The sequence below is a fragment of the Staurois parvus genome, unplaced genomic scaffold (assembly GCF_062004578.1).
Source record: "Staurois parvus isolate SC_StPar_1 unplaced genomic scaffold, SC_StPar_1.0 ptg000013l, whole genome shotgun sequence".
NCBI classification, from domain to species: domain Eukaryota; kingdom Metazoa; phylum Chordata; class Amphibia; order Anura; family Ranidae; genus Staurois; species Staurois parvus.
Genome location: NW_028317809.1, coordinates 14,282,501 through 14,352,923, shown reverse-complemented (window position 1 = coordinate 14,352,923; position 70,423 = coordinate 14,282,501). Strand labels below are relative to the sequence as shown.

The window sequence follows — 70,423 nt, the reverse complement described above, 5'->3', positions numbered from 1 at the left end:
ACTAGCAATACAGGGGCATGGAGACACAGGGGGGGTCATTTACTAAAAGTGCACGGTGCAAAATATGGTGCAGCTCTGCATAGAAACCAATCAGCTTCCAGGTTTTATTGTCAAAGCTTAATTGAACAAGCTGAACAGTTTCTATGCACAGCTGCATTAGATTCTGAGTGCATCAGTTTTAATAAATCTCCCCCATACTGACAGTGGATTTCCATTTCAAATTTTAAGTGAAAAGTGCATGAGCAGTAAAAAAAAATGTATTAGTAACAGATCAGGGGAAAAAAAAAAAAAAAAAAAAAAAAAACCCACACACCCCCATACACTACCACCACTAATGCAACCACCCATTTAAGGATTGCAATATTACATTTTTATTTGAGGTGTTGTAGATCAATTAAGGTGGGTACAACCAGCCTGCTGGGTTTCACATGTGGTTATTGCTAGTGAGCAACCCCCCCTCTGGGAGAACACCATGGCTCCATGGGAGGGCTTTCCCCATCAACACTGACTGTGTTGATTGGGCAATCAAGTAATCCTCGTTCCTTCAACCCATGGTTACAGGAAAGATGATCACTCCATCTATGGCTGGCTATACATTGCACCTGTGATCTACTGATCATGGGTGCAATACTCTGCATGCCCATCAGAACCCCCCCCCCACACACACACACCTTGCATAAATATGTCCATTTATTATATTTTCTTTAGGGTGTACAATTTATGCTTCCCCCCCCCCCCCCCCCGTTTTTTTCCACTGTACTGGGGTCCGGTGCATTTTGCCGAGTTCCAGTACAGGGGAAAAAAAAAAAAAAAAGAAAAAAAAAAAAAAAAAAATGCATAATATTCCTTTTTTTGCTGAAGCACACTGTAACTGACCACACTAGTGTGTACTATGCCATTGGAAACCATATAAACTTACTTTCCATGTGTTTTGGATGCAGAGGGAAAAAAAAACAAAACACCACAAAACAAAAAAACACCACACATGGTATGTGAACTGTCCCTTAATGAAACAAAAAAAAAAAACCCACACACCAAAATAGCATCTGAGAAAAATAATAAAAAATAGAAACAAACAAAAACAAAACAAAACCACACATGATCACCCATTTAAGATACCTGTTACATCCGCTTTCTGTACTCGCTCGTCACCTCCATTTATCAGTGTCACTCCATCCTGGACATGAGCTGGGTGCATCAAGCCAGTCTCCACACCGATGGGCAGCACTTTATCTGGGACAATGAAGTCGTTCTCTTCTTTACTGGTTGGCACCAACTTTTCCTCTGTGACTGTTGAAGGTTTCAAATCCTCCACAGTGACCTGTGCACCAACAGAGAGGTGAAGGTCCTCTCCAGCACCCACCAACTCATCATCTGAAGAGCCCAGATCTTCATTGACCTGTTCCTCTAAACCTGTGGAGTGGTGAACGTCAGGTGTGGACTCTTCCAGGGGTTCTTGTCTGAGGTGCACCTCTTTCTGTAGGTGGTGTAGATCTCCTGCATGGTCCTGCACAAGGTCTTCTCCTGTAGGGTGCTCCTTTGGAGTGCTCTGGTCTTCATATGAGAAGGGGTCACCTTGGTCATCCACTTCATGTCTTGTACTGCTTTCTGTGGTGTACAGCTGAGTAGCGGTGTCATGTGTGAGGAGGTCTTCTCCAGCATGGAGCATTGGCTCATTATCAGACGTCTTCTGAGGCTGGGTGTGCTCGGACTCAGGTTCCTGATGGTGGAAGGTGAGCTGGGTCCCTGGTCCTGCGTCCTCTCTCTCTTGGACCGGGTCCTGCTCCTTCCCCCTCCCGAACCATACCCAGGCTAAGACGGCGGTGATGATCCCCAGCACCACAACTGTCCACATGCTGCTCTCCTGAGCTCGGCTCCCCGACACCATCCCGCCTCCAGCCTGCGCTCCCTATTAGTAGATCATCGGCTGTCCCCGCCCCCTGCCCTGGTGTCAGAGAGAGATCACAGCCCTCCCCGGACTGCCAGCAGAGAGCTGGGATTATGAGGGATCACAGGGATCGCACACCAATTCTCACTTATGTAACCACAGCTTCTCTTTCATCTACGACGTGTGCTGCTCCACGTGTTACCCTGGAGAGATTTAAAGTGACACTAAAACTCCACAAATCCTCCATATACATCCAATACTTCAGTGTTTCTTAACTAGGGATGAGCTCAGGCGTGTTGGAACACGAGTCCGAACCTGCCTGAGCTACACTGCGGACAGCCAATCATAAACCGCGAAGACGCGTCCGAACACACCTGAGCTCCGCTGGGGTAGCATGACATCCTGGGGTGCTGCCAGGGCCGGAGCTAGACTATTTTGTGCCCTAGGCAAGATCAGCTACTTGCGCCTCCGGAAAAAAGCTAAATCATTATTTTTTTTTTAAACGGTAGAAAATATTACATTAACAAAACATAAAACGGCTAAATTTCTTTTGATTTGCAAAAATAAGTGCCATAAGATGCCAACAGCATAAATATTAAAGACAAAATCAGTGTCATGGGCAGGGGCGGACTGACAACTCATGGGGCCCCTGGGCAATAGGGGATCATGGGGCCCCTGCAGGGGCAAACTGACAACTCATGGGGCCCCCGGGCAATAGGGGTTCATGGGGCCCCTGCAGGGGTGGACTGACAACTCATGGGGCCCCCGGGCAATAAGGGATCATGGGGCCCCTGCAGGGGCAGACTGACAACTCATGGGGCCCCTGGGCAATAGGGGATCATGGGGCCTCTATGTCCTTGCCCAAACACAAAAAAGCCTATGAAAAACGTACCAGGGGCATCTAGTGGGGCCCCCTACTTACCCCAGGCCCTCAGGCACTGCCCGAGTTTCCAAATGGTCGGCCCTGGTCACGGGCGAACTGCATCTGTAGCTGGCAGTGGCAGGGTTACAGTTGCAGTGAGTGGAGGATGATGGATCAACACTGACAGATCCCAGGCTGGAATTCCCCAGGCAATGGGGGGAGATAAAACACTGACAACAGGCAGCCCAGCCCACACACATACAGAGAACACCTGAATTGAGCGATCCCACACAGTAACAGATCCAACACAACACACCACCACCAACACTGACACAGATCAGCAGGCACTAGAAGAGCAGGCTGTGGGATCATGATGATGTCATCACTCACTGACACATTGCACATGTTATGGATGGCCCGGTCACACTCACACAGACACGAGACGCTACAAGTCAAACATTACCTTCCCCTGCAGGTGCAGCTCTGCATCGCTGATGAATGGGAAGAGAAGGACTGGAACTCCACAGTGATCAGCAGCCGCCACTTGGCTTACAGTAAGGGACTGAGTCTGAGAGGAACACTGGAAGGAGCGGCAGCTCAGCTGCTGCACTAGTCCCAGGCAGCCGACATTTTCCTCTGTCCTTTCTTCCTCCTCTCTGCCACCGCTCTTCTCAGCTGGAGGATCATTCATGACGGTGTCACACAAAGAGAGAGTACCAGCCTGGCTGCGCCCAGGTGCGCCTAAGTGGCAATGCACCCTAGGCAGCCACCTAGTTTGCCTACTGGAAGCACCAACCCTGGGTGCCGTCTTGGTTCTCCCAGGGTGCCACAAGCACAGGACAGTTTTCCATGAATTAGCTCCTTAGGAGTTGCCATGGAGCAGGTGGGCCAGTCATCAGTACCATAACAACCACTGAAACTCAAGGGCCAGGATGCATGGCATCATTCCTTACTATGGTAACGGAGGCTTTCTCACCAGCATCATGGCAATACATGACTCTCATCCAGGAGAAGACAGGAATCCACCTCCTGCCCTCTGCAGGGCTACTGGAGCAAAAAGGTGGAACTCTGTTGAGAAGAGGAGACTGTGTTTGGGAGGCTTTGTAATGATGGGGACTTTGCTGTGAGTGGGAGACTCTGATGTGATGTGGGGGGGCGGGCTCTGATATGATCCAAGGACTTTTGTGTGAAGGGAAGACTCTAATGTGATGGGTGAACTCTGATGTGAAGAGTGGAGTCTAATGTAATGGGTGAACTCTGATGTGAAGAGTGGAGTCTAATGTGATGGGTGAACTGTGATGTGAAGAGTGGAGTCTAATGTAATGGGAGGACTCTGATGTGAAGAGTGGAGCCTTAATTACCTTTCACAATGCAGAATCCATAGACTGGAATACACAGAGAAAACGGAAATATAAAACCTCCATAATTGGATCACTCAGCAGTTACCAAACCTCCTTGGGCGATAGCTGAATAACAAATCAGAAGTGTGCAGAGATTTCCATATACATTTAAAGGGAAACAAGCCGTCTGATCATTATATAGTGTATTAGGGAGATCATTATACAGTGTATTAGGGAGATCATTATACAGTGTATTAGGGAGATCATTATACAGTGTATTAGGGAGATCATTATACAGTGTATTAGGGAGATCATTATACAGTATATTAGGGAGATCATTATACAGTATATTAGGGAGATCATTATACAGTGTATTATTAGGGAGATCATTATCCTGTGTATTAGGGAGATCATTATACAGTATATTATTAGGGAGATCATTATACAGTATATTATTAGGGAGATCATTATACAGTGTATTAGGGAGATCATTATACAATGTATTATTAGGGAGATCATTATCCTGTGTATTAGGGAGATCATTATACAGTATATTATTAGGGAGATTATTATCCTGTGTATTAGGGAGATCATTATACAGTATATTAGGGAGATCATTATAATGTGTATTATTAGGGAGATCATTATACAGTATATTAGGGAGATCATTATACAGTATATTAGGGAGATCATTATACAGTGTATTAGGGAGATCATTATACAGTATATTAGGTAGATCATTATAATGTGTATTATTAGGGAGATCATTATACAGTATATTAGGGAGATCATTATAATGTGTATTATTAGGGAGATCATTATACAGTGTATTATTAGGGAGATCATTATACAGTATATTATTAGGGAGATGATTATACTGTGTATTATTAGGGAGATCATTATACAGTGTATTATTAGGGAGATCATTATCCTGTGTATTAGGGAGATCATTATACAGTATATTATTAGGGAGATCATTATACAGTATATTAGGGAGATCATTATACAGTGTATTAGGGAGATCATTATAATGTGTATTATTAGGGAGATCATTATACAGTATATTATTAGGGAGATCATTATACAATGTATTATTAGGGAGATCATTATACAGTATATTAGGTAGATCATTATAATGTGTATTATTAGGGAGATCATTATACAGTATATTAGGGAGATCATTATACAGTATATTAGGGAGATCATTATACTGTGTATTATTAGGGAGATCATTATACTGTGTATTATTAGGGAGATCATTATACAGTATATTAGGGAGATCATTATACAGTATATTAGGTAGATCATTATAATGTGTATTATTAGGGAGATCATTATACAGTATATTAGGGAGATCATTATACAGTGTATTAGGGAGATCATTATACAGTATATTAGGGAGATCATTATACAGTGTATTATTAGGGAGATCATTATACAGTATATTAGGGAGATCATTATACAGTATATTAGGGAGATCATTATAATGTGTATTATTAGGGAGATCATTATACAGTGTATTAGGGAGATCATTATACAGTGTATTATTAGGGAGATCATTATACAGTGTATTAGGGAGATCATTATACAGTGTATTATTAGGGAGATCATTATACAGTATATTAGGGAGATCATTATACAGTGTATTAGGGAGATCATTATACAGTATATTAGGGAGATCATTATCCTGTGTATTAGGGAGATCATTATACAGTATATTAGGGAGATCATTATACAGTATATTAGGGAGATCATTATACAGTGTATTAGGGAGATCATTATACAGTATATTAGGTAGATCATTATAATGTGTATTATTAGGGAGATCATTATACAGTATATTAGGGAGATCATTATACAGTGTATTATTAGGGAGATCATTATACAGTGTATTAGGGAGATCATTATACAGTATATTATTAGGGAGATCATTATACAGTGTATTAGGGAGATCATTATAATGTGTATTATTAGTGAGATCATTATACAGTGTATTAGGGAGATCATTATAATGTGTATTATTAGGGAGATCATTATACAGTGTATTAGGGAGATCATTATACAGTATATTAGGGAGATCATTATACAGTATATTATTAGGGAGATCATTATACAGTATATTAGGGAGATCATTATAATGTGTATTATTAGGGAGATCATTATACAGTATATTAGGGAGATCATTATACAGTGTATTAGGGAGATCATTATACGGTGTATTAGGGAGATCATTATACAGTATATTATTAGGGAGATCATTATACAGTGTATTAGGGAGATCATTATACTGTGTATTATTAGGGAGATCATTATACAGTGTATTATTAGGGAGATCATTATAATGTGTATTATTAGGGAGATCATTATACAGTGTATTAGGGAGATCATTATACAGTGTATTAGGGAGATCATTATACAGTATATTATTAGGGAGATCATTATACAGTATATTATTAGGGAGATCATTATACAGAGTATTAGGGAGATCATTATACTGTGTATTATTAGGGAGATCATTATACAGTGTATTATTAGGGAGATCATTATACTGTGTATTATTAGGGAGATCATTATACAGTATATTAGGGAGATCATTATAATGTGTATTATTAGGGAGATCATTATACAGTATATTAGGGAGATCATTATACAGTATATTATTAGGGAGATCATTATACAGTATATTAGGGAGATCATTATACAGTATATTAGGGAGATCATTATAATGTGTATTATTAGGGAGATCATTATACAGTATATTAGGGAGATCATTATAATGTGTATTATTAGGGAGATCATTATACAGTGTATTAGGGAGATCATTATACAGTATATTAGGGAGATCATTATACAGTATATTAGGGAGATCATTATACAGTATATTAGGGAGATCATTATACAGTGTATTAGGGAGATCATTATACAGTATATTATTAGGGAGATCATTATACAGTGTATTAGGGAGATCATTATACTGTGTATTAGGGAGATCATTATACAGTGTATTAGGGAGATCATTATACAATATATTATTAGGGAGATCATTATACAGAGTATTAGGGAGATCATTATACAGTGTATTAGGGAGATCATTATACAGTGTATTAGGGAGATCATTATACAATATATTATTAGGGAGATCATTATACAGAGTATTAGGGAGATCATTATACAGTGTATTAGGGAGATCATTATACAGTATATTAGGGAGATCATTATACAGTGTATTAGGGAGATCATTATACAGTATATTAGGGAGATCATTATACAGTGTATTAGGGAGATCATTATACAGTATATTAGGGAGATCATTATACAGTGTATTATTAGGGAGATCATTATACAGTATATTAGGGAGATCATTATACAGTGTATTAGGGAGATGTTTTAAAAATTTTTTTTAGTTTAGTTTAGTTTGTAATTATAAATTAACTTGGGACTTGGGGCAGAGCAATACATGTGAGCTCTGCTTCTTCCTAGGCAGTACTGCAAACTGATTGTGCTTTGTTGCTGAAATCTTTAGCTATAGAATAGGCTTTGGGCTCTATGACCCCCTCACAAGTGACACCCCCTCCCTGTCCAGAGGCCCTACTAGTGTGCATTGCGCATATATATATATATATATATATTTTTTTTTTATAAATGTCAGGTGACACAATGGGGTTTATTTACTAAAGCTGGAGAGTCCAAAATCAGACTCCCTTCTGCATAGAAACCAATCAGCTTCTAACCTCAGCTTGTTCAATGAAGCTTTGGCAATGAAACCTGGAAGCTGATTGGTTTCTATGCAGAAGGGAGTCTGATTTTGGACTCTCCAGCTTTAGTAAATAAACCCCAATAGGTCCTCTTCTCTCAATTTTCTCCAGTGGTGGGCAGCGACACTAATTTCTCTGTCTCATTGAGGCTCACTACATCACTACACTATGAATGAAGGATGTCATGATAATGCCCCAATGACACCCTACGTCCATAATATGTCCTCAGTCATCTAAAAGAAAGTTGGATGTCATTCAGTTCAGAAGACAGCTTCAAGGTTAGGATGAGAATTGCAGCCTGAGCTAAATGTTTTTGTATACTTGCATTAAAGGGTATGTTACCCCAACATTTTATATTGCTGATATGTGTCTGTTGTACCATGTATATAAAAAGTATGCTTTTCATTTTGTATTGCTTCCTTTGTAAAAAAAAAAAACAGTGGTCCTGCCAGTGTTCCTGCTTTACCATTTTAAACTGACCACACTATGCATTGAAACTCATTCATCCCGGAGTGGTCATTTTGCTGGCTGTGCTAGGAGCCCAGTCTGCATGTCCTCCATTTATCAGACACAACTCCCCCCCCCCCCCTCATTCAGCCATTCACTGGGAAGACCATGGCACTGCTATGCCTCATACTGACACTCCCACCAGCCCCTTTTGCAGCTGAGAAAAGGTATTTATAATGTGTATATTTACATATATACACACGTTTTGCCTTGCATTTCTATTTAAATCGAATGAGTTGTTTTACAAGGTGAGAGTTTACATGTACTTTATAGTGTTACAAAACCCAGGACCCTGCATTGACTTTATCAGGTCTCCCACAGTACAAATAACATGGAGGCTTAAAGCTTGTAGGAAGAGTTTTCATTGTGCTCAAGGAGGATGCAGAACCCCTGACCTTTGTGTGGACAGTGCTGATTGGCCCTGTGCTGATCACATGCACTCTCCCAAGAAAAAAAAACTCTCTAGCAATACACACCAAACTGAGCATGTGCAGAGTGATGCCACACAATATGGCTTATCAGGAGATAAGAGGGAGACACTGGAAGAAGGGGAGGATCAGAGAAGACAGGATCAAACAGCCTTTTTACACAATGCATAGGATTAACCCCTTAGGTTCCAAAGTGAGTATAACAAGCATGATTTACTGCATATACAGACTGATTTTACTGTTGTGGGTTTAGTAACACTTTAAGGTCAGCTGCGAAACCATCATTTTTTAAGGGAGATCAGCAATGACTGTCCCTGTATTTCTTTCATGATTGCCGTAGTTTAATTTCAGTGATGCTGCTGTCTATGTGCTGCATTCACCAAGAAACATGTAATCCGGTGCCCGAGGGATCATGCTAATAAGAAGCAGCAAAGCCTCTTTCTTGTAGTGCAGATAACGTACAGTCATCTGTTTTTTCTCTATAGATTTTGTATTTATGGACTGTGTACACTACAAACATACAGTACATCTGCATATAACAGACAGTATGCTACCAGAAGCTAAAACTCATTTACATTTATATGTTATTTATGCCCCGTACACACGATTAGAAATTTGTACAAAAAGTTTAGCGGAACCACTGATCGAACGATTTTCTCTTTGTTGATGAGCAGGATGTTTTAACCGATAACGATATTGTGAACGAAAAAATCCAGTTGAACAATAGTGAAAAATGTTGTCGTTTTGCATACAAACGACCGATTTTCTATGCGGTGGTATGACGGTCGTACAAAAAAAATCTATCAAGCGCTATCACGCATGAGCGGAAACAGAAGATGACCCGGATGTTTATGTCTAAGGAATCTTCATAAACACGAATGAAAAATCCAAATGTTAAAAGTAGATTGGCCTAATGAGATAATGAAACCAGAATTCTGCATATTATATTTTATGTATCACTATTTATGTATATAGATAATGTAATAAACTATATTATACTCATTGCTGTTAATTGTTGTGTATATCACTTGTTCTGGCCAGAAGGGTGTGGCTACAAGGTCACACGCACACGGCATCACTTCCACTTGTACGGAAGACGTCAACACTATGTATTGCCCGACAAATGGTTTTTTCATATTGGTTAATGTGGACCACAATTTCGACAAATGAACACCTCTTGGTCGTTGGATGACCGGTTGGTCGATTTTCTAATCATGTATTCCCACCTTTAGGCTGAGATGGGCCGAAAATTGCAATAGGAGTCATCGGGACATAATTGCAATGATAATGGGGTAGATGTGTCTCCCATCATTCCTGGGTAGAGGATTACCCATCTATAGCTACCCTGAGGAGGACTTGTCCTGAGGGTGAATGGTGCAGGCAGAATCAAGCACCTTCTAATGGGTATGACCAGCCTGACTGGTTATATGTAAGTAGCTTCAGCAGGTTGTGTGAAGTCAGTAGGGAAAGAAATTAATGTGTAGTGTAGCAACAGGACGTGAGTCAGTAGAATATGTATGGTGGGTGGGTGGGGAGGTGAATCAAGAGAATGTGTAAGGCAATATAGAGGATGAGTGTTAACAAGCAGTAGCCCTGGAGATGGGGGCTGGGTGTGACAAATGCATTTCATTTTCAAATGGGGTGGGGGAGGCCTGGACTTGTGGTCTGGAACACATCCTAAAGCAATTACTTTTTTTTAATTTAACCACTTGCCTACCGGGCACTTATACCCCCTTCCTGCCCAGTCCAATTTTCAGCTTTCAGCGCTGTCGCAATTTGACAATTGCACGGTCATGCAACACTGTACCCATGTGAGATTTTTATCATTTTTTTCACACAAATAGAGCTTTCTTTTGGTGGTATTTACTTGCCGCTGGGTGTTTTATTTTTTGTGCTATAAACAAAATATTAAGAAGAAAAAAGTTTTTCTTTGTTTCTATCATAAAAGTTTGCAAACAGGTAATTTTTCTCCTTCACTGATGTGCATTGATGAGGCTGCACTGATGGGCACTGATAGGCAGCACTGATGGGCACTGATTAGGTGGCACGGATAGGCAGCACTGATGGACACTGATAGGCGGCACTGATGGGCAGCACTGATCATGCTGCTCTGCTGGGCAGCACTGATGGGCAGCATTGATAGGCGGCACTGATGGGCACAGGTGGGTGGCACTGATGGGCACAGGTGGGTGGCACTGATCATCAGTGCCCTAATAATCAGTGTCGATCCCTTTGCTGACAATTACTGGTTCTCGACAGTACTTTCCTCATGCTGTAACAGCGTGAGAAAAGTGCAACCAATAACCGGCAACTGTATTTAACGGGTGATCTGCTGTGTCATTGGACACAGCTGATCACGTGGTAAAAGGCTGCCGTGATTGGCCATTTACCACATCACCGGGGGCTCCGGGTGCGTGCTGCTGGGGGAGCATGTTTTGGAATGACATCCATGGACGTCGTCCCAGGATTACACAACCATGCTGTTTTTTCATAAATTTAGGCCAAAATATATTCTGCGACATGTCTTTGCTAAAAAAAAATCCCAAATACATGTAAATTAATTGGTTTACGTGAAAGTTATAATGTCTACAAATGGCGGTATATATATTGGAATTTTAATTTGTATTTTTTATACTAGTAATGGCGGCGATCAGCGACTTACAGCAGGACTGTGGCAGGCATTATGACACTGGGTGGGAACTGACTTGGTGCCACTGACATCCCAATCACACTAATACAGTGATCAGTGCTAATAAAAAGCACTGACACTTTACTAATGACACTGGGCAGGAAGGGGTTAACATCTGGGGTGATCAAAGGGTTAACTATGTGCTGTTACATAATGTGCTGTGTGTGTTTTACTAGGGAGACATGTTGCTGTGTATTTTTCTGTTGTGCAGAGAAATACACAGCAGCATGTTATTGCTGGCAGGAGAGAGACCTGTGTTGTTTACATACAGGTCTCTCTCCTGTCAGCGTTACTCGGCGATCGCCGGGTGCCGGAGGGGAATCCCCAGCCGGGACCCAGAGATTGACATCCGTAGCCGTAGAGCGGCACGTGTGCCCCCCTACCCGGAAATGCAATTCACACATATATATATATATATATATATATGTGATTTTGCGCAGCTCTGGTGCCCTGTAGCAGTATTTCTACTATAGGGTGATGGGCAAGCAGTTAATAACAAATACCAACTCAAGACAATCTAATGTTGTTGGCGTGTTGGAGTGCGTATCAACATGCTCATTACCCCCCTGCCATGAACATACAAACCTTCACCCCTGCTGTGGCACGCTCCTGGTATTAAGGGGTACTTCACATTGCTGATGGTTTAAGGAACAATATAGGAATTAACCTTCTAAATGACAACTCCACATGCATACTAAGAGAAGGTACAATGTACTTTTACGTTAAAGCTAAACTCTGGAAAAATTCCAGTTACCCTTGTAGTGGGATCCCACTGCACCTAGACAAAAACAAGAATTCAGTCCTTGCTGTGGGGTGAGGTGGGGGAGAGAGGTACTTGCACACTGCAAAGGTAACTTTGGATTTTCCTTGGAGTTCCGCTTTAAGTGAGAACTTGGATGCAAGTTTTAAACTGTTCAACACAACCCTTTATTTTTGCAAGCTTCGATGCCAGTAATGTATTACAAATATTTCAGTAACATTTATGGTTGCACTGCTTATTTATAATGTTTACATTTTACAATAGTTGCCCTTGTACTTTACACCTTCTAGTATGGTTAAATAGTAGTGTGTTCATGCCGTAGTTAATATTCAAACCAAAGTCAGAAGATGTGACTGAAAGAACATTGTCAGTTTATTATGCTTTCTTCATGGGTGGATGCTGAGCCAGTCCGGTACCAAGTGTTCCCTGCAGTAGATATATCTCTGGATTCTGTTGGGATTTCTCTTTCGGAAAACACGGCATCTTTCTTATATAATATTTTGCTCAGAAACTGAAAGAAAAAAAAATTCTGTTCTGATACATGCAAAACATGCTAATCTTACTGAAAGCAATAGTATGGTCCCATTCAGACCACACAGTTGTGGTGCATTTAATGCATGCGTGTTATGTTGTATGTTACTGTGCCTTGCTTTAAATTAGAATTCCAGGGTAGAACTAATGAAGCTTAAAAGGGCTCCCACTCACCTACTAACTCCTATTCTAACTAACCTGTAGAAGGAAGATGCATATACTTACCTATTCTCAGAGCGCTCCAGTCTAGTCACATGATCTCCCCAGCCGCTGGCTTCAGGGGAGAGGAGAGAGCACTGCCAACTGCTAGAATGCCTGCTTGGTGACATCATCCATAGGCTTACTATGGGGCATTCATTGTCAGCTGTCTGTCCTCTCCCCTGAATCCAGCCGCTTGGAGCCGATCACATGACCAGAGTGGAGCACCCTCAGGGAGTTATAGTTCGTTCATTAAAGAATATATATTGCTGTTGCGCTTAGGAATAGATGTTCATGCAACTTTGATAAGTATTCGCTGCAGTCCTAATTTGTGAACCAATAACACAAAAACAAACAAAATACCTGATAGGCTGCGCATAAATTAAGTGCATTAAATTTTACTATACATGAGTAATACTGTTTCACATAAACAAAGTGAATAATTGTGACATTCAGTCCCAATTCGGAAAAATAAAGTGCCCAGGTATTGAATAATAATTGGTGAACTTCGTACAAAAATGACAGTTGCTCCTCTGTGCTCAGTCGGTGCCCCACATGGATGTGCACTCACCGTTAGCCGTGGACCACCTATCTCTAGGTTGGTCTTAAGCACCTGGTTAGGGACAAGCCCAATGCGTGATGGCAAGAATGGCACCAATATTCATTCCTGGGAATCATGTGATCTGGCTGATAGTAACCAATAGGATGATGACCAGCATGGATATAAATGACAGTTTAGTTTCAAAAGAGCCTTTTTAAACTTTCTCCTCTCCTCCCAGGCAGTAAACCAAGTTTCAGCATGTGAACAGAAACAAAAGCAAACATCCCATAGTGTAAAACCATAAAAAACTTTAATAATGGGGAGAAATTATAAGAATAAAACTCACAAGCAAAGTGCCCATAACCTGGCACTCAGTGTATTCAGCCTTGCTGCCTGTGAATAGGAACCAAGATGGCCGCAGCGTTCCAGCGTTTGTTCCAAAGGGCGGAAATGACATCAGCAGAAGTTGCGTCATCAAACCTCGACCGGTTTCGATCAATGGATCTTCATCAGGAAGTGCCATTCATTCACAGAACTCTGTGAATGAATGACGTAGCTGTGTGAACAGAGCCCCACATGGCTACACTGTTTTTTAATTGTGACAACAGGAGCAGGGGGACCGGGGGGACCGGGTTGCATTGGCGGCAGTTGATTTAGTAACATGTTACTACCCTAAATATACTGCAGGTGTAAAGTACTGTAGGTGTAAAGTAACATGTTACTAAAGGTGAACCTATCCTTTAATTTGAACCTGCAGTATTTTTCTGTAGCACATTGTAACACGTAGTATTACCTTAACATGCACTGCAGTATGCGCTGCGCTTGCAATTCGCAATGAATGGCACAACAGCACACTAAGTGTTGCATCAATGCATTGGTGTACATGGGTTCTTTAAAATATGGTTCTATTTTTGGTAAAAAAAATAAATATATACGTAGCACTATCATCTCGAGGACTGCTGAGTTTTTGGGTCCCCCTAAGCTCTGCACAGCCAGGCCACACACAGTTTCCACACTTTCATCCAAAGTCATTAAACAGTCTGTGACTTGTTTTTTTTTGTTTTATTGCGGGCTAACAACTTGGATGGGGTCTAGGGGTATATGGGATGCCCAATGGAACTGTACAAATTGGAGGACAAACTTCTGAGCACAAAAATCAGCAGCACACAGTCTTTGCAAGGAGCACTTGGTCCCCTTAGTGTATCTCCTCAGGCCCCAGATGAAAATCTCTTCATCCACCTGGCTGTCTTGAGAGTGTCCCTGAGCAAGGGATTCTGAGACGTACAAATTAAGTAGTTCAAGGGAGAACTAGTTGGGTATTGCACCTGACCGCCCTCTCCCTTCTTTGGCCCAGGGGGCGTAGAACTACTCACACTGTCCTGTTCCTGTGGCTTAAAGGGTTGCAGTTGCTTTCAAGCTTTTTTGCTGGGCTGGCTGCTTCCCTGCTGAAAGGCTGTCTTTCCTAGGTAGACTGTGGGATATTGGAGGTCCTTTGGTCCAGCTTCAGCTTGTAGGCAGGGCACCCTCCCCGGCTCCACCCCAGCAGCACCTTCCTCACTCCATCTTCCACCCAACTACTCTGCTGATCAGGCTTTCCCATATTTAAGGGCTGACCTAGCCACCATGCCAGGCCTCCTGCCTGGAGATTGGCCAGGTTCCCTCAAACATGCAAAATCTAGGCCTCCTCCATCCCTCTTCTAGAAGGTGGCAGATGTTTCTAGAAGGGTGGGAGGAAGCCCTGTTCTGCAGAGCCTCCCAGTCTAACCTGGAGTGACCTCACTGACTCACTCCCAGGTTGACTCATACCCAGGCTTCTAGCAGGCCTCTAACTAAACACACAAAAATCCTAACTAAACTAGAGGGTGCTTCATATACATTCAAATTCTCTTTCTGTGTCAATCTTCAGCCATCCATCATTTCAAACAATAACTGCAACATAAAATTTCAAAGCGCATATTGTAAGGATTTCCAGCTGTAGCTGTAACTGGCTCACTTCTATAACTATGCAGAGAGTTTGCGGTCAAGTTACATGCAGCATTTTATGTGAAATACGGTATCACTGGCTACCTTTAAATTTAAATAGGTTATATGAAAGTTCCAATGCAGAAAATGTGCTAGTTTTCAATAACCCCTGCCCCCGCATCCCCTCTCCTCCTACCCAGTCCTTCCCCATTTACCTCTCTTCTCCTTTTTGTTATCTTGGCTTCTTTCCCTTGTCTCCATTGCCCTTTTCTATCTGCCTCACCCTCACTCCTTTTCTATTACTCAATTATCTCTGGACATATAACTTCCCAGTATTTGTTTGAGTTCAGGATAGTCTTGGATATCATTTATGCAAAACTAGCACCACCCTACATGCATCAACCCTTCTTTTTAACCTATGTTGTTAGGCATGACTCTGAACTCTGGTTCCACCTAGGTTGCTGTACTTGTATTGTGGTTTACCTTCCCATGGGCCCTACTACTGTATATTCTACCTACCTCCAAGCCTTGCAACGGTTTACACCATTGGTGCAGCTTTCCAAGGGTATTGTACTCCCCTATTTCTGTACATGTACTCATTCTTAATGTATGTTCTCTTTATTAAAAATGTATTGAAATGGAAAATGTGCAAGCTAAGCAACAGTTATATAAAATATACAGCATTTACACAACTTTTTCCACTCATCTACAGAAATACCAGACATTCATTACTCTACTATACAAATCTGGGACTGAACATGTCTATGCAGAATCTAATGCCAAGTACGCTGGACTAACCATTATATGTACTGTACAATATACTCTGTATAAATAATGTAATGGGTAGGAATCTGAAATAAAGTTTGCTAAAATCCTTACATCTTTAAAAGTTGACCTGAGGAAATTGTTTTTAACCATTTCAATACCATGCAATTTTACACCTTCCTGCCCAGGCCAGTTTTCATGTTTCAGCGCTCTCACACTTTGAATGACAATTGTGCGGTCATACAACATTGTACCCAAACTAAAATTTTATCATTTTCTTCACACAACTAGAGCTTTCTTTTGGTGGTATTTAATCACTGCTGGAGTTTTAATTTTTTGCTAAATTAACAAAAAAAGACCAAAAATTTTGAAAAAAAACAAGTTTTTCTTTGTTTCTGTTATAAAAGTTTACAAATAAATAATTGTTCTTCATAAATTTAGGCCAAGATGTATTCTGCTACATGTCTTTGGTGAAAATAACCCAAATTAGGATGTATTATTTAGTTTGTAGGAAAGTTATAGAGTTCACAAACTATGGTATAGATCTGAATATTGATCAATCCTGAAGTACTGACAGCCAATCTAATTTCTTGAAGTCCAAGAATGTCAGAACAGTACAGATATCCCCCAAATGACCCCTTTTTGCAGAGTAGACAGTCCGACGTACTTCATAAGAGGAATGGCGAGTTTTTTGAAGTTGTATTTTTTTTGTCATAATTTTTCGGAAAATGAAAAAATTAAAAAAATAATTTTCACTATTTTTTTTTTTACATACTGTCACCAGTGCAGTACAGCGTCATCATATAACTGGCATGGCGGTGAACAGGGACACTGACTGGTGACAGTATGAAAAAATATATATATATATATATTTTTTTATTATTTTTAATTTTTTATTACATATGTTTTATTTTTTTTAAGATTTTATTTTCATATTTTACTATGACCAAAGTAGTACAATGTTACCATAGTAACATTGTACTACTTTGGGGAAGTGATCAGTATTTATTTTATTTTTATTTTTTTTACACAATTTGCTTATAGCAAAGAATTACTTTGCTATAAGCAAGCATTTACCAGAATGAAATCGATTCATTCAGTTTTTTTTTTTTTTTGTGCTTAGCTGTGATTTGATCACAGCTAATCACATGACATGTGCATGTGACCTGCTGTGACCATTCACAGTTAGGCACTAGTATACAATGGATGGCATGAATGAAGCCATCCATTGTATACAACTGTCATGTGACCTGCTGTGATTGGTCACAGCAGGTCACATGGTACCAGCAACGGGGGCCGGTACTCAGATCTGTCATCGGCCGTGTCCGAGGTACACGGCCGGTGACAGATCGCGCCGCTGTGCCGCTCTGCAGTTATGCGAACTGAGCATGTGCGGGAGCACGCCAAATGGCATGCACCCGGAATGCAGAAGCACTTTTGCCGCCGCCAAACGGCCATTGGCCGGGCGGCAAATGGTTAAATCCAAAATTTGGAGTTTTCAGTAAAGAATCATATATGTGTAGTTATAATAAACTGTGAGGATTCAGAGTACATAAAAAGGTAATTTGAGGTTTCTATAGCTTAGCTTGATTGCACAGGAGAGCCCGGTAACAGCAGTGGCGGGTGAGACCCTCTTCTGCCACCTGTAAAAGGAAGTCAGCAGCTTCTTAGCCACTAGGATTACTTTTACATTGAAGGGAATTGCCAGCCCTAAAAACTTACAGTCAGGTCCATAAATATTGGGACATCGACACAATTCTAACATTTTTGGCTCTATACACCACCACAATGGATTTGAAATGAAACGAACAAGATGTGCTTTAACTGCAGACTGTCAGCTTTAATTTGAGGGTATTTACATCCAAATCAGGTGAACGGTGTAGGAATTACAACAGTTTGCATATGTGCCTCCCACTTATTAAGGGACCAAAAGTAATGGGACAGAATAATAATCATAAATCAAACTTTCACTTTTTAATACTTGGTTGCAAATTCTTTGCAGTCAATTACAGCCTGAAGTCTGGAACGCATAGACATCACCAGACGCTGGGTTTCATCCCTGGTGATGCTCTGCCAGGCCTCTACTGCAACTGTCTTCAGTTCCTGCTTGTTCTTGGGGCATTTTCCCTTCAGTTTTGTCTTCAGCAAGTGAAATGCATGCTCAATCGGATTCAGGTCAGGTGATTGACTTGGCCGTTGCATAACATTCCACTTCTTTCCCTTAAAAAACTCTTTTGTTGCTTTTGCAGTATGCTTTGGGTCATTGTCCATCTGCACTGTGAAGCGACATCCAATGAGTTCTGAAGCATTTGGCTGAATATGAGCAGATAATATTGCCCAAAACACTTCAGAATTCATCCTGCTGCTTTTGTCAGCAGTCACATCATCAATAAATACAAGAGAACCAGTTCCATTGGCAGCCATACATGCCCACGCCATGACACTACCACCACCATGCTTCACTGATGAGGTGGTATGCTTAGGATCATGAGCAGTTCCTTTCCTTCTCCATACTCTTCTCTTCCCATCACTCTGGTACAAGTTGATCTCGGTCTCATCTGTCCATAGGATGTTGTTCCAGAACTGTGAAGGCTTTTTTAGATGTCGTTTTGCAAACTCTAATCTGGCCTTCCTGTTTTTGAGGCTCACCAATGGTTTACATCTTGTGGTGAACCTTCTGTATTCACTCTGGTGAAGTCTTCTCTTGATTATTGACTTTGACACACATACACCTACCTCCTGGAGAGTGTTCTTGATCTGGCCAACTGTTGTGAAGGGTGTTTTCTTCACCAGGGAAAGAATTCTTCGGTCATCCACCACAGTTGTTTTCCGTGGTCTTCCGGGTCTTTTGGTGTTGCTGAGCTCACCAGTGCGTTCCTTCTTTTTAAGAATGTTCCAAACAGTTGTTTTGGCCACGCCTAATGTTTTTGCTATCTCTCTGATGGGTTTGTTTTGTTTTTTCAGCCTAATGATGGCTTGCTTCACTGATAGTGACAGCTCTTTGGATCTCATCTTGAGAGTTGACAGCAACAGATTCCAAATGCAAATAGCACACTTGAAATTAACTCTGGACCTTTTATCTGCTCATTGTAATTGGGATAATGAGGAAATAACACACACCTGGCCATGGAACGGCTGAGAAGCCAATTGTCCCATTACTTTTGGTCCCTTAATAAGTGGGAGGCACATATGCAAACTGTTGTAATTCCTACACCGTTCACCTGATTTGGATGTAAATACCCTCAAATTAAAGCTGACAGTCTGCAGTTAAAGCACATCTTGTTCGTTTCATTTCAAATCCATTGTGGTGGTGTATAGAGCCAAAAATGTTAGAATTGTGTCGATGTCCCAATATTTATGGACCTGACTGTATATCTCAATCATTGCTGCAGCGAAGACCTAGATATCACTCTTCCAATTCAGCAACGTACCTGTACGACCAGGGCTGTCTTTAATATTGATTGGATCCTGGGCAAACATAAGGTAGCTCATAGATGATTCGTTTTATTTTTTCATTCAACCACCAATTTGAATGAAAAAAAAATGACTCGATTCCCACTTCCAAGCATTCGAGGTGGATGGAAAAATCCTCCCTGCTGAGTTATTGTATTCTGACAGAGTAGAGACTTCCCTGCCATCAGTATCCACTGATCAGCGCTGCCAGCTATAGCAGGCAGCATTGATCAAGTAGGGAAAATCCAACAGGGCTATTGTACAGAAGTCCATTGGTAGATCAGCTTCTGTACAATCTCCATTCCCATACACAGATCAGAATTCGGCCAGTGCTTGCTAATCTGACCAAATTGCGATCCATGTATGGCTAGCTTTAGTCAAAGTAAAGAATTTTATCTCAGCAGACACCTTAGGTAAACAATGCTCATGGGAATGACTAGGACTTTGATGATTAACAGATATGGATGTGTCCAAACAGCAGCAGTAGCAGGGTTTTGTGCAGTTATATCCATGTGTAGATAGATTATATGGTGTGCTAGCTTTAGGTAACAATGATACAGAAGGAGTACAGGTTACAAGGGCATTAATGTGTTAGCTGCAGTCTTTATTGCATTTCGGAGCACTTTCCCACAGAAACACTGGGCTGTGAAAGTCTGAAATTCAGCACATTTTTACTACGGAGGAATTATGCTCAGGTCATAACAAAAAAAAGCACAGCTCACCTCTGGTTTTCTGTACCCTTTTTTCTCAATAAAATCTTTAAAGGCAGTAGTTCCATGAAGCTGCAACAATTCTTCATCCTAGAGTTACACAAACCAGTTGCTTACAATAATCCGCATATTTTGATGCATAACCTGCATTTAGTATTCTACAACAAAACTAAAACCCACAACAGAAAATGTATAAAAAAAATGTTCTGTACAGTTCCTGCATGTACTCCATACTGAAGCAAATACAGGAAATACATTTATTTGTCAAGCTACTAATGTAAGTTTAAAAATCAATGCAATCCAGCTAAGACTGTAGCTGTTGGGAAGTAAAATGATATCCAGTGCAGCCGGTAGGCCTGACTCTACCTTTGCCTTCTGTTGTACCATCAGTTAGTAGTAAAGGTTTATTAAAGCTGAGCTCCATCCAAAAGGTGAAGTTCAGCTTTAAGGACTGCTCCCCCGCTCCCCATTAAGGATTGGCACCTTTGCTGGGCAGGGGGGGGAGCGGGTACCCAAATTTGACAGGTACCCACTCCCACTTCCGGTCCGATCGCATAGGCAATTGGAAACAGAAGGTGTCCTCCCTCCCTGTAGTCTTTTGGGACATGCGACAGGTCCCAGAAGACTACAGGACCATTCATGAAGCGCAGCGCTACTCACTCATGCGCAGTAGGTACCCGGCTGTGAAGCTGCAAGCTATCACAGCTGGGTGCCCACACTGAAGATGCCGGCCTCCTGGAATACAGGGCGGTCGGTGAAATAGGCTGTGGGGGACACAACACGGGACCAAGGGACATGTAAGTGGCTGTTTTTTAAAAGTCAGCAGTTTACAGTTTTTGCAGCTGCTAATTTTTATTTGTTTGGAACGGAGTGGAACTCCGCTTTAACCTTTTCAATCTAGTAAGCAGAGAATCTGATTGGTCTTTGTCAATCTAACATATGCACTAGTGTGGGGGGAGCTGTATGCTGCAAAAGTTGACCTACCCATATGGCTCTAAGTTGTCATACTTACTGCCAGGTAAACCCAGAACAATGAATATCTAAACTTTACACGACACATTAATATTTGCAAAATTACAGTTTTCCATCTCAGGTCAGTTTTATTCAAGTGGAAGATGGGTATAATCATTGTGTTTCTTTTTATTCAAGGTACCTTTTGGCTGAGTTTGGTATTTGAGTGAATGCCATTTTCATTATTTTCCATTGCTGGGTCTTTTAATGGTTCATTGGCTTTATGTTCCTTCCACGTTTTAGGATCCAAGTACCAAGCTCCATATCTAGATTTTACCCAGCTTGGGTTGTATGTGGTTTCCTGAGATATAAAACAAGTTAGAACCATGTTTTTCTCTATTTTATGGGTAAGCAGAAATGAAACAGATCAATCACGTATTCAACCCAAAAACACAAATGTAATATATTACAGCTTACCAGTCCATTGATCTGGTGGCTCCATTAGTTTTTAGGCTTTTTTCCCCCTTATTTTCACCTGGTTATCTGGCAAGTAAAACATTTCCTGCCCAAGGGTGGCTCCATCTATGGTTATTTAACAGATACACCGCCCTTGGACACCTTGGCCATGCATGGAGAAGGTAGTGTTAGGTGGACTAGTAGATTTAGATGGCCTTTACATAACAGACTAACAAATTAAAGTTGATCTCCAGCTAACACTTTATAAGCAGTGACATCAACAGTTTTTTTTCTTTTAGGATAAAGGTTTTACATAAATAAATAAAAGCTGATCATTGTAAGCACTCCTGTCAGTGGTAAATGGTTTGTCCCAACGCTCTAACTGCCAGTATTGCTGGACAATTTAGTCTGTTAAAGGAAGTTGAAAAATAACAGATTTATTGCCCAAATCATCAGGTGACAATAAAGAAGACAATGCAATGTCTATTCTGCAATAAAATAAACTTACCGGTTTGCTCTCAGTGTTCACTAAAACTTTCACTGAGCTGCACATGCACAGTTCAGTCTAGGTTCCTGACATGCCTGGGATGACTGAACTCCTGCATGTGGGCAGGTTTTACATCATCCAATGCCAGCCAATCAACACAGCAAAGACTGGCACCAGGAAGAAGCCAGGAGAAGATGGCAGCATCAACAATAAACCTCGCGGGTGTCACAATGTTAGAGCAGAGGTAAACACTGCAGAATTTAGTTCTGCTTAGCTGCCTCCCCCCCCCCTCTGCTGTCACATTTGGCACCTTTTGGGGGGGAGTGGGTACCTGATTTTGACCGGTACCTGCTCCCACTTCCAGCTCAGGAAGTTGGACAGCAGCCCTCTGGGACACTTCACAGGTCCCAGAGGACTGTGGGCCATTCACAAAGTGCCGCACACTTCACACATGCGCAGTAGGAAACCGGCTGTGAAGCCGCAAAGCTTCACTGTCGGTTTCCCTTAGTCAAGATGGCAGCACCAGCACTTGACAGCCAACTGAAGAATCGGCTCAGGATGAGGACACCGCTGGTTCCATGGACAGGTAAGTGCCCTAATATTAACATCAAATAATGTAGCTGCTGACTTTTAATTTTTTTTTGGCGGAGGGTCCAGAACTCTCTTTTAACGATCACGTGGTTTTACATCAGTCTAAAAGTAACAAAAGAAACTTGAAGAAGAAGGAAGTGAAAGTAGGTTGTTACACACTGATACTGTAAAGGATAGGAAGGTTCAGTTCCACTTCAAAGTCTAAGATTAGTTAATAAAAAAAAAAAATCAACACAAGGGACCGTACTAGCATTTTGTGAGAAATGTCCATTGTGCTGGTGGCTTGTCTTAGTTGAAATATTTCATCCTCTGCAGTTCCCCCATACCCCACAGCAGTGGGGGTTAATAGTTAACTTCCAGTGGGGGTGGATAGAAGCCAATAGACCTGTCACAGACACTCATAAAGAATGCTGACTATGCCAGCCCTTCCAGCCCCTTTTCCTCCATTCGTAGAATCTGTACTATAGCTTACACCAATGGCATGAACTCTATATATAGAGAATTAGTAGATGAATAAAAGGTCCACCTACTCCATTCATACAGGGCTTTTCATTGCTGGGAGCCATAGTACACCTTTTATGAATGGAGGAGGAGGGGGCGGAAAGGGTAGACATAATCGGTACTCTTGCTGAGTGCTTATGACAGATCAGATTTCAACCAAAAGAACAGCCAGCAGAACAAGGGATACTTCACATTCAATGTAAGTTTTTTTGTTTATTTAACCAAAGATAGGATTGAAATATTTTAGTAGCATGTGTTTTTTTTCAAACTGGGAACTCGGTATTTATGATATCACCTTTAACTCCATCTACTGATGAAAAGTACTATTGCATCAAGTCATTTTAGTCATAATGGTACTGAGTGCTATTATTCTTTAATAGTCATTGAACAATGTAGGTAACAGTAAGTGTTGTGCTGTTGTTTACAAAAGGTTACTGAAAATAGAGCAATATGAGCGCTATACATAAAGGGCAAACCTGCGTTTATGAGCCCCAGCCATTTTCAGATGTCATGTTTCTGTTTAGTGCTTATTCTTAGAAGTGACACACATTTGACAAATTGATCTTACCCTAAACTCTCTTATCCTTGTGGGTGATGTCTTTGTAATATCTTGTCGAGGCGAGACACCCACAGACATTCTTAATTCTGCAGGTACATTGTTCAACTCAACAACATGGATCGGGACACTAAGGGTAGGTTTGGTGTCATATCCACTGGCAAAAAGGCTGAAGATTGTCGCTTCATTGACATTGCAGTTTTCTCCTCCCTAATTGGAAAGCAAATGTAAGTTCAACCCAATATTTTCTAGCCTAGCTTACAGATAGGAGTTAACGTAATAATAAACCCTTAGCGTTTATCACACTGAGCACAACAAAGTAAACATTTCCAAGTAAACTATTTGTAAAAATTCTTGCAGTTTACAACTTTCGACGCTGCTGGCTCCTGCTTTCTTAGACTCCATGCACACTGGGCATTTTAATAACGCTGGTTCAGGGGTGGACTGACCATTTGGAAACTCGGGCACTGTCCGAGGGCCCAGGGTCAGTAGGGGGCCCCATGAGATGCCCCTGGTACCTTTTTCATAGACTTTTTTGAGTTTTGGCAATGACACAGGGGCCCCATGATCCCTATTGCCCGGGGGCCCCATGAGTTGTCAGTCCGCCCCTGCGCTGGTTACATTAGCTGTGTAAAGAAACGTTAAAATGTGAGTTTTTCAGTGGTTTTTTTTAGTGTTTTTGCACTAGCGTTTAGCCACGTTTTTTCGTGTTTGCATTTTTAATGTTTTTACTCCAAAAAATTTTTTATTTTGCTTAACAAAAGTCCAAAAACACTGCTGTGCCGCTATTTACTGCGTTTTGCCACTTTTTTAGTGTTAGAGCGTTTTTACAGCTAAAAAACTCCTCTAGAAACCCACTAGTTCTGGGTTTTTTTTCCAGCCAAAAAATGCCCCTGCCAAAAAAACGTTGATTACAGTCTGTGTGTGCATGGACACATAGGATAACATGCTGGGGAGTTTACTGGCTGTAGCAAAAAATGTTAAAAACCAAAAACAGCCGCTGTAATAACGTCCAGTGTGCATGAGGACTTAGTGTTGCTTCCCTGAACTTTCGGTCTTCACAGGAAAGAATTAACAGTGGACAGTGCAGTCTAAAGTCAGTCTGTTAGCTTAGATAAAGGACAGGTCAGGAGTAGTGGGGTGCAGAAAAGTGCCTTGTCATTCTAGGTTATGGGGCTGTGTGTTTCTACTGATGCACACAGTGTAGAAAAAAAACCCTCTAGTTCCAGCACAGGTAGCTTCACAGGACGCTGCTTGAGAAAGGAGCCACCCTGAAACAGGACACCTGGGGCAGTGGTCATGGCACCAGCTTAAACTGGAATTTTACAAGGATTAACAGATAACCCCCACCCTCTTAGATTGTAAGCTCCAAGGGCCCTCCTAACCCTCTTGTATTGAACTGTATTGTTCCTGTATTGTCTCTCATTATATTGTAAAGCGCTGAGCAAACTGTTGGCGCTATATAAATCCTGTATAATAATAGTAATAATAATAATAATAATAAATATTATTAACCACTTCCCGACCGGCCGTTGCATATAAACGGCCAGACGGTGGCAGTGCAGGGTCGGGTGGCCGTTTATAAACGGCCTCCCCGCACCCTGCTTGTGCGTGCTCCCTCGCACCCTGCTTGTGCCCGCTGTGTCCTCCGGACACAGTGAAACACCGATCGTCGGACAGGACCTCTGTACGAGGTCCCGATCATGTGATCACTGATTGGCCAATCAGTGATCACATGCAAAGTAGTAAGCAAGATGTCACTTGTGACATCATTGCTTACTACGTGTGAAATCTGTGAATGATCACAGAGGTTACATGGTACAAGCCTATTCACAACAGGCTTGTACCATGTGACAAGCTGTGACCAATCACAGCTCACTCAGTACTTCTCAATGAGTGCAAGAATGCAGACAGAGAGAAAGAGAAATGATTGCTTTTACATCCTATATGGGTGTAAAAGCAATGTGTAAAAAAAAAAAATAAAATCTTCATCACCCCCACAAGTAGTACAGTGTCACCATGGTGACACTGTACTGCTAGGGTGACAGTATGTAAAAAAAATAAATAAATAAAAAATAATAATATAAAAAAATAAAATAAAAATGTAAAACAAATGTTTAAAAATTATAATTTTTGGTTATAAACTAATTTGAATTTTTTGTTTTTACTAAAAAGATAACGGAATAAATTTTGGCCAAGATTTATGATGAAATATTATTTATTTGCAAAATTTTATTAAAAAAAACACTTTTTTTCAAAATTTTTGGACTTTTTCATTTACATAGCAAAAAAAATAAAAATCCCAGCGGTGAATAAATACCACTAAAATAAAGCTTTATCTGTCTCAAAAAAATGGTAAAAAATTCATTTGGGTACAGTGTTGCATGACCGCGCAATTGTCATTCAAAGTGTGATAGCGCTGAAAGCTGAAAATTGCCCTGGACAGGAAGGGGGTAAAAGTGTCCGGACTGGAAGTGGTTAATAATAAAGAAGCTGCATTCAATGTCAATGATTAAATCAGCTGAGGAAAGTGCCTAAAAAGCCCGAGGGGTTGATATCGCTTTAAATGTTATAGAATTATGCTTTAGTTCTATATTTATTTATGCAAGCTATTTTTATTAATTAACACTGCACTAAATGCTAATATTTGACTGCAGGAAGGTGATTTATAAAATATACTTACTAATGAAACTCCATCATTTGAATTTAGCACCTCAAGGTATTGTGTGATACCTATTATATACTTTATATTCACCAAACGCAGATAAATATTTGACTAATTAGGTCCACTGCAAATATGTATAATGCATCCTACTGCATATCGTAAACGTATAAATGATATTATTACAATTTGAGAAGAAAAAGATAAAATTATAGGTTTGATGCTTGCACTTTAATAAACATTGATTTTTAGACTTGAAATACAGATTGCCAAAATTACATTTGTGGGTCCGTATTTACCAGTTTTTGACAATAACAACTTCTATAATAACAATAAGAAACCTCTGTACATTGTAAGTCTAATTTAGTAAATAGTTTGCTGGGGTTTAAATCTTCGCACCGAAGAAGTACACTATATAATCTACACCAAAGGAACTGCCATATTGTTGAATATAAAGCACAAAAACATGAACAAGCTGTGACAAACACGATTAACATGTAATCAATCTAATCTGTTACACAGGAGTCAACATAAAAAGAAAAATATTATTCTGAACAGGATCAATCTGACACTAGTTACTACTGCCAATGATGCAAAAATTACTGAGAATATTGTTAAAAATGATTATATTTTCTTTACCTACCCATTTTCAAACCCATAAATGAGAAAATTATCCAAAGCTTAAAGTGGTGTTAAATCCGAAAAAAATAATATATTGCAGCTTAGCAAAGTGGAATTCCAGGCACCACCTAACTAATCTTAAAAATTATCCCTCCCATCTTCTAACACCTATGCTGACTAACCTGTGAAAGGAAAATGTATAACGTTAACTATTTTCATCCCACTCCAGTCCGGTCAAACGATCTGGTTTCCCTCTGTCAGCCAGCGTGGCTGCAGGGGAGAGAACGGAGCAACGACAATGGATGGGCCTATGGGCTCTGGATTGAAGCCTATGGGTGACATCACTGCTCCAGGTTTTATAAGCTCTTGTCAGAGTACTCTTTCCTCTGCTCTGCAACCGCTGCTGCCTGACATAGGGAAGATCATGTGACCGGACTGGAGCATCCCGAAAATAGGTAAGTATACAGATCTTTATACACAGGTTAGCCAGAATAAGTTTTAGGAAGGAGGTGGGAGCATTTTAAAGATTAGTTAGGTGGTGCCTGGAATTCCACATTAAATGTGGTGGCTGCATTCATTTTATTTTTTAGGCTTTTTCACTTTATTTTTATCTGGTGATCTGGCCACTTCCTGCTTATGGTGTTTCCACTTCAGTGGAGGAGCAAAAGGGACATCTTTGGACAGCAGCATTATCTATTTGGGGAGAGGGTAGCGTTAGATGGACTAACAGATTTATATCGACTTCACCAACAAATTAAAGCTGAACTCCATTAAGCAGTTAAAGCAACGTTTTTTTTCCTTTTGGCATAAAGGTTTTAAATAAATAAATAAAGGCTAATCATTGTAAGCACCCCTGTCAGTGTTAAACAATGGTTTGTCTCAACCCTCTAACTGACACTTTTGCTAGACAGCTTGATCTGTTTAAGGAATTTGATAAATAACAGGTTAAAATGAAGGAATTGGTAAGCTTTAAAATATATATATATATATATATATATATATATATATATATATATAAATACATACACACTCACTCAGCCACATTATTAAGTACAGCTTGCTAGTGCCAAGACAATATCCCCCACACCATTACACTACCACCACCAGGCTGAACTGTTGACACAAGGCAGGATGGATCCATGCTTTCATGTTGTTTACACCAAATTCTGATCCTACCATCTGAATGTCACAGCAACCAGTTTGCCCATTCTCCTCTGCCTCAACAAGGCATTCTTGTCCATGCGACTGCTGCTCACTGGATATTTTTACTTTTTCGGACTATTCTCTGTAAACTCTAGAGATGGCTGTGCATGAAAATCCCAGTAGATCAGCGGTCTTTGAAATACTCAGACCAGCCCGTCTGCCACCAACAACCATGCTACGTTCAAAGTCACTTATTCCCCTTTCTTCCCCATTATGATGCTCAGTTTGAACTTCAGCAAGTCGTCTTCACCACGTCTACATGCCTAAATGCATTGAGTTGCTGCCATGTGATTGGCTGATTAGCGATTTCTGTTACCAAGCAATTGAACAGGTGTACCTAATAAAGTGTCCGGTGAGTATATATATATATATATATATATATATATATATATACACATATACACACACACACACACACACACACACAGTTTACTATAGTGTAACAAATATTTTCCGTTTCTTTATTCCAAACCTCAGCTTTATTTGGCATTTAAGAGAGAAGATGTTATTGGAGATGCTCATTAACATGCAGTCTTTGCAACCTGTTGAAAAATCTCTCCGTGGGCAGACTTCATCTGTTCTCTTACGTAAAAACAGGAAGAATCAAATACAATTAATATGATATTACGACTGTCAGCCAAGCATTACAGCAGATTCTGGCATTTGAGCAATCTGCTTGAGGACAGAAAGCTATCTCTTTGCTTGTAGCATTCAGAGATAAAACGTAATAGGTATGCTGAATAGCAGGCATGGTAAGAAATAAACTGACCTTAGAGGTTTCTTCGTCTTTATTGGGCTTCCTAGCATGAGCTGTGCTGCACTGCTAAAAATCTGAAAATAATTTATAACCTTAGAGCTGCTTAGCTCATACAAAACAGCTGATTGGCAGGGATACAAGCAGAGAGATCCCCAAAGGTCAGCAGTGGAAGACGCACACCCGTTTTCCACATTCTGGCTGAGGGCTGGTGAATACCAGCATTTTTATTCTGCATGAACAGTGTTTAACATGGATTGCAATGGCCCTAGTTCACACCAGTGCAGTGCATTTTACAGTTGTGACCAAAATTATTCAACCCCCACTGAAATTGAGTGTTTTGGCCAGTTTGACATTGCTTTTGATCATTCAGTCATCTTGCTTACATTTACATTAAAGAGGCACTTGTAGGTCAGACAAATATAACATAACAGTTATAATGAAATAACCACAAATGTCTTTTCTGTGCTCACAGCATTATCAGTTTTATTCAACCCCCAAGTGACATTCAATCTTAGTACTTAGTACAGCATCCTTTTACAGTTATAACAGCTTTTAAACGTGAAGCATAGCTTGACACAAGTGTCTTGCAGCGATCTACGGGTATCTTCGCCCATTCTTCATGGGCAAAGGCCTCCAGTTCAGTCACATTCTTAGGCTTGCGCACTGCAACTGCTTTCTTTAAGTCCCACCAGAGGTTCTCAATCGGATTTAAGTCTGGTGACTGCGATGGCCACTCCAAAATGTTCCAGCCTTTCCTCTGCAACCATGCTCTAGTGGACTTGGAGGTATGCTTGGGATCATTGTCCTGTTGAAAGGTCCAACGTCTCCCAAGCCTCAGGTGTGTGACGGACTGCATCACGTTTCCATCCAATATCTCCTGGTACTGAAGAGAATTCATGGTACCTTGCACACGCTGAAGCTTCCCTGTACCTGCAGAAGCAAAACAGCCCCAAAGCATGATTGACCCTCCACCATGCTTCACAGTAGGCAAGGTGTTCTTTTCATCATAGGCCTTGTTCTTCCTCCTCCAAACATAGCGTTGATCCATGGGCCCAAACAGTTCTAATTTTGTTTCATCAGTCCACAGAACACTATCCCACAACTTTTGTGGTTTGTCCACATGGCTTTTGGCATACTGCAGTCGACTCTTCTTATTCTTTGGAGACAGCAAGGGGGTACGCCTGGGAGTTCTGGCACGGAGGCCTTCATTACGCAGTGTGCGTCTTATTGTCTGGGCTGAAACTTCTGTACCCACATCTGACAAATCTTTTCTCAGTTCCTCAGCAGTCACACGGGGACTTCTCTCCACTCTACGCTTCAGGTAGCGCACAGCAGTCGAAGTCAGCATCTTCTTTCTGCCACGACCAGGTAGCGTTTCAACAGTGCCCTTTGCCTTGAATTTGCGAATGATGCTTCCTAAGGTGTCTCTTGGTATGTTTAACATCTTTGCAATCTTCTTATAGCCATTGCCCTTCCTGTGAAGAGAAATCACCTCTTCTCTTGTCTTCCTGGACCATTCTCTTGCCTTCACCATGTTTGTAACCACACCAGTAAATGTCTAGAAGGAGCTGAGTATCACAGTCATTTTAAAGCTGCCTAATTGGTGCTTATTATGCTTGATTGCTGCTCGGTGACATCCACAGGTGTTTTCAATACCTGATGGAAAGCACCTGTATGAACCTCTGTTCTTCAGAGTGGTAGTCTTTAAGGGGTTGAATAATTGTGGCAATGAAGAAACCACATAAGAACCATTTACTACTGTATTACATAAACAATTGATGTCATTTTAGTTGCATTTGGGTAGTTACAACGTCCTTGTAGGATTTGATTCTGAATACAATTCCAAATGTACACTATAGTCCCTAAACCCCTTTACAGCATTGGGGGTTGAATAATTTTGGTCACAACTGTAGTACACTCAACAAAAGCAGAGCATGCTACATTTGTATGTTTGAAATGCATCTGGAAAGCAGCAAAATGCATTAAAAAAAAAGCATCGTAACGCATTGGAATGCACATTTCCTATTTGGAGTGAAGAAAAAAAGAGGGAAAAAAAACTACATCAAAAAGGCAGAGAACCCAGCCAATTACTCTATGAATCGCTTTAATGTTTGCTATTGTTTGGCAGTAAATAGGAATAAAAAACAAAAAAAGGTATCTTAGCTTGACCTGGTTTTAGGAGTATTCATCTTATAGTACAATTATCTAGCAAACATTACAGAGTTAAAGTGATTCTCAGTGAAGCTAATTAACACTTAGGAGATGCTTGGTTTCAAGTACTGCACACTTGCCAAAGATGTCACCCAGTCACAGAAGTCCTTAGTCACGTGCTTGACACTTTCATCTAGTGCTGGTGTCAGTGGCCTTGGATTCTTAGATCTTTTCTCCTCCTTTACAGGCTCCTCTTGCTTGACAATCCAAGTATATGGATTTTTCAGCCTAGACTGTTCACTCCTTCAAACACAAAATTCAAATGACATTAAATATTAAATATCAGTATGCTGAAACAAAAATAGAGTAAAACTTGCTTACCTTGGCAGAATGTGGATTGTAAATACAAATTCTAACATGTAGCAATAAATATAAATATATTTTTATGTTTTATTATATCATAATTAAATAAAACAATAAAATATGTTTATTGAGTTTATTATGACTTTAAAGCAGAACTTCACCTATAAAAGGGAAGTTCCACTTTGTGTCCTCTCCACTCTTTTAGCACCTTTTTTTTTTGGGGGGGTTGCATACCTAATTTTGGTACCTGCTCCCACTACTGCTGAAATCGCCTATGTGCCTAGTACTGTTAGCTGCTGACTTCTATTTATTTATTTTTTTATTAGACTGAAGAACCACTTTATCACTTGACCTCTGGAAGGCTTTAACACCCTTCATGACCAGAGCATTTATTTTGCTATTCAGCACTGTGCTACTTTAACTGACAATTGTGCGGACATGCAACATTGTACACTAATTCTTGTATATTTTTACACAAATAGAGCTTTTTTATGAATAAAAAATATATTTTCTAATTTTTGTTATAAAACATATCTAATCAAAAAATCAACTGTCTTCATAAATTTAGGCCAAAATGTATTCTGCTACATGTCTTTGATAAAAAAAAATCCCAATAGGTGTATAATAAATGGTTTGTGCAAAAGTTATAGCGTCTACAAACTATGGAATAAATATACTGGAGATTACACAGCTATAGACACTATACTGTAATGGTGGTGATCGGTGACTTAGTCCTCATGCACACTAGGCGTTTTAAAACCGCTGGTAGCGTTACCTGTAAAATTTGTGTTAAAAATTTGATTTTTTTTCAGCAATGTTTAGCATTTTTGCGTTAGTGTTTAGCCACGTTTTGCAGTGTTTTTCTGTGTTACTGTTTTTTAGCTGTTTAAAGAGAAAAAAAAATTTGGGGCTAAAAAACAAAAAGGTAAAAGATGCTGGTTTGCTGCGTTTGGTATTTTACCACATTTACCACATTTTTACAGCTAAACAACTCCTCTAGAAACCAACTAGTTTTGTTTTTTTTTTTCAGCCAAATACGCTCCTGACAAAAAAAGCTGATTAAAACCTATGTGTGTATGGACACATAGGATAACATGCTGGGGAGTATACTGGCTGTAGAATAAAACATCCAAAGCTAAAAACAGCAGCTGTAAAATGTCAAGTGTGCATGAGGCCTTATAGTGGGACTGTGATAGGGTGGCGGGCAATTTGGCACTAACAGGCACTATTTGGGAAGGTCACTAACTGACACTGACATTGCTAGTGACACTAATACGGTGGCCAATGATAATACTGTACACTGACACTGTACTAATGACACTGGCTGGGAAGGGGTTAACATCCGGGGGCATTCAAGGGGTTAACTGTTTGCCTAACAATGTGATGTGTAATGTGTGCTGCTTTTACTCTCTGCTCTGACTGTTTTTTTTCCTGCTTTGCAGGGAGAAGAAACAGCCAGATTACTTTTCTTATGCACACAAAGTTCTGTGTGTTTGCAAGCACAGAACTCTGTGTGTTATTGGACACAGCCAATCAGCTGATTTCAGCCAAAATCATTAACTGAAATCTGCTGCCAAACTTGTGCTGTGTCGAATTGCATACAATTCGGCAAGAAGAAAGACCCAACGTACGGGTATGTGATTGTGCGTGTATCTGCCGCCTGCTCGCAGTATATTTACTGTGAGTGGTTAGCAGGTGGTTAACAGAGAAGTATTTACTTTTACTAGTTCACCAGAAATTTTGACTCATCAGTTCAGAGCACCTGCTGCCATTTTTCTGCACCCCATTTCTTATGTCTTCATTCATAGTTGACTCGCTTAGCCTGGTTTTCAAATCCTATGAACAAAAACATAGGAACTGGGGTGCAGAGAAATGGCAGCAAATGCTTTGGACTGATAAGTCAAAATGGGAAATATTCCGATGGCTCTGAGGCCATATCTAACCCACTATTGCTTCCCACTTTGAAAGCTTTTACAGATCTTTATACGATCTCCCTCCGGAACGTCCTCCATCTTTATGGTCCTGCTGCCCTCTCTGAGGACCTGGTTCAGGCTCTGGAAAAGGATCTGACCTTAAATGAACTGCAATGTGCGGAGAAACAGACGAAGCCGGGTAAGAGTCCGGGCCCTGATGGGTTTACGTTAGCCTATTACAAATCTTTTTTAGATATCCTGGGTGTTCCGTTTCTCTCACCCTTCAATACGCTTTCTCACCCTGCACAACCGCCTTCTGGAGGCTCATATAACAGTCATCCCCAAAAGCAGGAAAGATGCTACCCAGGTATCTAACTACAGACCCATATCCTTGCTGAATGTGGACATTAAACTATTCGCTAAGATCATCGCTAATCGCCTCCTCCCCTTGCTCCCATCCCTAATCAATGTGGATCAAGTGGGATTTATCCCTGGCAGAGAAGCAAGGGATAATACAATTAAGGCCCTTAATCTCAACCATTGGATCCATAGGTCTAATTATCCCAGTTTTTACCTCTCTTTGGATGCGGAAAAGGCCTTTGATAGGATTGCATGGGATTATCTGAAGGCGTCTTTAGTGGCCCTGGGATTGGGAGAGAAGATGCTTAATTTTATAATGGCCCTATACTCTGATCCGTCTGCCCAAGTCCGGGTTAACGGCCACTTGTCGAACCCTTTTCGTCTGCGCAATGGATGCCCCCTCTCTCCCATCTTGTTTGTCTTGTTCCTTGAACCGTTGCTAAGAAAAATTTGTCTTAATCCTGATATCAAGGAGATCAAGGTAGTAGACAAAGAATATAAACTAGCTGCCTATGCGGATGACATTCTCTTGTTCCTTACAGATCCCCGCACCACCCTGCCAAATATACAGAAAGACTTTGCCTTTTTTAGATTCTTGTCCAATTTTAAAATCAATTTTTCCAAGTCCTCCGCTCTCAACATCACTTTGCCCCCTTACTTAGTTTCTTTTTGTGAGTCCCAATTCCCATTTCACTGGGAAAGGGATTCCATTACTTATCTCGGTATCCAGCTTACCCGTCACATTGACGACCTTTATGCAAAAAATTTTCTTCCAGTCCTTTGCTCCATGCAGGAAGATCTCACTAAGTGGCATCGTCCCTGTTTCTCTTGGTTTGGACAGGCGGCGATAATTAAAATGAACATACTTCCTCGCCTCCTGTACCTCTTCCAAACATTACCAATTCTGATACCGCTGGCCTTTTTCAAATCTTACAAGAAAATGTGCTCCTTGTTCCTATGGAACCATAAGCACCCGCGTATTGTCTATTCTCTGTTGAAAACGCATGCTCACCCTTACCCCTGGCATCGATCCCTTGGCTTTTGCCGAAACATAAAAATTTTCCGTTCAGCGAGTAAATCCGCTTCCGTCTCCGAAACACCCAACCCCTTAACTCCCATCCGCCTTAACCCTGATTTACCTCCGGGGATGCACCATGATTTTTTATCTAAACACTGGCCACATAAACTGATCTTGGCGAAACATTTTGTCCACAATGGCAAGATGAAAACACTTCAAGAACTACTTGAAAGTCTAAATATCCGCGAGTTCCCTTTTTGGACATATTTTCAGATTAGACATTACTTGCTGTCACATAAACTCCCTCAAAATTGGTCCCGTCCTCTCACCCGTTTGAGTCTATATGCGCTAAAGCTGAACCACGAAAACATCTGATTTCAGAGATCTACCCCCTTCTAGTGGACAGCAGGACTTACAATTCTCTTCCCTCTTGTCGGGCCTGGAATAGAGATCTGGAAACTAACCTATCAGACTCCGACTGGGACGTAATTTTCAAGTACTCTCATAAATGCTCCCTCAATGTCTCAACACAGGAAAACGGCTACAAAATAGCCGCTAGATGGTACCGCACCCCCTGGAAAATTCATCGTTTCAATCCTTCCTTTCCCAATAGCTGTTGGAGATGCGGAATTTCTGATGGCTCCTTTCTACACATCTGGTGGTCCTGACCGGTTCTTCAACCGTTTTGGCGAGAGGTCCACCGGCTTGTGGTGTCTGTAACCACCTTGCCCCTAGTTCTCTCCCCAGCTCAATTTCTCCTTCACCACTCTCCCCTTCTTAGGGGTCAGTACTTCAAATCCCTAGCCATGCATATGGTCAACGCGGCCAGACTCTGTATTCCTGTTCTGTGGGGCTCCATACGTCCTACCTCAGTCCGTGACTGGCTCACTCGAGTAGGTAAAGTGGCGGAAATGGAGAAGCTGATTGCGACTGCACTCGATACCCCTGTGAAATTCTCCCACATATGGGCCTGCTTGATACATTTTCTGACTACCCCTGAATACCGATCCCTCATGGACCATTCCTTCTGAACTCAATTGAAATTCCTGAGGGTATTATTCAGTCTCATTTGACGCTAGGGTTACTGAACCCCCCCCCCTATGCTTCACCCCCAGCCGTCTGAACCTGATGATAGTCTGAACTTAAATTGCATCCGCGATAGTACCACCGTATTAATCACAATCCTTCTGATACTCCCTGTCTCATCCTAACCACTTTACGTGCTCCCCCTCCCCCCCTTTTTTTTTTTCTCTTCTCCCTTCTCTCCTCCTTTCCCTCCTTCAATCTCGTCTTATCATTCTTTCTTTTCTTCTCTCTTCTTTCCCTGATACATTCCCGTAAGTTTTTATCAATTATCCAGAAGACAGTTCGGCATACCAACAGCACTTCCCCTTTTTTTTCATTAGCAGTCCTTGATCATACACTCCCACATCTGCAATCTGCACTCGGATACCTCCATTGTATTAAATCTATACCATATACTTCGGTCTTGACTTCGTTTATGCTCTTCTTCCTTCTACGGTTCCGCAGTCAGTGACATTACCATAGGAGGTCCGGTGCCTCATTATATAATTCATTCTACAAGCATCTTCGTGTATTACAGACACAACTCTGTCGTGGCATATTTCCTCCACACTGTTTAGTTGTGCAGTAGACTTCATTTACTTCTAGTTTGTAATGTGTATTGCCCAATGTCTTATTCATACTTCACATGCTGATTTTATTGTGTTAATTTGTACATTGCTATATCTTAATAAACCTTCCTTGTTTTTGGAAAAAAAAAAAAAAAGGGAAATATTTGGCTGTAGCAGGAGGCAGGTTGTTCGCCAAATGGCTGAGGAGCAGTATAATAATGAGTGTCTGCAGGCAACAGTGAAGCATGGTGGGGGTTCCTTGCAAGTTTAGGGCTGAATTTCTTCAAATAGAGTTTGGTCAGGATCAATGGTGTCCTCAATGCTAAGAGATACAGGCAACTACGTATTCATGATGCTATACCATCAGGGAGGCGTGTGATTGGCCCTAAATTTATTCTGCAACAGTACAACGACCCCAAACATACAGCCAATGTCATTAAGTACTATCTTCAGCATAAAGAAGAACAATGAGTCCTGGAAGTGATGGTTTGGCCCCCGCAGAGCTTTGATCTCAACATCATAAAGTCTGTCTGGGATTACATGAAGAGAGAGAGGGATCTGAGGTAGCCTACATCCACAGAAGATCTGTGAATAGTTCTCCAAGGTATTTGGAACAATCTACATGTCGAGTTTCTTCAAAAACTGTGTGCAAGTGTACCTAGAATAATGGATGCTGTTTTGAAGGCAAAGGGTGGTCACATCAAATATTGATTTGATTTGGATCTCCAGTTCATGTACTTTCCATTTCGTTATTTGATAAAAATAAACTATTAAGAATTCTAATTTTGAAAGCATTTTAAGTTTACAGCATTTCTTCAAACCTATATATATACGCACACACTGCTGACAAAAGTCTATCTGTCCCCTTATTATCGTACATACTACACAAGTTAACTAAGTCTGTGATACAGTTTGCATTTAAATAATAAAGATATATATATTTAAACACTGGTGACAGAAGTACTGTATTTCTGTCCACTTGCTATCGTACTTGCAGTATACCAGATAGCTCAGTCTATGACACAGTGGGGTTTATTTATTAAGCCCTGGGTTCACACTGATGCGGTGCGGAATTCGCCACGTTTTCAGCGCGAATTCCGCACCGCATCACAATCGCACCCCGTTTATGCGAACTGCTGCGGGTGTGTATGTTAACAATACCCAGACATTGGTCCGGAAAACATGGTGCGATGTGCAGAATCGGATCACATGGGTGTGAATACCTATGCGATCCGATTCTAGTGCAGACCAAAAAAGAGTCCTGCATGTTTTTTGTGCGGGTGCGGTGCGAATAGAGCCATACAAAATGTATGGCTCTAATCGCACCGCATACAAATCACATGTGATTTGTACAAGAATACAGTGCGGTTCCTGTGCGAATCACATGGGATTTACCGCACCGCTGTAGTGTGAACCTAGGCTAAAGCTGCAGAGTGCAAAATCAGATTCATTTTTGCAGAAAATCCAATCAGTTTTTTACCTCAGCTTGCTCAATTACGCTTTGGCAATAAAACCTGAAAACTGAATGGTTTCTATGCAGTAGTGAGCCTGATTTCTCCAGCTTTTGTAAATAAACCCATGCATGTGTAGTGGTCACCTTGCTGTTTGTTAGTAGGACAACCTGTTTATTGCAATAAAGTTTATATACAGCTCTTGTTATTTTAGTTAACCCTGCCCCAGTGGCAGAGCTTCAGGGGTAGCAGTGGTGACCCATTCATGCTCTAGGGGGCCTGTGCGGCCTCCCTGGCAGGCAACTGCAAACACACACTGTTTGACCTGAATGCCAGTCGTTCCTGAAGAGCTTCAGTCAGGTCCATGTGGCTTGTAGGTTAGTTGTACAGATAACGGTGCGGGAAGCTGACGGCTTTTCTGTCATCTCAGAAACTGCTGCTAGTGGGAAGTGAGCTCTTCTTCTTCCTCCAGCTCAGGACCGGAGAGCCCCCCTACGGAGGATGAGGATCCTGGCTGCTGCACACCGTAGGTGCATGGACAGAGGAGCTTAACTGACCTTGTGTACAGCAATACATAGACTATCCCTGACCGACCTGATCCAAAATTGTGTGCAATAGTTTGTCTGTCTGCCAGGCCTGTGTGTGCTTTATACAAATTTATTAGACCAGCACCAGTTCAAAATACATTCCAAGCACAAAGTCCACAATTCTCTTGAAATTCAGTTAAACTCCAAATGGCAGGATAGTAACCCTCAAAAAACCCCCCCAGAAAACTATATGGTGCAGTATGTAGATACTCCAAATATGTGCTCAAAATCCAATAAATGGTGCTTACATTTAACTCATAAGTATATCACTTGTATATAATCTTACCTTCCTCTACCAAAAAATTGAGCCTTTTGAAAAAAACACCAATTTCTTCAACACATCAGATTTGCTTTCAAGAATACCTACATACTTCCTTCCTTTTCTGAATGAACACAGTGAGTGATCAGTAGCATCATTCATAACGACAGCATGGTAAACTGTGTTTAGTTGAACAGAAAGCCACTCAGCACAGACCACTTCCCATTCATGCACTGATCAGTGCAGCTGAGTCTGCAGAGAAAGGAACTGGGGAATCTACAGTTGCAAGAAAAAGTATGTGAACCCCTTGGGATTACGTGGAGTTTTGCATGAATTGGGCATAAAATGTGCTCTTAACGTCATCTAAGTCACAAAAATAGAAGAACACAGTCTGCTGAACATAATACTACACAAACATTAGATGTTGCCGTGGTTTAATTGCACATAACATGTAAACATTCACAGTGAAGGGAGGAAAACCTATGTGAACCTTCGGACTTATTAACTGGTTGACCCTCCTTTGGCAGCAATAACCTCAACCAAACGTTTCCTGTAGTTGCAGATCAGACCTGCACAACGATCTGGAGTAATTTTGGACCACTCCTCTTCACAAAACTGTTTCAGTGTAGCAAACTTCTTGGGATGTCTGGTGTGAATCGCTCTCTTAAGGTCATGCCACAGCATTTCAATCGGGTTGAGGTCAGGACTCTGACTGGGCCACTCCAGAAGGCGTATTCTGTGCTGTTGCAGCCATTGTTTTGTTGAATTACTTGTATGCTTTGGGTCATTGTCCTGTTGCATCACCCATCCTCTGCGGAGCTTCAGTTGGCAGACAGATGGTCGTACGTTTTCCTGCAAAATGTCTTGATAAACTCTGGAATTCATTTTCCCATCAATGACAACAATCCGTCCAGGCTCTGCGGCAGCAAAGCAGCCCCAAACCATGATGCTCCCTCCGCCATGTTTTACAGTGGGGATGAGGTTTTGATGTTGGTGTGCTGTGCCTTTTTTTCTCCACACATAGTGTTGTGTGTTCTTCCCAAACAACTCAATCTTGGTTTCATCTGTCCACAGTATATTTTGCCAGTAGTGCTGTGGAACATCCAGGTGCTCTTTTGCAAACTTCAAATGTGCTACAATATTCTTTTTGGACAGCAATGGCTTCCTCCGTGGTGTCCTCCCATGTGCTCCATTCTTGTTTAATGTTTTCCTTATTGTAGATGTGTCAACAAAAATGTTAGCATGTGCCAGAGATTTCTGTAGGTCTTTAGCTGACACTCTGGGATTCTTCTTTACCTCATGCAGCATTCTGCGCTGTGCTCTTGCAGTCATTTTTACAGGACAACCACGCCTAGGGAGAGTAGCAACAGTGCTAAACTTTCTCCATTTGTAGACAGTTTGTCTTACCATGGACACATGAACATCAAGGCTTTTGGAGATACTTTTGTAACCCTTTCCAGCTTCATGCAAGTCAACAATTCTTGATCGTAGGTCTTCTGAGAGCTCTTTTCTGCGAGGCAAGGTTAACATCAGACAGTGCTTCTTGAAACCACTAAACCCAAAACAGGTGTGTGTTTTTTTAAGGGCAGGACAGCTGCCAGCAACACATCCAATATCATCACACTGATTGGAGTCAAGGTTGGTTCACTCCTGGCTCCAATTAACTCTGGAAGAAGTCATTAAGCTAGGGCCTCACATACTTTTTCCTCCCTGCACTGTGAATGTTTACATGTTATGTGCAATTAAACCATGGCAACATCTAATGTTTGTGTAGTATTATGTTCAGCAGACTGTGTTCTTCTATTGCTGTGACTTAGATGACGTTCAGAGCACATTTTATGCCCAATTCATGCAAAACTCCACGTAATCCCAAGGGGTTCACATACTTTTTCTTGCAACTGTATGTTCTCAGTTCCCTTCTCTGTCTCAAAAGTGACCCCTGATATTTCACCAAAGTCCCCCAATAGGGCTGTTAAAAAAATGTTTAAAATAATAAAAAAATACAATTGTAAAAAATAATAAAAAATAAAATTGGAACAATATTTAAAAAATAAAATAGTAAAAATAAAAACTACTGCCTCCATCCACTGCCTTACTGACAAGTCTACTGCCCTACTGACACTGTCCACTGCTCTACAGACTGGCCACTTTTACGGCAGGCTACGTTTACATCTTTACAGTGACATTTGTTTATTATATTTTTCCTAAGTTTTCCTTACTATTTAGTTAGGCCTTAGTTTCTTTAAAAAAAGGGTGCTGCACCTCAGTGATCTTTGATCTCTTTCAGATTGTTCAGGAAGATCTCTACCTCTCAAAGGGTGCCTACCCTGCTCCAGGGTATTCAAAAGAATTGCGCGGAATGTGCCAGATTTAGTTTTTTGTTTCTCCGCATATTTGTGTCATACCAATACAAACAAAAGAAGTAAACATGGGAATGCCTAAACATTTGTAACTGCAACAATTTTTGAGCGAAGTGGTGCATTATTTGACAGAAATGCAGGGGTGCCAATATTTTTGGCCATGGCTGTAAACACTTTTGCTATGTGTTTGTAAAGGTATATTTTTTGATATTAAACTAATAAACACTTTATACTTACCTGCTCTGTGCAATGGGTTTCCAGAGGATGGCCCTGAACCTCTTCTGGGGTCCACCACCGGTGATTTTGACTCCTCCTCTCTTCCAAATGCCCCCATAGCAAGTCACTTGCTATGGGGGCACTCATGCAGGCCTGATCCTGAGTCTATTGACATACACAGCCTGGCTCAGCCCCTCCTCACAGAAATTGATTGACAGCAGCAGGAGCCAATGGCTCCTGCTGCCATCTCTGAGCCTGTGAGGAGAGAGTTGCTGCTCTTGGGCAAAGCACTGGATCAAGATTAGGCTCAGTTAGTATTTGATCACAGAAGGTTTTTTTATCTCAATGCAGAAAATGCGTTTAAAAAAGCAAAGGTTCTGGTTCTCCTATTTACCTACAGGTTTAGTGCCTTTTCCTGTTTGAGAGGGCCATTACTCATCCCCCCCCCCCCCATTTTTGATGGACTGATCCTTTAAACCTTGGCCCTTTGTAGTTGCTTGTCATTACGTAGCAGTAAGAAATATAGGTTGTGGCAGTTTTACCTAATTCTCCCTCAGTCTTATCTGCCAACAAGCAAACCGAAAAGACATCATCAGCAGTCACTTCTAGTTCATGTATATTCTGGGAGTGTTTGGTGTGCAGGGTGGAGCAGCAGGAAGGTAAGCAGCATCTGGACTGAATCGGAGAAACTAGCAGACGGCACACATGATGCACAACATGGGAACGCTATAGCAGAAGATGAGCAGGGACTGAAGAGAACGGACTGAGCAGCAGAGCTGGCAGATCGGAGCTGGAGAAACTAGCAGATGTCACATATTGTTAGTAGCATAGAAGCAATAAAGCAGGAGGTGAGCGGACTGCAGAGAGAGGAGGATCAGTAATCCAGAGGATTTGCAGAGCTAGGGATTACTACTGAGTGGGGGATCAGCAGAGCTGGGATTTACTGCTGATCGGGGGATCAGCAGAGCTGGGGGTTTACCACTGAGCGGGGGATCAGCAGAACTGGGGGTTACTACTGAGTGGGGGATCAGCAGAGCTGGGATTTACTGCTGATCGGGGGATCAGCAGAGCTGGGGGTTTACCACTGAGCGGTGGATCAGCAGAACTGGGGGTTACTACTGAGCAGGGGATTAGCAGAGCAGGGGGTTACCACTGAGTGGGGAATCAGCATAGCAGGGGGTTACCACTGAATAGGGGATCAGCAGAGCTGGGAGTACTACTGAGTGGGGCATCAGCAGAGCTGGGGGAATTACTGAGTAAGGGATCTGCTGAATGAGGGTATTTATCAGCTGGGGATCTGCTAAACAAAGGTACTAATGAGCTGGGGATCTGTTGAGTGGGGGTATTACTGAGCCATGGTTCTACTGAGCCCCTTTAAAACCAATATAAAATGAATACACAGAGGGCATTTGCCAAGCTTCATTAAAGCTTTAAAAAAGCATCACAGAAGCATCCAAAACACATAAAAAATGCATGTTGAAGGAAATCAAAGGGAGTGTAAACAAGCCCTAAAAACTTTATTACTACAAGGACCAGGGGCGGACTTACAACTCATGGGGCCCCCGGGCAATATGAGATCATGGGGCCCCTGTGTCCTTGCCAAAACTCAAAAAAGCCTATGAAAAAGGTACCAGGGGCATCTCATGGGGCCCCCTACTGACCCCGGGCTCTCGGGCAGTGCCCAAATTTCCAAATGGTCAGTCCGCCCCTGACAAGGACCAAGGAAGGTGTTTTCTTCTACTTCACTGCATTATATTTACTACTAAGTTACCAGTGCAGCTCATAATTGTCATACTTCTGCTAGGGTCGCTGATGAGGCAGAGCAGCCAAGCCTCCTGTACTAGGCCCGGGCCCCATCAGTTGCAGCCAGGCCTCCTGTACCAGGCCCTGGCCCCATCAGTTCATAAGAGGGGCCCAGGCACCTGCCGAGCAGGAGGAATAACTGTACTCCTGTATTGCCGACACCTATCTCGTTGGCTCCCCCTGCCAGCTTCTTCTCATCCCCCTCCCTCTGGCTGTGCTGCAGAGGGATGCATTGAAGTATCTCTGCCACTACACCCCCGCTGTCAGGGCTGGCCCCCTGTGTGCCCCACCTTCCACCACTGTCCAGGCCATCCTGTGTGCCCCTTTGTCTAGCAGCGCTGCCAGCTTCCCTCCTCTCCCGCCGGCAGCTGCTGCGGGCACACGGGATTATTCAAGAAGGAGAGCGGGGGAAGGGGCCATTAAATATGTTATTTACTGGCCCCTTCCTTTCCTGAATAAACACAGTGAGCAATCGGTACTAATCGCTTTTGTGTCCATTTATCACTGAAGCATAGTACTGCAAACCGTGTTCACTGTGCTTCAGTTTGTAAATAAACAGGAAGACTCAGATAGCTGAGGCTGCAGAGAAAAGGACTTGATGAATCTATTTCTTCAGTTCCTTTCTCAGTCTCAAATAATAGCTATCAGGGGTCTGTTTAGACCCCTGATATTTCACCAAAGCCTCGCAACAGGGCAGCTAAAAATGTAAAAAAAATTAAATTCGAAAAAATGATAAAACATATAATAGGGACTCGTTCACATGTGCTTTGGTCTCTATAATTTATGTGATGGCTTTGAAGCATAGCATCATGGCCGTGGCATGTGCACACCTCTAGCCACTGCCTCTGTTGCTAAAGGGGGTAACAGTTGGTGGGTGGTTAAAGCGCAGCTTAAGCATGGGGTTTTTAATGACCCCGACCTCACATGTGAATGAGTCCTAAGGATGCAATAGTATCTCAGAGATACAGTATGATATGGTTGGTGTCAGGAAAAGACTCACCGCTGGTGGCGCTGGGGCTCACCTGCCGTGTGGGTTGCAGTACCGGTGCTTGCCAGCGGGTGCTTTCAGCAGCCAGGATCTCACTCCTGCAATCAAGCGATCAGCTGAGGCTGATTGCAGGAGGTGTATTTAAGCAGTACCAGGCCTGCAATCAGTGCCTTGGTGTTTTCCCATGTGCCCTGTTGTCCTGATCCTGTATCCTGTCTTCTGACTCTGCTAGAACTCCGCCTGCACCGACCCCGGCTATACCTGACCATTCTCCTGCCTGCTCCTGTTGTACCTTATCTGCCCAATTGTTCCTGACCCGGCCTGCCTGACCACTCCACCTCTCCAGCCCTGACTACACTTGTACATATTAATATTAGTTTAAGGTTTGGTTTTTGTTTGCACTGGGTTTGTATATTTGTGCAGCTCTTAATAAATTTTATTATTATTTCATCATTTCTGAAGCCTGCTGTTCCCTGTGTCAGTCCACACATCTCTGGTCATACCTGGATCCCTGACAGTTGGTGCCAAATTCCATCATAGCCCTTAGTGCCCGTTCACATATATGCGGATTGGATGCGGTTGAACCACATCCAATCTGCATGACATGTGTAATAACATTGTTGCCTATGGTGCCTGTTCACATAAGTCCTGTCAGGTGGGTTGTATGGGGGCCGGGTTTTTTTAACATCAGCTCTGACTTCTGCTATATCAAACAATTATAGGTTCTTTAAGCTACTTATAAATATCCTTAGCATGAAAAATACACAATGCTTACATAGTTGACAGTCTTGTGCTGGTTTCACGTGATTTTTCACTTTGTGTTTCCTGCTGTTCTCTTGCTGGAGTAATGATGTTGACCTCCTGATCCTCAGGAATAGCTTCATAAGAATCTGATGGACTCTTTAATCTCATTTCAGGGTCAAGAATCTCCACTATGTCTTCAAACAGCTTTACAAAAAAAAAATACAGAATTTGCAATCAAACTTTCCTAGACTTTTCATAAGCAAAGCACGGAAAAAATATTGTTAAAATCAGCTTTATATAATGTCCAGTAAATTTTGGAACTGCTTTGCATATTTGCTACCTGACAAGCAGACTTAACTTTCTGCATATAAATTCATCATTATTATTATATTATTAGAGATTTATTTATGTTAACAGTATATTAAAAACTAGGCAAGCTCAATGTACTATTGAATGATATATATCAGGGGTGCTCAACCCATGGCCCGCGGGCTAGATGTGGCCTTCAGAGCCCTCTGATGTGGCCTTTGACCTCAAACTGAATAGAAAATACAGGTGTACCTCAGTTTACAAACGCCTCGGTTAACATAATTTTTGGTTTATGAATGATAATCCATTGAAAATAATGCCTCGGTTTACAAATTTTTTTCACAATAAGAAGTGTATGTCGGTGCCGATTTTTAAGTGCAATTGCCGGCTTTTTTTTTTTATCTTCACTATAGCTCACAGAATTAGCTGTCACTTTCCCCAGAGCTAAAGGATACTTTGTTTTTTCTAACTCCGGAAACAAACTAAAAGGAAACATTGTTTCTTTTAACTCAGGGAAATAAACTAAAAGGAAACTTTCTTTCTTTTAGCTGGGGGGAAAGTGACAGCTGATTCTCTGAGCTATAGTGAAGAAAAAAAAAAGCCATTAATTACATTTAAAAACCGGCACTGACCTATAGTGACAGCAACTTTTTTTTTTACTTTTCTCTGACTTCCGGAACGGATTAATTGGTTTTAAATGCATTCCTATGGGAAACCGCGTTTCCGTTTACGAATTTTTCGCAATACGAAACGTCCCAGAGAACGCATTAAATTCATAAACCGAGGTACACTTGTATAATAGAAGTCTATGGCAAAGTGCAGTCAACCCACATGAACGCCACAGGTGCTTAGTGTAAAAGCAGCCTTATAGGGGGCACAGGACAGTAAGGGTTTTGCTTACATTTACAGTTTGAGGCAGTGGCGTTCCGAGCCAGGTGCGGGGGGGAGGGTGCCGCACCGGTGACATCAACCGCATGGGGTGACACCGGACCCGCTCCACAGGAGGATCATCGGCTTTCTTTACAACTTACCTTTTCTTGGAGCAGGTCCGGTGTCACCCCGTATAGGTTGCATGCGGACGATCCTGCGGGGTGACACCGATGTATCGGCAAGATGTGTCTTCCATGTAGAATTGTCCCCCTGAAGAAACTGCGCATGTCCCAGTTTAAGGCATGATCAATCGATGATAGAACTACTGCCATCATCGATTGATCGTGCCTGAAACCGGGGCATGCGCAGTTGTCCCAGACCTACTCCAAGAAAAGGTAAGGTGTAAAGAAAGCTGATGATCCCCGCAGGATGGATCAGATCTGCGGATTGAGCATAATGGATCGGAGTCCAATCCATTATACTCAATCAGCAGATCCGATCCATTCCGCGGGGATGTCACCAAGTGTTACTGTACCGGGTGACACCAACCCTAGGGATGCCTCTGGTTTGAGGGACAGGTGGTTTTTACCATACACCCCCAACCACTGGTGCAGTATCAGAGGTTGCAATGGCGACACTGCCCTATGCTCCAGGAGGCCCATGTGGCCTCCCTGTCATATTGTGTTTTACACTTGGACAGGTGGGGCAGCATACACAGGAATGGATTCTTTCCATTTTCCTCCTCTAACTGTTGAAAACTGGCTTCTTCTCCTCTCCCTCCCACTGGCATTCAGCGGCTACAGGAGGAAAATGTTCATTATGCTATTCAAGAAAAAAAAAAAAATCTAAATTCTGAACCATTTCATTGTGGCCCATGACTGGTTACCATATCACTTAAGTGGCCCTCACTATTTAAAAAGTTGAGAATCCCTGATATATATGAACTGCTTTTACCAGCTATTTGTATTTCTTTTGATTGTATTTCTGTGCCGCCTGTTTTGTGATTCTGGCACCCATGCCAGAAAGCATAGTCACATCACTGACCTACAATACAGCAGCTGCAAAATTTGGTCAAGAACACTGATTAAAACACACCATCGGCCTACTGATTGGAGAATAGAGAATCACCACCACTCTCTCTTCTGGTAGCATGTTTTCTATCAGCACATATGCATGCAACAGAGCACGACTGGCTGTTGGTGCTCATTATTATTATTATACAGGATTTATATAGCGCCAACAGTTTGCGCAGCGCTTTACAATATAAGGGAGACAGTACAATTACAATACATTTCAGTACAGAAGGAATGTGAGGGCCCTGCTCGTGGAGCTTACAATCTAAAGGATTATTATCATTATCCCTTTCCCTGTCCCTCAGTTCTGTATTACAGGAGGCTACAGATGTAAAAAAATGTAAATGTAGCTCTTACTTCAGGTAGTATGCCTTCTTCTAAGTGAGGGTAAAGAACCAGTGGGTGCTGTGTAAGGCCATATTCTATCTCAGCAATGTATTCTCGGCGTGCCTGCTGCATTGGGAGGAGTTTTGAGTAACAGGACTGCTCCACGGTGAACTTTTTAGGCTTCTGGGCAGGTTTTGAGTCATGTTCTGCATTCTGCAGGATGGGAAGATGTACACCTGAGGGCAGAACATTTGAAGCGTCAGAGGAAGCAGAATAGCCGTCTCGGAAATCATCGATTCCTTTTGGCAAGAATTTCCATTTTCGGCAGTTAAGGGCACCAGATAAGTTTAGTTTTTGGTTGGTTTCTTTGAGAAACTTTCTTTGCAGCCTTTCCCTATACCTGAAAAAAAGATACATATATAACATAATTGTATGTTATGTCCAAGAGTCACATATTTATGAAATTGTAAAAGTCACTGTTTTCCCAGACATTTTTTGAAGCTGGATGGGAAAAAAATGTGAAAATGTATATTTTCAGTAAATAATACACAAATGTATTATTTTAATGTGCACACAATACAATCTTAGTTTTTCCATTAAATATAAAAAATTAGACTGCGTCAAGGTAATAAGAACCAATTATATCTACCCTAAAACCACATGCACTTGCAAAACATTTCTAAAATGATCACAAGCATTTAACCTTTCACGAAAAAAAAAGGGTTTACCAAGCTTCTTCTTTTGTGTCACCCCTTGAAATGTGTGCATTTATTGTCAGTAGCCCTTAATAATTTTCCAAACAATTCCTAATGATATTAACTAATTTTTAAAAATCAGTAGGTAAGTTTTATATCAGAATTTAGAATCTATGTTACAAGTTACCTGTACAGCAGGAAAAATGTCCATGTTGAAAATTGCTGTGGTCCACAAGGGGTATAAAGATGCAGTAGCTGAAGTGGTGATAATAAAGACTTGCCAAATGTGTAATTGTTGCCACAACAAATAGTGATGAGTAACATTAAAGTGGTTGTAAACCCTTACATATACCCAGTAACTGACTGATCCCAGGAGATACTCAGAAATTAAACAAATCCTCTTACAACCCCTGGCAAAAAGTATGGAATCACCACTCTTGTTCAATAGTTTAACTGTGTAGAAAAAAAACAAATCACAGACATGCCTCAAAACTATTATCATTTCACATTCCAACCTTCTGGCTTTAAGAAACACAAAAAATAAAAAAGAAAGAAAACTGTAGTCCGTTGCAACTGTTTTTGCAGACTCAATTCTGCAGAAAATATTATGGAATCATGAAAAAAACACTACAGTACACCACTAGTGCTTTGTTGCACCACCTCTGGCTTTTATAACAGCTTGAATTCTCTGAGGCATGGGTTTAACTATTGACAAACCATATTCTTCATCAATCCGACTCCAACTTTCTCTTACTGTATGTGCCAGATCAGCCTTGCATGTTGGAACCTTGTTATGGACCATTTTCTTTAATTTCCACCATAGATTTTCAATTGGATTGAGGTCCGGACTATTTGCAGGCCATGCCATTGACATTATGGGGTTTATTTACTAAAACTGCAGAGTGCAAAAGCAGGCTCACTTCTGCATAGAAACCAATCTGCTTCCAGGTTTTATTGCCAAAGCTTAATTGGAGAAGCTGATATTAGAAGCTGATTGGTTCCTATGCAAAAGTGAGCCTGATTTTGCACTTTCCAGGTTTAGTAAATACACCCCTACATGTCTTTTTTGAAGGAAAGTTTTCAGGGCTTTTGTCCTATGACAAGATGCATTATCACCCTGAAAAATGATGTCATCATCACCATACATCCTTTCAATTGATGGAATAAGAAAAGTGTCCAAGATGCATTATCATCCTGAAAAATGATGTCATCATCACCAAACATCCTTTCAATTGATGGAATAAGAAAAGTGTCCAAGATAGATTATCATCCTGAAAAATGATGTCATCATCACCATTCAATTGATGGAATAAGAAAAGTGTCCACAATCTCAACATAAACTTGTGCTTTATAAGAGATTTAATGACTGTCACATGCAACCTCATATCATCAATGATTGTGGAAATTTGCATGTTTTCTTCAGGCAGTTGTCTTTATACACTTCATTGGAACAGCACCAAACAAAAGTTCCAGCATCAACACCCTGCCCAATGCAGATTTGTGATTCATCACTGAATATCACTTTCATCCAGTCATCCACAGTCCATGATTGCTTTTCTTTAGCCCACTGTAACAATGTTTTTTTCTGTTTAGGTGTTAATTAATATTATTATTATTATTATACAGGATTTATATAGCGCCAACAGTTTGCTCAGCGCTTTACAATATAACGGGAGACAATACAGCAACAATACAGTTCAATACAAGAGGGATAGGAGGGCCCTGCTCCTTGGAGCTTACAATCTAGGAGGGAGGGGCTAGTGGTACAAACGGTAGTAACTGTGGGGGATGGACTGGTAGGAAGAGTAGAAGATTCCATTATTAGCTGAGGGCAGGATAGGCTTCCCTGAAGAGATAAGTTTTCAGAGATTGCATAAAAGTGAGCAGAGAAGGCGATAGTCTGATAAATTGGGGTAGAGAATTCCAGAGGATGGGGGAAGCTCTGGAGGAGTCCTGGAGACGAGCATGGGAGGAGGAGACAAGGGAACTAGAGAGCAGGAGATCGCGCGAGGAGCAGAGAGTACGGTTTGGATGATATTTGGAGACAAGATCGGTGATGTAATTTGGGGCAGAGTTATAAATGGCTTTATATGTTATTGTTAATGTTTTGATTTTTATCCGTTAATGATGGTTTTCGTTTGGCTTTTCTTTTAAGTTTTAGTATCTTGATGCTTTGATTTCTTCCTTGGTCTACCAGTTCACTTCCCTTTTACAACCTTCAAATTTGAATTTGATTTGTACTTGGTCCAGATTTCAGACACAGCTGACTGGAAACAACCAACATCTTTTGCAACATTCCGTGATGATTTACCTTTTTGAAAAAGTTTTATCAACCTCTCCTTTGTTTCAACTGACATCTCTCGTGTTGGTTCCATGATTCATGTCAATCAGCTTGGTGAAACAGCTCGCTAAGGTGTGCAAGCACTCTTTTTTAACTGCAGACTAATTAGCAGATGTTTGTTTTAGAATTGCAAAGTACATGGTGATTCCATAATATTTTCCTCAGAATTTTTTTCCTCTGCTTGATCAGCAAAAACAGTTGCAATTGACTACAGTTTTCATTTTTCTTTTTTTAAGTGTTTCTTAAAGCCAGTTGGAATGTTAAATGAATATATTTTTGAGGCATGTCTGTGATTGTTTTTCTTCTATACAATTAAACAATTGAATGAACATTTTCCAACTGTGGCGATTCCATACTTTTTGCCAGGGGATGTACATAAGTTTTACCTGTCTATCTGCAGTCTTCTCTATACCCATTCAAAGTCCAGGATTTATAAAGCTTGTCTGAGAATTCAGAAAAAAGGGGGCAGAGAGCTGAAATTACACTTTGCAGAGCTCAGTGAGGACAGCTTTGAGAGCTGATTGGAGGGGAGAGACACATCTAGCCCCCCCCCCCCCTCCCCACACACACACACAACTCACAGGAACAGAGCTGAGGCTGTCAATCTGCTGCAGGTCCCACCCCTGTCACCTTTTTTCTAGAGATGCACTGATACCCTTTTTTGATCGGCGAGTACGAGTACCAATACTTTTGGTCAAGTACTCGCCGATACTGAATACTGATACTTTGCGGTGTGGCTTGAGTTAATACAAAATGTATGGACGCAAATTGCACTGCAAAGAATAGCATGCGATTTGAACTGGAATGCAATTCCTGTCCCAATCGCATGTGGTTTCCCCATTGCTCCTGTGTGAACCCATGCTTGTCATTGTCGAGTTCACACAGGAGCAGTGCAGGAAACCTGCCTGTACCGATCCCATGCTGTCATAGAAGGAAAAGCTGTGGATTTGAAATCCCTGTGGCTTTCTCTCCTCTCAGTGCAGGGATGACAGTACGGGCTAGATGGCTTTTGATTGGTCAGCACTGCCCGTAATGTCATCCATGCAAGGAGAGTAGAGAAAGCCACTCCACAGGTCTGGGGATTTGAAATCCCTGCGGCTTTCCCATCTTTTTTTGGTGCAGCTCAGGCACTAATGTGCCAAAGGGCTCTGTCCAGCCTTCAGGTCCCGGCAGAACCTTGTGGCACATCTGTGAATGCATGGAGATCCTTTGTTGTGTTGGAATACTAATGCTGTCTTTCCACATGTGTGGCAAATCAGTGCATGCGCAGATGTGGCAGAGGGCTCTGCTGGGGCCCAAAACCCTGGGGCACACCTGTGCACATGCAGAATCATGGAGCAAACATTTTTGCCTAGGCAACACTAAAATACAATAAAAATTCAAATGTGAGAGATCAAGGGGGGAGAAGGCAGGGGAAAACAAGTTTTTCTTTAGTCTGGAATTAAAGTGGAATTAACTCAACTAATGCAAAAACTGCGAGCAGTCTTCTATGGAATGTACAAAATGAGCAGCTTAGCATGCATTCTTGGCAAAATCCAGCTGTGCCGAAATGATGGACCCCATGAACATGATGATGTCATTCACTGACCAGCCAATCAGGGGCCAGAAATCTGGCACCCAGATGTAGCTGGGGAAAAGATGGGCTGGCAAGGGATTTAACCACTGGAATGAGAAGGTGACTATTTCTGGGAGTTTAGTTCCGCTTTAATGTAATTTCTAAAGTCATTTTTAATATGTTTACCCACTTGTCCTTTTAACCACTTGCCCTCCAGAGGATTTACCCCGCTTCCTGACCAGGTCATTTTTTACGGTATGGTGCTGCGTTACTGTAACTGACAATTGCACGGTCATGCAACGCTGTACATAAATAAAATTTATGGCCTTTTTTTCCCACACCTGTGCATTTTTTATTTTTTATACTATAAACAAAAAAAGACTGACAATTTTGAAAAAAAAACCCAATATTTTTGACATTTTGCTAGAAAACATATCCAGTAAAAAAAAATAAAAAATAAAATTTCTTCATAAATTTTGGCCAAAATGTTTCTGCTACATATCTTGGCTAAAAAAAACAAAACAAATCACAATACATGTAAATTATATGGTTTACGTGAAAGTTATAGCGTCTACAAATGGCGGTATATATACAGGAATTTTTTGTTTTAATTTGACAATAATACAGTGATCAATGCTAATAAAAAGCACTGACACTGTACTAATGACACTGGGCAGGAAGGGGTTAACATCTGGGGTGATCAAAGGGTTAACTGTGTGCTGTTTTACTGTGTGTGCTGTGTGTGTTTTACTAGGGAAACATATCTTCTGTGCAGAGAAATACACAGCAGCATGTTACTGTTGGCAGGAGAGAGACCTGCGTTATTTACACACAGGTCTCTCCCCTGTCATTGATACTCGGTGATCGCCGGGTGCCGGCGGGGAATCTCTGGCTGGTACCCGGTGATCGACATCTGTAGCTGCCAACAGCGGCGCAGGTAGGGCGCACGTGCATATATATACGTGATTTTCCACAGCCCTGCTGCCCTGTAGCAGTACTTCTGCTATAGGCCGGTCGGGAAGCAGTTAATATGTTTACCCCCCTTCACGACCAGGCCATTTTTTGCTAGACATACTGCGCTACTTTAACTGACAATTGCAGAGCCATGCAACACTGTACACAAATGAAATTTATATCATGTTTTCACACAAATAGAGCTTTCTTATGGTGGTATTTGATCACCACTGGGTTTTTTACTTGTTGCTTTAAATGAAAAAAGACTGAAAAGTTTTGGGAAAAAAACAATATTTTTGTACTTTTTGCTATAATGCATATTCCATAAAAAAATAAAATTAAATTAACATTTATTCATAAATTTAGACCAAAAATGTATTCTGGTATGTCTTTGGAAAAAAAATCTCAATAAGTGTATATTAATTGGTTTGTGTTAAAATTATAGCGTCTACAAATGACGGTATACTGTATATACTTGATTTTGCTCTTTTTACTAGTAATGGCAGTGATCAGTGACTCATAGCAGGATTGTCACTTTACTGCAACCTGAAAGTCGTACGACTTACAGTGCGCTTTTGCCAGGCGACTTTGAGTACTACTTTGAAGCAACTCTGAAGCAACTTGCAGGGAAAGTCTTGGTAATCTTCCTGTAATGTCAGATCCAAATCACATCAATAAAGATGAGGATCTGACTTTGAGGCAACTTCCATTAAAGTCTATGAGGGACAAGCCAGATAGAAGTCACCTTGAAGTACAGTTGTGGCCAAAATTATTCAACCCCCACTGAAATTGAGTGTTTTGGCCAGTTTGACATTGCTTTTGATCATTCAGTCATCTTGCTTACATTTACATTAAAGAGGCACTTGTAGGTCAGACAAATATAACATAACAGTTATAATGAAATAACCACAAATGTCTTTTCTGTGCTCACAGCATTATCAGTTTTATTCAACCCCCAAGTGACATTCAATCTTAGTACTTAGTACAGCATCCTTTTACAGTTATAACAGCTTTTAAACGTGAAGCATAGCTTGACACAAGTGTCTTGCAGCGATCTACGGGTATCTTCGCCCATTCTTCATGGGCAAAGGCCTCCAGTTCAGTCACATTCTTAGGCTTGCGCACTGCAACTGCTTTCTTTAAGTCCCACCAGAGGTTCTCAATCGGATTTAAGTCTGGTGACTGCGATGGCCACTCCAAAATGTTCCAGCCTTTCCTCTGCAACCATGCTCTAGTGGACTTGGAGGTATGCTTGGGATCATTGTCCTGTTGAAAGGTCCAACGTCTCCCAAGCCTCAGGTGTGTGACGGACTGCATCACGTTTCCATCCAATATCTCCTGGTACTGAAGAGAATTCATGGTACCTTGCACACGCTGAAGCTTCCCTGTACCTGCAGAAGCAAAACAGCCCCAAAGCATGATTGACCCTCCACCATGCTTCACAGTAGGCAAGGTGTTCTTTTCATCATAGGCCTTGTTCTTCCTCCTCCAAACATAGCGTTGATCCATGGGCCCAAACAGTTCTAATTTTGTTTCATCAGTCCACAGAACACTATCCCACAACTTTTGTGGTTTGTCCACATGGCTTTTGGCATACTGCAGTCGACTCTTCTTATTCTTTGGAGACAGCAAGGGGGTACGCCTGGGAGTTCTGGCACGGAGGCCTTCATTACGCAGTGTGCGTCTTATTGTCTGGGCTGAAACTTCTGTACCCACATCTGACAAATCTTTTCTCAGTTCCTCAGCAGTCACACGGGGACTTCTCTCCACTCTACGCTTCAGGTAGCGCACAGCAGTCGAAGTCAGCATCTTCTTTCTGCCACGACCAGGTAGCGTTTCAACAGTGCCCTTTGCCTTGAATTTGCGAATGATGCTTCCTAAGGTGTCTCTTGGTATGTTTAACATCTTTGCAATCTTCTTATAGCCATTGCCCTTCCTGTGAAGAGAAATCACCTCTTCTCTTGTCTTCCTGGACCATTCTCTTGCCTTCACCATGTTTGTAACCACACCAGTAAATGTCTAGAAGGAGCTGAGTATCACAGTCATTTTAAAGCTGCCTAATTGGTGCTTATTATGCTTGATTGCTGCTCGGTGACATCCACAGGTGTTTTCAATACCTGATGGAAAGCACCTGTATGAACCTCTGTTCTTCAGAGTGGTAGTCTTTAAGGGGTTGAATAATTGTGGCAATGAAGAAACCACATAAGAACCATTTACTACTGTATTACATAAACAATTGATGTCATTTTAGTTGCATTTGGGTAGTTACAACGTCCTTGTAGGATTTGATTCTGAATACAATTCCAAATGTACACTATAGTCCCTAAACCCCTTTACAGCATTGGGGGTTGAATAATTTTGGCCACAACTGTAGTACAGGAACCTTTTCTAAAGTTGAAGCAACTTCAGTAATTAAGACAGCGCTCATTGATTAACATGGAATTTTACATGTCATGTGACTTGGGGTCTCACAAGTCGAATCCCAAGTCGCAGCAGTGTAAACTGAGTCTTAGAGAGATCTGTGTTGTTTACAAACACAGATCTCTCTCCTGTCACTAGCTCTGATGGCTGAATGATTCACGGCTTGGACCTGCAGATTGATATGTCAAGGTGCCAGTGACAGTGCGGGTAGGTGGGCGCATGTGCGTCCTCTACCTGGAAAAGCAAAATCACATATATATTCGTGATTTTGCACAGCTGGCTCGCACTGTAACAGTAAAGCTACAGTGTGCGGTCGGCAAGCGGCTAAATCAGCAGGTTTCATTAGAACAATCCCTGGTAATTCTGCCGTGAAGGTCCTTGATTAGCCACTTTCTGCTACATGGCGACAAGTTGTTCTCCAGCATGGTCACCCTGTCACATCTACCTCTAGTGAAGGCTACAAGCAGCTTTGCCAGCACACATTGTTACTGTCAGGAAGTTAATCCAAAGCAGTGATATGAAGCTGACACTTGTGGGCTGGTGCCTCCACAAAGTAAACTAGGTGGCCGCCTAGGGCGTACTGCCACCTAGGGGCGCTTGGGCACAGCACAGGCCGGCACTCTGTGTGGGATGCCACCATATCATGAATGATCCTTCAGCTGAGAGGAGAGGCGGCAGAGGGGAGGAAGAAAGAACAGAGTAAGATGCCCAGTGTCTGGGGCGGGTGTAGCAGCTGAGCTGCCACACCTTCCAGTGTTCCTCTCAGACTTAGTCCCTTACTGCAAGCTGGCTAGCGGCTGCTGACCACTGTGGAGTTCCAGTTGTTCTCTTTCCATTCATCAGTGGAGGTGGAGCTGTGCCTGCGGAGGAAGGTTATGTCTGACTCTGATGTCTCGCGTCTCTGTGAGTGTGGATCCATTATCCTCCACTCACTACAACTGTCACCCTGCCACTGCCAGCCACAGAAACGATTTCTCCTGCGCTCCGGGACCCAGGCCGGTGGTGAGTAGATGGGAAAAACACTCCAGAGAGGCAACCACCGGAGTATCCAAAGTCGTACAGCTCCAAACCAAGGCTGGGGAAGCCCGAACAAACTGTGAAGTGAAGCAACAAGAAGCGCACTAACCTTGTGCATTACCTCAGTAACCAAAATTTATTAAATGAAGGAATTGTACTCACAAACAGCGGATAAAAACAGGCATGCAAGTCCACCAAGGGACTTCAAACGCAAGAGACCAGCTCAAATCCCATCATGGGTGTAGGTACTCAGTCCAGCTGTCTAGTGAGTCCAAGAACTGTTCAAAGTTTTTGTGGTGTAAGGAATTGTCAAAAACGAGGGGTAGCAATACTGTGTCCAGGCTGCAAGAGCCCCAAAAAACAAGACAATGAACCAGAAACGATTTCTCCTGTGCTCCGGGACCCAGGCCGGTGGTGAGTAGATGGGAAAAACACTCCAGAGAGGCAACCACCGGAGTATCCAAAGTCGTGCAGCTCCAAACCACAAAAACTTTGAACAGTTCTTGGACTCACTAGACAGCTGGACTGAGTACCTACACCCATGATGGGATTCGCGCTGGTCTCTTGCGTTTGAAGTCCCTTGGTGGACTTACATGCCTGTTTTTATCCGCTGTTTGTGAGTACCATTCCTTCATTTAATAAATTTTGGTTACTGAGGTAATGCACAAGGTTGGTGCGCTTCTTGTTGTTTCACTTCACTGCCAGCCACAGATACAGTACATCCGTGACATGGATTTTGACTTTAATGTTGGTGCTGGTGGCATCTTATGGCACTTATGCAAATTTTTATGTTTTGATTTAACCTCCCTAGCGGTATTCCTGAGTGTAGCTCGGGGTAAAATTTCAGTACCAAAAGCAGTAACCCCGAGCTACACTCGGGCTTACCATGCGGCGCTGCATAGGGATTCCCTGCAGAGCTTACCTTGTCCTTCGCTCCCGCGATGTGTCCCCTGCAGCGTCCCCGGCCATCTTCTCTGGCCGATGCCGACATCCGGCTTCTGTGTTCCGGTCCCTGTGACGTCGGGACGTACAGGCGCCGGAACCGGCGGGAAATTTGAACATTTTAAAAAATGTCATTTTTTTCTAAACGAATTTTACATAGTAAAACATTGCTGTTTCAAACCATTTCACATACATTTTGTCCCTAGTGCTTTGTCCAGTGCCCTGTATGCATTTTGACTGTTCTTTCTGCCTGGAAACTTAGAAAAGTCCATGGCGTCCAAAAAGCGTCCCTTTAGGTCAAAAGCGGTTTTAGACCAGCTAGAGAACAGCGATAGTAAATCAGAACCACTTGCAGAATTGAGTGATAATGATTCGTGGAGAAATTCGTCATCAGACACTGAAAACGATTTTGCGACTTTGCTCAGCGATGTGCGAACTTGGCGCTATATTTCAAATTTCAGTGTTTTTGGTTTGATTATATTATTGAATTAAATGTATTATTATTATATTATTATTTTTTATGATTATTTATTAAATTATAATTTATGATTTTGTGTTTCAAATTTTTTCATACCCGGGATGTTTAATAGACTCTTGTTCGGACAGATTTCAGTGAGTTATTCCTAAAAATTACAGCCTACAATAAACAAACTACATATTTCCATGCAAAATAATGGTACCGCTTTCAGCACCAAAAATCTGAAATAATCATACCGCTAGGGAGGTTAATATTTTCTACTGCTTTTAATTTTTTTTTTCGGGGGGGGAGATGTGCAATTAGCTGGTCTTGCCTAGGGCACAAAATAGTCTACCACCAGCCCTGGTGACACTGGAGAAATGAGACAAAAAGTAGCTGAAGGAAGCTGCAGGAGATCAGCAGCATTAACTGCCTTCCGCCCGCCATATAGTACAATGACGGGCGCAAGGCGGTACTCTCATTCTAGGAGGACGTCATATGACATCCTCCCATTCTAAGCACGTGTGCGCGGCTTTGGGAGCACACAGCGCGGCGTTTGGCAGTGCTCTGTGTCCCTCGGACACAGCGGATCACCGATCAACGGAAAGAGCCAAAGATGTCGGCTTGGTCATGTGATCAGCTGTGTCCAATCACAGCTGATCACATGTAAACAGGGAAATGGCGGTTATCAGCATTTCTCTCCCCACGAGCTGTCACACTGATGCTTGTGAGGAGAGGAGAGCCGGTAATCGGCATTCCTCGGAGGGGACATGTACACAGATCATCAGGGTACTGATGATCAGTGTGCCCTGATGATCTGTGTAGCCCCAGCAGTGCCACCTGTCAGTGCTCATCCATGCCACCTGCCAGTGCCCATCAGTGCCACATTTCAGTGCCTACCAGTGCACATCAATGCTACATATCAGTGCCCATCTGAGCTGCCTTTGTGTTACCCATCAGTGCCAGTCAGTGCCACCTATCAATGCCAGTCAGTGCCACCTATCAGTAGTGCCAGTCAGTGCCGCCTAACAGTGCCAGTCAGTGCTGCCTATCAGTGCCAACCAGTGCCATATATGAGTGCTGCCTTTCAGTGATGCCTGTCAATGCCCATCAGTGTCACCTACCAGTGCCTCCTCATCAGTGCCATCTATCAGTGTCCATCAGTGCAGCCTATCAGTACCCATCACTACAGCCTCATTAGCGCACATCAGTGAAGGAGAAAAATCACTTATTTACAAAATTTTATAACAAAAAACGTTTTTTTTTTCAAAATTTTCAGTGGTTTTTGGTTTAAGAAAAAATAAAAAAACCCAGAGGTGATTAAATACCACCAAAATAAAGCTCTATCTGTCACAAAAAATGATAACAATTTCATATGGGTACAGTGTTGCATGACCGTGCAATTGTCATTCAAGTGTGACATCGCTGAAAGCTGGAAATTGGCCTGGGCAGGAAGGGGTATAAGTGCCCTGTAGGCAAGTGGTTAAGCTGAAAAATGATGGAAAAAGTGAAACAGTTAAAAAATACCATTGTTTACGATATGCAGTGCACATAACAAAGGATCATCCGGTTATGCTTGACAATACTAATGTTATGTGTGCAGTTTCTGCTGTCTTCCATTTGTGTGGAGTATGTAGGAAATGGTACGTGTATAGAGTACACATGTACTTACCAAGGGTGGCGAGGCTTTGAATCGTTTCCTCCCCCATCCAGGGTGGCCATCTCTCATCAGAACTAAATATAAAGCAGAATTATGTGATTGAATGATATATTGGCACAGAGAATGTGAGGATCACTGAACACAGTCTGTCACATCTCATCACCTGTAGTGTTCAGTACATCAGAAGAGTAGACAGTGTATAAAGTGTACCTAGTGCTCACACTCCCAGCACCAGCCAGCTCTTGTATTGCCTTCCATTTTGGTTCCCAAGGAAACCATGGCATCCTTAGCAACCATTGTAAGCAGTGGCTCTTTTTGATGAGGTCACTAAAGCGGGCCAGTTTTCATGAGAACGCCTGGCTTCGCATTGTCAGAGGCGGTTTGTTCAGCAGGGGTCAGTTAGAGTCCTGGTGGGACAACGCAGAACTGATTTAAATAACATCAGACGTTTGCCCGAGAAAGTCCGTCATTTCTGAAAACGGACAGGGAAATGAAATCCCACAGCGAGCCGTGAGCGCCATCTAGTGAGGGAAAGAGGGAACAGCAGGAAAGACCTGTGCTGAAAAATGTGTAGACTGTGATGTTTCTGCACTATATTCCAAAAAGTTTTGGGACGCCTGTCTTTACCAGGGGCGGACTGACCATTTGGAAACTCGGGCGCTGCCCGAGGGCCCGGGGTCAGTAGGGGGCCCCATGAGATGACCTTGGTACCTTTTTCATAGGCTTTTTTGAGTTTGGGCAAGGACACAGGGGCCCCATGATCCCCTATTGCCCGGGGGCCCCATGGGTTGTCAGTCCACCCCTGGTCTTTACACACACATGAACTTTAATGGCATCCCAGTCTTAGTCTGTAGGGTTCAATATTGAGTTGGCCCACCCTTTGCAGCTATAACAGCTTCAACTCTTCTGGGAAGGCTGTCCACAAGGTTTAGGAGTGGTCTATGGGAATGTTTGACCATTCTTCCAGAAGAGCATTTGTGAGGTCAGGCACTGATGTCAGATAAGAAGGCCTGGCTCACAGTCTCTGCTCTAATTCATCCCAAAGGTGTTCTATCGGGTTGAGGTCAGGACGCTTTGCACGCCAGTCAAGTTCCTCCACCCCAAACTCGCTCATCCATGTCTTTATGGACCTTGCTTTGTGCACTGGTGCAGGGGCGGACTGACAACTCATGGGGCCCCCGGGCAATAGCGGATCATGGGGCCCCTGTGTCCTTGCCCAAGCTCAAAAAAGCCTATGAAAAAGGTAGCAGGGGCATCTCATGGGGCCCCCTACTGACCCAGGGCCCTCGGGCAGTGCCCGAGTTTCCAAATGGTCAGTCCGCCCCTGCACTGGTGTGCAGTCATGTTGGAACAGGAAGGGGCCATCCCCAAACTGTTCCCACAAAGTTGGGAGCATGAGATTGTCCAAAATGTCTTGGTATGCTAACGCCTTAAGAGTTCCCTTCACTGGAACTAAGGGGCCAAGCCCAACCCCTGAAAAACAACCCCACACCATAATCTCCCCTCTACCAAATTTTACACTTGGCACAATGCAGTCAGGTAAGTACCATTCTTCTTATTCGTCACTCCAGAGAACACGTCTCCAGTGTTCTAGAGTCCAGTGAGGGCGTGCTTTACACCACGGCATCCGACGCTTTGCATTGCACTTGGCGATGTAAGGATTGGATGCAGCTGCTCGGCCATGAAAACCCATTCCATGAAGCTCTCTACGCACTGTTGTGCTAATCTGAAGGCCACCCGAAGTTTGGAGGTCTATTGATTCTGCAGGCAGTTGGCGACTTCTGAGCACTGTGCGCTTCAGCAAGCATGACACTCTGTCATTTTACATAGCCTACCACTTTGTGGCTGAGTTTCTTTTGTTCCCAATTTCTTCCACTTTGTTATAACACCACTAAAAGTTGACCGCGGAATATTTAGTAGCAAGGAAATTTCATGGATGGACTTATTGCACAGGTGGCAACCTATCACAGGACCACGCTCAAATTCACTGAGCTCCTGGGAGCGACCCATTCTTTCACAAATGTTTGTAGAAGCAGTCTGCATGCCTAGGTGCTTGAATTTATACTCCTGTGGCCATGGAGGTGATTGGAACACTTTAATCCAATGATTTGGAGGGCTGGCCTAATACATTTGGCAATATAGTGTATGTTTGGTGTGAAAATCTAGTGGTTACCTGTAGTGAGGGATGTATGAGCCACCCTGTATGGAGGGGCCAACATTTGTACCTAGCTGCAGGTAACCACTGGATGATGGATTAATTTGAACAGCAATGGCCATCAGATTGCCATTGCTTTATACGGGGTTCCCACCACAACTGTTCACATATACCACTGTTCCCAGCCACAAGAACCTGCTGTATGTCCCTAAATGCCCTTATCAACGTAGAGAGCTCATTCACAAGTACGGCAGCCCTCTTTGCTCCTCTGAAAAGTGATCCAGGGTGGATCCCTGGCGATGACCTCTATGATTAAGCCCAATGTGGGTGAAACATGTCAGAGAGGCATTGATGGGCTGGGATCTGAGCTGAAGCCTGTTTTTCATTTACCTTTGTAGCACCCTCCTAGTTAGCTAGGGGGAGCTAAACTTCTAATTGTTAGTCAAAGCACTGAATCCCCTGCCCAGGGATTCACCCACTACAGCTGGATGAGGAGAGGATTCATCTGGGGTCTAGGGTGGTACAACAGGAGATGTTGGCTAGCTCTCCAGAAGAATGTTTGCTGTAAAGACTTGTACATAGTTGCTAAGGAGTTTGTCCTCTGTTGCCATTAGCCTTGGACATCCCATACACGCCTTACCCCATCCAAGTTCAATTCCCTAATAAAACTTCAAAACAAACTCAAGGACTGGTTACTGTCTCCTGGATGCAAGACTGAGGGTAGAAAATGCATGTTGCCTGGCTGTGCAGGACTATAGGGGGACCCAAACTTCAGCAACTCCTAAGGGGGTAGTGCTACACCTTACATTAGAGTTAATCACAGCGTGCAGTGGTACCTGCATGCCATATTATATTTTGGACAAGATGCTCTACCTCTGCTAGCACCTGAATACAGGGTGTAAACCTGGATGACTGATACTACAGGCTTGGAGCAGCGCCAATCTGTTATGATATTTATTCAGTCCACAAGTTAATGTTCCTGATACTTAATTGACCATCAATGATAAGTTCCATGGTTATCTGTATGGAACTTTGTTTGATGTAAGAACAGATGATAATTATTTAAGGTATTTGTTCTAACCATAGCCAAACTGGATACCACAGGACATCGCTGCCGCTGGTTCAACGCCTTATCCAACTATCAGTTCACCCTGAAGTACATTTGTGGCCCAACAAACATTAGAGTTGAAGCTCTATCTACTATATATGTCCACGATTGTCTTCTGTTACTGTAAACAGGGAATGTGAAGATCTACCTTGACCTGGCAGTGAGATTTTGCTATGGCTGCAATAATGGTAGATCAAATGGCCTTTTCTGAACTGCAGCCAATAGACTCCATACAGTCATGACCAAAAATATTGGCACCTCTGCATTTCTGTCAGATAATGAGCCACTTTGGCCCCGAAAACTGTTGCAATTCCAAATGTTTAGGCATTGTCTTGTTTATTTCTTTTGTTTGTATTGGGATGACACAAAAAGGTAGAGAAACAAAAAGCAAAATCTGACACATTTCACACAAAACACCAAAAATGGACTGGCACCTTCTCAAAATTGTAAGAAATAATTACATTGCAAGTTTGTGATGCTCCTGTAATTTGTAATTAAACTCACTTGTAGCAATTAACAGGTGCTGACACTATAGAAATTACACCGGCAACCAGTTAAAATGGTAAAAAATTGACTGAACCTTTCTGTTGTGTGTTTCTATGCGCCACATGGAGCATGGGGAAGAGAAAGAGCAGCATAGGTCTGAGGATTTGACAACAAAAATTGTGGAAAAGCATGGACAATCGCAGGTAACAAGTCCATCTCCAGAGATCTTAATCTTTCTGTGTCCACCGTGCCCAACATTGTCAAGGAGCTGTAAACACATGGCACTGAATCTAATCTACCTCAACGTGGATGAAAGAGATCAGATTGCAACAAAGGATTGTTCTAATGGTGGCTAAAGAACCTCAATCAACTTCCAGACAAATTCAAGCTGACCTTCAGGCACAGGGTACAACTGTGTTAGCTTGCATTATACATTGCCATCTGAATGAAAAAAGACGCTATAGTTGGAAACCCAAGAAGACTTCACTGCTGACACAGAAACATAAAAGGTCAGATTGGAGTTTGCCAAAACTTACCAGTGGAAGCCAAATACTTTTGGGAGAATGTGCTATGAACAGACCAGGGGCGGACTGACCATTTGGAAACTTGGGCACTGCCCGAGGGCCCGGGGTCAGTAAGGGGCCCCATGAGATGCCCCTGGTACCTTTTTCATAGGCTTTTTTGAGTTTGGGCAAGGACACAGGGGCCCCATGATCCCCTATTGCCCGGGGGCCCCATGAGTTGTCAGTCCGCCCCTGGAACAGACAAAACAAAATTACAGCTTTTTGGTAAAGCCCATCATTCTACTGTTTTCAGAAAAATAAATAAGGCCTTTAACCACTTGCCGTCCGCCTACTGTTTTTAAACGGCACTCCAGGAGTGGGTTGGCGTTCATAAACGGCACCCGCTATTTCTAGTTGAGCGCGCTCCCTGGGAGCGCGCAGCACCGCGATCTGGTGCCTGCTGTGTCCTCCAGACACAGTGAAACACCGATCGTCTGCCGGGACCTCTGTACGAGGTCCCGATCATGTGATCACTGATTGGCCAATCAGTGATCACATGCAAAGTAGTAAGCAAGATGTCACTTGTGACATCATTGCTTACTACGTGTGAAAGCTGTGAATGATCAGAGGTCACATGGTACAGGGCTATTCACAACAACCTTGTACCATGTGACAAGCTCTGACCAATCACAGCTCACACAGTATTTCTCAATGGATGCAAGAATGCAGACAGAGAGAAAGAGAAATGATTGCTTTTACATCTTATATGGGTGTAAAAGCAATCACTGTAAAAAAAAAAAAATCTTGATCACCCCTCACAAGTAGTACAGTGTCGGTATGTAAAAAAAAAAAAAAAAACAAATAATAATATAAAAAAATAAAATAAAAATGTAAAAAAAAATGTTTAAAAATTATAATTTTTGGTTATAAACTAATTTGGCGTATTTTTTTTTACTAAAAAGATAACAGAATAAATTTTGGCCAAGATTTATGATGAAATATTATTTATTTGCAAAATTTTATAAGAAAAACACTTTTTTCAAAATGTTTGGACTTTTTCATTTACATAGCAAAAAAAATAAAAATCCCAGCGGTGAATAAATACCACCAAAATAAAGCTTTATCTGTCTCAAAAAAATGGTAAAAAAATTCATATGGGTACAGTGTTGAATGACCGCGCAATTGTCATTCAAAGTGTGATAGCGCTGAAAGCTGAAAATTGCCCTGGGCAGGAAGGGGGAAAAAATGTCCGGACAGGAAGTGGTTAAAGAAAAGAATACAGTCCCTACAGCCAAACATGGTGAAGGTTCACTGATGTTTTGGGGTTGCTTTGCTGCTTCAGGCACTGGATGTCTTGTGCATGGCATTATGAAGTCTGAAGACTACCAAAGAATTCTGGGGTGCAACGTGTGGCCCAGTGTCAGAAAGTTGGGTCTCCATGAGAGGTCATGGGTCTTATAGCAGGAAAATGACCCAAAGCACACATCAAAAAGCACCCAGAAATGGTTTCAGACAAAGCGTTGGAGAGTACTGAACTGACTAGAAATGAGTCCGGGTCTCAATTCCATAGAGCACCAGTGGAGTGAACCCTTTCAATCTGAGATACCTGGAGCAGTTGGCGAAAGAAAGGTGGTCCAAAATTCCAGTACAGTGGTGTAAGTAACTCATTGATGGTTACAGGAAGCGATTCATTTCAGTTATTTTTTCCAAGGGTTGTGCTACCAAACATTAAAATCGAGTGTGCCAACAATTTTGTATAGTCCATTTTTGGAGTTTTGTGTGGAATGTGTCAGATTTGGCTTTTTGTTGTCACTTTTTTGTGTCATACCAATACAAAACAAAAGAAATAAACATGAAAATACCTAAACATTTGTAATTGCAACAATTTTCTTGGTGAAGTGGTGCATTATCTGACAGAAATGCTAGCATGTCAATATTTTTCGCCATGCCTGTAGGAGGTGGACCAGAAGCTGTTGGACATGTTCGCCTACACTGTGGCATTAGGATAATTTGAGAAGTTCACCACATCTCTACAGCAAATGATCAGGAGTCAAAAAGTTGACCTTGTAATTGGACCTCTGTATAGGGCTGTGAATGATAAAGACCAAGACGTGTTGAGGAAGGCCTTACCTAACGAGTGTTGTTCAGTTTCTAACAGACTGAGAGAAGTTTAAGATAGACAAAGCACCTGGGGGACCACAACTGGTTCTTCCATATTGTCTCCAAAAGATGTTTTTTTAGAAATTTGCATGATCACCATGGCCATCTGAGACCTGAAAAAACTTATGGCTTAGTTCAAGACCATTTCTACAGGCCTAAGATGAGAGATGCTGTGACTAGTCTATGTAGATGTTGCCTCAGACATTTACAGAGAAAAGCACTTCCAGTTAAAGCTGCTCCAGTTGGGCAGAGTTCAGGCCCTATGTACGTAGTCTATATAGATTTTCTATGTATTGGTAATGGTTCAAGAGGAAATGGAAATGTACTGGTGATGAGCGACCACTTTACCCAATACATCCAAGCTTTTCCTAACAAGGATCAAAGGGTAATTAAAGTCGTGAGAGTGCTTTGAGAGAAGTATTTCATCCATTATGGCCTACCTCACAGGTTACACTCAGTTCAGGTCAGAGATTTTGAGATCAAGCTAATTAAAGAGCTACTTCTGCTGCTGAACATTTACAAAGTTCCAATAATCCCTTATCACCCTGAAGGTGATACATTCTCTGAGATTTACCAGGGCCTTGCCTGACATGCTAGGTACTCTACAGGCTCACAAAAAGTATATCTGGAGCCATGGGGTTGAAGACATAGTACTTATAACAGCGCCAGGCATCAGAGTACAGGATTCCCCCCCTATTTCCAGATGTGCAGGAGGGAGCCTAGATTTATTTATTTATTTCAGGTACTTATATAGTGCTGTCAATTTACGCAGCGCTTTACACATATATATTGAACATTCACATCAGTCCCTAACCCTTAAGGGGCGTACAATCTAAGGTCCCTAACTTACATTCATACATATACATATTAGGGCCAATTTAGACAGGATCCAATTAACCTATCAGCATGTCTTTGGAGTGTGGGAGGAAACCAGAGCACCCGGAGGAAACACACGCAAGCACAGGGAGAACATGCAAACTCCATGCAGGAGGCGCCATGGTCAGAAATCGAACCCATGGCCCATTTACTGCAAGGCAGACGTGCTAACCACTAAGCCACTGTGCCGCCCAGTGATTGCCCATTGACCTCCTGCATCAAAGTAATCAAAGTCATTACTAATATGTGGCCCGTCTGAAAGATACCCTGAAGTCTGCTTATTGTTTAGCTAACAAAAATGAAGCTAAAGTAAAAGAATGAAACAAAAGAAGGTTTGATCTCCCTATGAGTGCTGGTGAGAGACGTTTGTAGGATCTCATCATCACAAATTCTGTCTTCAGGTCTTCGTTGCCAAGACAGATGCCAGATGATCAGGTATATGTGCACCATTCTACCAGGTCTCCTGTTGGGCCTGCTGTTGCAATTAACAATACTACATACATCCAATGTACAAACAGGTCATCTTTTCTTATATAGAGCTGCTCCCAATTACTTTGCTTAGATCACCCATTAATTTCCCAGGAACAGAATCCCCTCTGCTCTCAGAGGTCCTGTTCTCGGTGGAGGCACTGCCAATTTTATTATCAAACACACTCTTCTACTTAGCAAAGGTTCTGGTTCTCTTATATACCTACATGTTTAGGGTAATATCCTGTTTGGGGAGGGCCATTTCTCATAACCCACTCCTCAAAGCAAGGGTTACAACAACTTAACATCAAAAAGTATGTTGTTTTCCAAGGTTAATATGTACTAAGGTTAATATGCCCATAACCTATCCATTGATACATGTGCTCCTACTATGGAGGCTCTGTAAATTTTAGGTCCACAGTATACAGAGGGCCCTTGACGTGGGACTGCAGCTTACGCATGTATTTGCAAATGTGTGCAAACAAAACCCTCTGTTTTTATTGCACACTGTTAGCCAGGGCCAAATTGGTTGTTTTGCAGGCTGGCTGGTAAGTGTTGCTGGGAAATCCTTTGTTTGCTATGTGCATTGCCCTTCCATGTGCACCTTAGTGCTAAGGTTGGTTATAGGTTGAGATGGTTGCCCTTTTTTGTGTAATATGTACTAAGACTGTTTAGTAAAGAGAAAATACAGTAAAGTCCGATGTCACAGATTGTTTGAAAGTTTATGGTCTCTGGTCTTATCCCACTTTTATGTAATTATTGTGTGCATTGAACTGCATGAGGTTATTGTTGTGTAGTATGCGGACAGCTAATGGCAGTTTAGAACCACTTGTTTACCAAGTGATTTGGTATCTTCCACTGTCTTCCCTTCCTATTTGGTGCTAGTTAGTTCAGTCCTGGCTAAATCCACCCTATTTCTTCTATATTCCCTCAGTCAGTGTTAGTACTTCACAGAAACAGGGCTCAGGAATGTCATTTCATCTTACTCTTCAAAATACTGGAAAAACAACCTCTGTACTGCAATTAATTGAAGCAGAATTGCATTGTATTCAACTTCTTTTTAATATTGAAGAGATAAGCTGCCTGTGGATGGTGCCAAGTCAGCAGGTGACCATACTGAATGGGGTGCTAGGGTTTGCTGGAGGGTCTAGTGATGCTGGCTGATGGGGGATCTATTGTCACTGTGAGTATCATTTGTTGCTTGGGAGATTTATTGTTGCTGTTGGGGGATTCATTTTTGCTGGAGGGATCTTATGTTGCTATGGGGTCAGTTGTTGCTGGGACGGATCTACTGTTGAGGGAAGGGTCTATTGATGCTGTCTGCTGGAGGGTCTATTGATTTTGGCTGCTGGTAGACCTACTGTATTGTTACATCAGGGGTCTAATATTGCTGGGGGTCTATTGTTCTTGGGGGAGGGGTGTATTTTGATGCTGGAAGTCTATTGTTGCTGGGAGAGGGAGACCTATTGTGCCTCAGAGGGTTTTGTTCCTGGCTGCAGAGGATTGTGCTTGGAGGCGGGTAAGGGGACAAAGACATGGGGTGACTTGGAAGTGGAGAGTACCAGCACCTATTCTCTGAGGAAAAAAGCCCAGGGTATAGCTATGTAAAACATTAAAAATAAGTGCCTATACTGTTTCAAATCTAGTAATACACTGTCTCACCCTGCTCTGCACATGTTCAGTTGCGCTCTCTTTCTGGGCAAGGTGTCAAAAACTGTAAGAGCTGAATTGCTTACAGGCTAAAGATTTACTGCTGCACAGGGGCTCTGATCTTCAGCAAAATGGTAGCCTCCAATAAGAAGAAACAGGAACAATGCTAGAGGCAATTTACAGCACACATTCATTTTGGTAGTATAATTATTAGTGTAGAATGCATGTTCCTTGCCAAAGAACATTATTTTTTTAAACTGTTATGGGTAAAGTTCCACTTTAATTTAGAAACTATTGAGGTTGCAGACAAGTAGGCAAGTAACATTTTTAGAAGAAGGTCAAAAGTAACAGCCTCGTTTGGCATACAGCAATCCCCTCACAAAAACTTCCACCAATCAGTATCAGGCCACAGTATATCTTCAAGTTTTCTTTTTTCCTAAATGGTGCTTTTATGCCTTAATACGTTTTAACAACTATTTACTGCAATGGTCTAATTTTATTTGCCATAATTGTAATATATTGTTTAGGTAGGCCTATTGAACCACAAATTTGTTGGCAAATCTCAAATAGCTTCGTAATATCAAAAAGTAATATGTGTGACCAGCTTAAGGCTAATTTTTCAGACACAGCCCCAGCTGTAGCATAATTCTTAAACTGGAACTATACTCGCCTCCACTACAGCTATGTGGTCCCTCTCTGATTGTTGACGTCTCTTTAGGCTTCTTCCAGGTCCCAATATTTGGCCATTTTGATAGGAAAGGTTGTCACTCACTGTGCAAAATTTAAGGGTTTATATACGAAACAAGAGAGTGCAAACTCTGGTGCAGCTGTGCATGGTAGCCAATAAGCTTCTAAATTCAGCTTGTTCAATTAAGGCTGCTCTGAAGACCTCCCAGGACAAGGATAAAGGATTAAGCAAACTGCTGTCCTTTGAAAGCTTGCTACATGTGGCAGTGTCTCCCCTAGTGAACCCCTGTGTGTGCTAATGTACTCTGTCCTCCTTGCTCCCAGGCAATGATTCTGTTCATACCGTGATGCTAAATGGATCTTCCTGAGCCAGCCTGGAGGCCAAGGCCCTCCTAGACCTAGGAAACCCTTCCAAGGCCACCAACAGCCTCCTCAGCACTTCATCTTCCACCCGGCTCCCCTGTTAGCATGGCTCTCTTAAATTTATGGGTTAGCCTTACCACACTACCAGGGCATAGGACCAGGCGATAGAGTCCAAACCTGCTGAGTCATCCAGCCTGACCTACAGTAGCCTGAACCTAATTACAGACCCACACAATCATACCATAATAAATTTACCTACACTAACACTAGTAGCACACACATATATATATACATATATATATATATATATATATATATACACACA

At 42.0% G+C, this 70,423-nt stretch overlaps 2 protein-coding genes across 3 annotated transcripts in view; both read right to left on the bottom strand.

Moving 5' to 3' along the window:
* STBD1 (starch binding domain 1) overlaps window positions 1-1,906 on the bottom strand; it is a 6,982-nt gene extending 5,076 nt beyond the window's left edge. Inside the window, exon 1 of the mRNA XM_089675959.1 lies at window positions 1,120-1,906. Within this exon, the coding sequence (XP_089532085.1) occupies window positions 1,120-1,888 (769 nt within the window). The 5' untranslated portion in view covers window positions 1,889-1,906. The remainder of the gene's footprint in view (window positions 1-1,119) is intronic.
* Window positions 1,907-12,372: 10,466 nt separating this feature from the next.
* Window positions 12,373-60,062, bottom strand: FAM47E (family with sequence similarity 47 member E). Of its 2 annotated transcripts, none has more exons than XM_089675936.1 (9): window positions 59,806-60,062; window positions 59,655-59,716; window positions 47,631-48,000; window positions 45,053-45,225; window positions 31,462-31,628; window positions 23,944-24,137; window positions 21,543-21,701; window positions 20,402-20,479; window positions 12,373-12,740 (listed from the first exon to the last, which is right to left on the bottom strand). In XM_089675936.1, the coding sequence occupies exons 2-9, from the start codon at window positions 59,702-59,704 to the stop codon at window positions 12,597-12,599; spliced, it is 1,335 nt and encodes a 444-aa protein (XP_089532062.1). In that variant the 5' UTR covers window positions 59,705-59,716; window positions 59,806-60,062; the 3' UTR covers window positions 12,373-12,596. The 2 variants fall into 2 exon arrangements, with proteins under 2 accessions (XP_089532062.1, XP_089532072.1); XM_089675946.1 differs by having other exon boundaries at window positions 59,853-60,062.
* Between the last annotated feature and the right edge of the window lie 10,361 nt (window positions 60,063-70,423).

Bases quoted from the DNA above. Each gene is read 5' to 3' on its own strand.
- FAM47E (XM_089675936.1), bottom strand. From the start codon at position 59,704: ATGGCCACCCTGGATGGGGGAGGAAACGATTCAAAGCCTCGCCACCCT. The intron at 31,629-45,052 runs GTAAGCATTGTG...TTGTGTTTGAAG, and splicing joins AGCACAAGACTGTCAACTAT to GAGTGAACAGTCTAGGCTGA. The intron at 20,480-21,542 runs GTACCTTGAATA...GTGTAACTCTAG, and splicing joins ATACCAAACTCAGCCAAAAG to GATGAAGAATTGTTGCAGCT.